Below are 72,089 nucleotides of genomic sequence, written 5' to 3'. Positions count from 1 at the left end.
TTAAATGTATTTAGGTTTACAAAGTGCTGGGCAGCCAGTTTGAGCAGTTTAATTCCATTGTTGGGCGTTGGACATTTTACTTTTTAAACAGTCTTTTAAAATATGAATCTAGGAAAGTTTGAGCTTAAGTTAGAAGTCCTGGGCAAAAGGCTTTGTTTGGAATGTTCTTGCCACGTTTACATCACACCAACACAAGATCACCCCTGGACTGTCAAATAATAATAATAATAAAAAACAAACAAGGAAATTACACAAGGACACAACCTGTGACCCTGCTGAAATGTCTGTCCCTCTGCAGTGTGGCTCTGTTTGTTTTGCATGGCCAGGAAATGAATATTTACCCTGATGCAGAATGTGGATTTTCATTAGCAATTCATGGCCTCCCTTAAGACACTATAACAAAGCAATCAATATTCCTTTCCTCCGATGTGGGTGGGGGATTAATTTATTAATATAAAATGGGGAATCAATGTTGGATGCCTCAGTTGAATACATACAAGCGTGTAGATGCACACCTACAGTAACACGGAGCATCTGTTTTTCTTTAAATCTCAGCTGCAGTGTGTCATTAATGTTAAATTACTGTGATGGATGATCGTGACAGGGATTCCATGGCGACATTAGATGTTGCAGCAACATCCAGAGCCTTTCATTCAAACAGAGCCCTGATGTGATTAGGGCGGCGTCATTACTCTGCTTCTTACCCCTCCCACTTATTTACCATTAGTCCAGTGGAAAAACACAACAGATGTTGGGGACAGACTTCCCTCTTCCTCTTTAACTGATTATACTGTAACAAATGTAATGACTGATTATTCCTGGTACAACAATACAGAACAGTTAAGAAACCTGAGGTTTTCTGGTTTTAAGAGTGTCTCTAATGGTAAAAGTTTTCAGAAAGTCACTTTAATCTGATCAATCGTGTCTAATGAAATTAAAGGGGAGCAGCTCAAAAGCACATTAGTTGCTACCAGCATAATACACCTTAAGCTCCAACCCTTCTGTTGGTGGTGGATGATGCTTTCCTCCTAACAATGAAGGAAATTGTGTAGAATATGAAGATATCACTTCTAGCCTTCCTTCATTAATATTGATCTTTCTGTAAACTGTCCTTTCACGCTCTGACAATGTCACAAAGAATATGGAGAGCTGTTCTTCTCTTAATCCAACAAATTTCCAGACCACTCCTATTCTATACATCTCTAGCACACAGTTGCTACATCACCTGGGTCAATCAACACTTAATGGACAATATGACTACACTATGTTGGGAGCAAACCACCAATTAAATTTATTTTGAGGTATTTTAACACAACGTTTCTACCCTGATGATTTACCAGCACAGTAAAGCCAGTCACAGGTTGTCTAATTGGTATTTGCCTGAGTACTGTGTGACACTGGTAACACCTAAGCTAATATTCATGTTCACCCTCTGTATCCTTTGGGCTGTAGGGGCCCTTCCATAAAAGTATTACTTGGTAGAATTTTAAACTAAATGACCCATTCTGTAAATTAATGAATCAGGCAAAAATAATACATTGATCTAGCTGCTCGATTTCCACATTCTTATTATTCCTTAAGGCTTATTCTTCTGTTTACCGGGTATTAGCTGAGGATGGCAACTTTGGGACATGTGCCGAGCTCCCAGACAATCTTTGAGTCCTACTGAAGGTAGTAGAGAGGAGACGAGACAAACATTTACAGACAGTAAAATGTTATATATTTTAAACATCCACTGACAGTTTAAGAGTGTGAGAGGGAATGCATAAGCTAACCTTGGCTGAAGGCCCCCCCCCCATGTCGCTTTCTTATCCAGGAGAAAATACCCACACCAACATCAGACATCACAGTCTGTCATCCGCTTCAAATTCAGGCCTCTATATTTTAACGTATCTCCACTGCAGACTCTCATTTTACTTTTCTTCCGTTGGAGATGTTTTAGAAAGGGATATTGAGGTCCCTATCATTCAACGTTTCTGACGCTACCATCTACAGTAGCTACTCTCCACTTACTCTTCTTGCATCCCTAATTGTGCCGTTGGCTTCCTGAACACTTTTGAGAAGTTCTGCTACATATTAGATTTAAACAAATGTGACTTTAGATGAAGTTATCTTGGATGTGGTGAAGTTGCTTAAGGCTCACAGAGCCCAAATGTGAGCTTCATGCTTCATCTATCCTGATCTTCTCAGGGCCTCCCTTACACCTCCTTACAACATCAGTATGCTACAGTGGGTAGGAAAAAGTGCTGATTTGGTCCAACTGGCCGCTTTAATTTGTGATGAGCATGGTCAATTGGGACCCCGCAGGGCCGCCAGGGAGTATTGTGGCCAGGTTTTGCTTCTGCTTTATCCCCCTAGCCAGCTGTAGATGCACCTGCCAAGTCAGCACGAGCCTTCTTAGTTCACTTTCTCTTTCTCACAAAACCTTAAAAGAAGAATGGAGTTTTTTCACACTTGGAATAGACCTTTTTTTCATGTCCATAGAGATTTAAATGTCACATTTCCGTGTGTGCTATTGGTAAAATTTGACCCATGAGTTTGTTTACTATGAGTTAATACTTTGGTGTCCCACCTCTTCAGTTACTATGTGTTCTCTAGACCCTTATGCCAGTTTACACATATTTAATGTTTCAGATTGTTTTATCATCCCTAAAGCTGCCCGGCCTTTTTAGCATTTAGATCATTTATGGACTAAACTAAGTTGTTTTTGAAGATAAACACACAAGACATTCAATTTTAGACATTTTTTTAATGTAGACACAATAGCTGTTTTAAAGTATGATGCATGTAGTTACCATTGATATTTATTTAAATAGCCTCTCATATTTAAGAGGGTAGGACAAGGCACTAATGAAAACATTATGGATGCCTACTGTGACTAAACTCCCCTTCTAATAATACAAGAGGGAAGGAATAGTTCATATACAAATAATGTTACTTTGAGACCATGAAACATCATATCCTTAATATGACCAAAACCCTATACCAGGGACACTCTTGTGTATGTGAGTGGACCTGATGACATGGATTTGCACACAGACACCACTGCCTTTTGGCACTTGTCTGCCATGCTGTTTTTTAATATATGATTTTCAAATGTACACAAATAGTGGTTGATTTGTGTAATGTGATACCTTGTGTTGTCACATTTGGATATCTCAACACTGCCTTTAATGAAAAACAAGTGTTCTTTATGGACAGTTTATGCCTCAGAGTATATTCATGTAAGGTAAAATACTGACCGACTATTGATGTGTGCTAGTAAAGTTTGGAATCCTGAATGTAGAATCTCTTGTCAGCTTTCCTCCCCTGCAGTCCCAATGAGGACAGTGTCTTCCCTTGTAATCTCCCCAGTTATTATGTGTTATGGATCAACAGTTTGCTGATTCATTTTTCTTTTGTCATCCTTTCACACTTTGTTTTGGAGTACAACTCGGAAAAGAGTGGTTTATATGGTGATTTGAGAGACTGGCTCTCTCTAATTGTAAGTACGTCTATATCGCATAATAATTTTGCAACCTCGTCACAGACAATGGCATGCACCAATACAGGAGAAACTGCATTTGGGCCTTTTCTATTAAAATGATGATTGTTTCCAGCCTGTTCATGTCATCGTTAAATGAGCAGGATGAGTGACACACTGTAATAATACACATTGTATGAACCTCATGGTCCTTACCCAGCACCAATTTAAGATTCTGTGTCACATTTTAAGATACAATTGGCCTTATTCTTGTGAGAGTGTGGCCTTCATTACCAACCTCTGCAGAATTCATAAGTGAATGGCAAGCCCTGCTTCCATTGCCAGAATCAGTTGATTCTATTAGCAAACAAGAACCTTATCCCTGGATGAGGCCAGAGGCAGCACACTGCAGCCTGGAGGCCAGCGAGCATGAATCCTGTTGCCAAGCAACAGTTTACAGATGGAGGGGGCTGAGTTGTTGCGGGGTCCTCCACAAATGCCCACGCCCCCGCCTGTCCTTCGTCATCGTCACGTCAGGATTACATCTGCAGCATGCCTGGGCTTAAATTATTGATTTAAATTTAGCCGTTTACCTGAAATGTCTGACATCAACCGTCACCGATTGTCTTTCTGCTTTTCCTCGAGACGAAGGGAAAAAAGATACAACCAACACTTCCTGTTGTACTTATGGGTAATTATTCTCAATTGTAACCCTTAAAACTTAATTCTGCAGGTCCTTTAGCTGTAGAAAGGCACGTCAGGATTGTTAATGTTATGAGAAGTCTTCACTTGATGTATTTGATCCCAATTACAGCATATTGCCAAAAGAGAAACCACAAGGGGACAGGTACTGTTTCTCAGTCTCATCACTTAAACAGTTTTTCGCCCTCTTCTTTTTTTTGACACTCTCCGGAGCCTTGTGTGATAGGTTGTTGTTAATTTGGGATGCCTGTCTGTGATGGAGCCTTATTTGTTTCCTGAATGTCTAATCTGCCAAGTTCATGCCTTTGGCTACCCACTGAGAAGGGGGTCCTTGTTCTATGTCTGCCTGGCAATCCCAGAGACTGCTGCTGTCCCTGGCCTCTTGTGCACATTAACATACAGCTGTCCCACAGGATGTAGTGAGACAGACACCCATGAGCTTCAGAGGGAAGCTGGGCTCTCCCTCTCTCTCTCAGATTCACCTCACAGCAGCAACAGCAGATGGGGTGTGAAGATTAAACCTCTCGGCACATGGCCGCTATTGTGGACTGCCTATTGTGAAATGTAAAGGTCATCTATAGGGTCAAGGCTGAATAAGTCTGATGAGCCCCACCTCCCATACATGAACTGTGTTGGTGAAGGTTTTTGCTAATGATTGCTTTTCGGCTTGTCAGGAATATTGATCATAGGCCACATGCAGGGAAGGAAGGAAGCAAGAGTCAGAGGGCAAGCTACAAGCTGAAATACAGGGTGAAAGGTTTTACGTTAACTCCATATCACACACTTTTTATTATGTTAAAGGTTAAGTTTGGTCACATATCTTTCTTTGAAGACCATGGCTAACATTAAAAAAAAGTTGCCAGTTAATCCAAATCCCACTATGTTGGATGTTCAATGTTATTTATGCACTTTGAGCTTACAGTTTACACTCTGTTCTTTTACTCAAGTAAAGTCTAGTGGTCTGTATGTCTACATACATACATACATATATATATATACACACACATATAAAAAGTGGACGTAGTCTATGGGGAAATTATTTACAACATTAATGGTCTCAATCACTCGTTTCAGGTCTTCTTCAACAGCACATATTCATTTTGTAAACTATGTTCTCATTTAGAGACAAAATATAAGTGGACACCAGTGTAATTGACAGCTGATATCGTCCAGTCAGTGCCCGGCTGCAGGTCTGTGAGCTTCCATTTGCACAACCTTAACATATTGCTGGCCATTTGTGAATTTTGAAACGGGATTTCAGATTACTTGAGTGAGAAAATAATATATATATTGACCCTTTAAAATTATTGTTGGGTGCAAGCAACATTCGCTAAGATATACAAAGAATTCTGTCAAAGCCAATGTTATGTGACTATTCACTCTCATTGCAGAAATATGTAGTGGCCATGAAAGATTTCCTTGTGTTCAGTGATGTTGAATAAAAGCGTCATGTTCAAGTAAAACAACTGCTTGGTGTGACCCTTCACATTGTGGATCAGCTACTCTAGTGTTTAGCCTGAAATATACTTTTTCGCTTGACACCTAAAGTGAAAAAACATACGATTTAAGTCACAACAACCCCCACTAAAAACTTTCATAATGATGAGCGTAACGAAACATGCAGGTTTAAAGAAGCTACCCACCTACGCTTTGTAATATTGAATTCCAAGTTGTATGTGACATAAAAGTGATGAAATTTGTAAAGGTAATAATGACAGAAATCAATGATACCTTTCGATTAAGACACACTGCTGGATTGTCGTGGGAGGTTTGTGAATAATTGGCACAATCCATAAAAATATAGCACTTTATTGATTTTGAATTTCACCTCATTTTCATTTCTGCTGCCATGAATAAATGAGTTATGTTTTGTCAGCACCCACTCAACTGTCTGTTTCAGTCTGAACAGCGACTGCTTCATGGGTGAAGATTAGATTTGGATCATCCACTTCGCTCTCCCTGAGCTCTATCAACCCCCAAGTTGTGTTCCGCTGTTTCTGAAATATAGCTCAACATCCACTGAAGCAGAAAACATTAAAGCCTTCCATGTTGTTGCGGTCTGAGAGTATGATGAGAGTGTGTGCTGAGGGAAGTCTATTTTTGGCGTGGTTCTTCCAACCATGCCTCCATTTTCCACTCTTGTGCTCATTTCATTGACTGGCCTTTTGGTTGTGAAACAGCGTTCTTTGGAAAGTTGGTTGAAGGAAAGAGTGACAAGAGGTCAGCATAACATGTAACCTGGCTCTGTATTAAACCCTTCACTCTTCACAAACAGCTGAAAGTGTATAATAATAATAATTTTGTCTTGAGTGCACGTATTACTCAAACACACTTACAGGTGACATGAATCACAGCTGTTTCTCAGTCATTCTCATTCTGTACTGACGATGTTTAGAGGCCTATATTTTAAATTTCAAACTTTTCAATGTTTGTGCTTACTGGTTGGCCTCAGGAGAACTATTTAAATAAGAAGGTGTGTTAACTTTCCTCTCACCATCTGCTGCTTCAGTAGCTCCACAGATGCTGGTTAACTCGCCCTCAGGCCTGATGTCATTTCAAGTTAGACCAGCTCATCAAGATAAATGACAAGTTTTAGAGAATGAAGTGATTGACAGCTTGAAATAACAATACACTTCCTGCAACAAGGTGGAGATTTGAATGTTACGATGCGTTATCTCCTGACCTGTGTGTTAAAAGGATGTTAAAGTTTAACCCATAGCCGTATCATTAAAATAGCAATACCAACACACTTTGTTATGTTAAGCAATCTGTAGTCCACTATGAATAACATGGTCTGTTTATTCCATTCAGAGCAGGAGCACAAAATGGCTTTAACAGCAATTGTGTTTGTTATCAAAAATCACACGCACTGTTTCAATTCAAAACCAAAACCCCAAGATATTTTACTCAGCAGGGTTTTGTTTGTTTGAGTTCAAAGTGCTTGGCTTATTCAGATGCTGGGAGAAACTTGCAGCTCACAGAATTTATTACTGAGCTTAAGACAAAATCACAGTTTTGAGAAGAAAGTGACTACAAAGTCCTTATGAGTGAGCCTTGCTACTCAGCAGCCATTTTGGCAACTGTCCAAGGTGTTTGTTGTCTTTGCCCAAAATTAGGTTTTTCTTTTGTCTCTCATATGTTCCTGATGCCAGTCTAATGTTGAAAAACATGCACACCATCAGTCTATATATGTAAATAACTCACTTGACCACTTGTTAAACACTGTTTAAATATTCTTCAGTTCAAAACACATGTGACAACAAGCAGAACATTTAATCAGTGCAATGAATTAGTCACTATAGCACAGTCTCTGTGTCACTTTTTTTTTTTTTTTGCCATTTTAGTATCAACCTGGCTTTAGATGTATGATAATGCATTGTATTTGTCTCTTGCATGGCTCTTGTATCCATTATGCATGGTACAAAACACATGAGCAAACAAACACATACAAACTTCAGATGCCAGAGGTGCTTTTCTAAATGACCCAATGTAATCTCCTCCTCGTATCTGTTCACTGCAAGATGGGAAGTAGTAGGAGTGGTATTGTCTGTGTAGCTGGTGTGTAGGAGGTCTCCATGACTATGTGTCAGAAGCTCCACTATACTGTACGAGTTGGAGGCAGAAAGAAGGGAATGACTGCAATAAAACCTGAATCAAATCAGTGAGTAACCCCTGCTTCCACTGTATAATTCACCACCTTGAAAGTTCTCACTGAAACGCTGCTGAGCATTTCTCCTTATTCAAATTAAACAATGTCATTTTATCATTGTGCATACATGAATGGCTATATAGTTCTTGACGCCCAGCCATTCAAGATGTACTTTTGGCAACAGTTGGGTTTCTTCCTCTGTCTTCTGTCCCCTGCTTGTCCATGTTGCCCAGCAGGAGACATAACTCTTCAGGGGCTCAGTGCTGCCCACTCTTACAACGCAAACACATTTCCACCTCAGGATTCATTGGACATACAGCAGCCACCAATAGCATCAGCCTGACCAATTATTCCTGTGCACCAAATGAGTACATTTGTTAGATTAAACCAGTTGTCGGGGTCTTTCCTGGTTTATTTTATTGTGTCTAAATTTCTTTTATTGTTGCTCTTTATCTCCTTAAATTGGTGGAGCCTACGGATGTTACCCATTGTCCTTGTTAAATTATTCAAAGTGAATCTGTTTATTTTTGAGTCGGCTGATAGTTTTCCCCATAAGAAGCGCAAATTGCTGCAGAAGAATGTGGAAATATGCAAATGTGTTTCACTTCTTAATAAATACATGCATTTTGTTCTTTCTGTCAACATATACTTCAGTATAGTCAAGTACTTGTGTGTCTTTGTGAGTGTGTGTGTGGGATGTGTGTGGGGATGAAACAAACATGGTTGATGGCCATCCAAGGTTCACTGCCCCTCTGCCCTTCCTGAAATGAAACATTTATGACCCCTGACCTGTGTCATTCCCTGTCGCCGTTTAAATCTTGGGAGACGCATCGCTGTTGTCCATCTAACTATTCTCACTATACAAGTATATCTTTCTGTACTTTGTTGTAGCATGACCAGGTCGTCTCCCAAATAATACAGTCTATTCATTCCCCCCAATTTATATAAAAAACAAAAAAAAACATTCATTCCTTTTTATTAACTGCCTTTGCTTCAGCCTAAAAAGGCTACTTGATCCTCATCCCTTCCATAAAGGCACATTATTCTCAGTGAATATGATCTCACGGCAGAATACACTTCACAAATCATTGCACTGCTGATGACCATCTTGTTGTGCATTCTTTCAAAATTATAATAATCATTTTCCTCTAGGCTGTTGAATTAAATAATAGCCCTGTGTTGTTTTTGCTCAATGCTCACCACTTTTATGTGTCTGTATCCGTATTTGTACAGATGCAGGACAAAGTCCACTGCTGTTGCAGAGTTTCACTTCACCATTGGCTGAATTTGATTGGAGCAATAACAAGCTAACAGACATGTTACAGACTTGATTTAAAAAGAAAACAAAACATTTTTAGCTTTTAGACTTTTATTTATTTGGACTATTTGCCACAGATTTAGCAGTATCGATTGAATACTTAACTATTCTAATTCTTAACTCATTTAATTATGTTTCAATTATTTGAAGCAATTTGGTTGTAATTCTATTCGCCGGTATGTTAAGTTTCTACAAATAAATTAATTTAAAAAAATTGTTGCAATACCTGGGAAAAGTAGCTCACCTCTTCTTTGCAAACCACCATAACCGACTCCCAAAGATTTCAATATAATAAAACTATCAGAACGTTTGTCTCCAGGACAAGGACGTGTGGTAGAAATATAAGTGCAGTGCTCTAGCTCTAATTACTAACAGACTAACCCTTAACACTGGACACACAGGTAGTAATGAAAAGCTGCTAAATAACTTCATTTCTTAATAATGTGGCATCAAACCAGCTGGAGATGGAGATGGGGCAGCGTGTTGCTTGTTACATGCTGCACTTTACCCTAAAGGATCTATACTTCTTTAATGTTACCTCCCACGTTAAAATGAGGAGCGGGACTGGGAGGATTTGATGGTGGGTGTTGTGAGCGATTATCATTAGTTGCTTAAGCAAGAGGCATTGATAATGTGGCGGCGGTGGTGATGGTGTGCTGCTGAATGAATGTAGAAGAAATGTGGACAGGTCCACTCCACAGCCTGCATGCAAGTTGAAATTGCTGTTACATTGCATCATTCACCTTCACTAACAAACGGCATACATAGGCTGCCTTTTTGATCTCTTTTAAAATAAATTAATTGTGAGACTCTCACTTTCTCTCACATCTGACGTAGCTGATAGCAGTCAAGGTAAGCACTACAAAGGCTGCTATCACCCACTCTCCTGGTGGTCCTCCAGAGATAATACTCCCCAAACAGACACTTAAGAAAAGAGCCTTAGCTTTCAAAGCATGGCCAATAGACACATCTAAACAAGATCAAGTTTGTCCTTCACTTTCTGGAAATGGGATTGCCCATCAACATGAAAGTCACGTCTTTACTCCCGTCAAATGTTTGTTTCATCTCTGCTCAACGTAGCTGTCAAAAATAGGAATGACAAAACAAGAGCTTAGTTTTATACTTTCAGGCAAACAGATTTGTTGTTTTCTCACCTGCATTCGTCCTGGATCACCATATCAGTCTCACCTGTCAGGATAATTCTCCATATTCAAATCTTCAAAGACGTGGCGATGGCTGAAGGGCCCTCATCCTTAAGACAAAATTGCATTCCTTGCCGTCTCTGCTTATGTCAAAGTGTCAAAGTGAAATGTTGCTTGTGTAACATTTAGCATGTTGACCATCAGGATTGGGCTGTTGGGAATGCCATTAGTTTACCATATAGTTGCTTTCAAAAGAAATTGAAGGTTCTTCCAACTGTGTGTTTAAGTTCAGCTGATGTCACATCAGGTACACATAAAACAGCGTTTTGGGAAATTGAGCTGTAAAGCAATAGATTGACCTGACTACACTTGACAACACTTGATGAAAACTCACCACAAGACATCCATCAAAGTGATTACAATTAATCCTGAGGGAGAAATCACTGGCTGTATAAAAAGGATGATCACTAGAAGTGTAGGATTCATCTTCTGGAGTGTGTAACTTTCATTATTTCGATTCCAAATCGTTGAGAAAACGGACCAAAGTAGTCAACCAACCAACAGACATTACTAGGAATACTGGCAGATAAAAAAGATCAATATACACTATTTCCTTATGTCCCTGCTTGCATACAGACTGTCAAATTGCATCCTCTGATTCTTGATCCACTTACTAATCTCAATTAAGAGCCTTCTCTGGCATATTTTCCCATGAAAACCTGCATTTGGAACAGTAAACATGCAGTTTAGTTCTTTTTTTGGAGAGATGAAGGGTATTTCTGGTAGATGGTGTTCCAGATGAGGTCAGTATCACTAGACTGAAATAAATACTAACTTAAAGTTTCTGTAATGAGTTCAGGTCAATGCATGTGACCGAGGCAGTCAAACGCACTTTTCCACCACCTTCTCAAGTGTATTTAGGGATTGAAAGATGACAGAAAATGCCCAGCAGGCATAATTTGGCTCCCCCTGCTTCATCTGGAGATGCAGAGTGTTACATCTGGATGATTAAAGAGGTTTATTTGTTTCTGTGTAAATGTTCATGCTAGGTCTGTCCAAGTTTTGCCTGGCTCGTCACACACACATTTCCATAACCCTGCTTTCATTTCTGAATGAGATATGACGGCTCAGGCAGCATCCAAATGTAAAACCAGCTCGGTCTGTCATGGGAAAGGGGATTAGAAATGGAGGAAAAATGTTCATACCTCCATGGCAAAGATTTTCCTGCAGTTTGTCACTGGATGCTAAAGTGTATGACTTCCTCCTGTGGTAGTTTTCACATTGTGTATTGGAATTTTAGAGAAGTTTTAGTCGCATAAAATCCAAGTTTAATTACTCCCACTGTTGGGTCAAATGCCGCTGTAGAACTTTTTGTCAGACCTGAGGAAACATTGTCGTTTGCTCAGGTCTGAACTTTTTTATGTACACTGAGGTCTTTGCTGGAGAACTTATTTCACACAATATTTACTTCAATTCAAGTGATGCTATTTTTGTCCTGCGGAGAATCTGGGGATTTGGAGTGCCCAAGTCCTCCAGACTGTGAAAGACAAATTTATGATTTTGTGCTTGATAAGAAGAATTTTACTTTGGACATTTCTGAAAGTCTGTTGTCCCCTCACAAGACAGGAGGATTAAAATAAAGCTGCATATCATAGCCACTGTAACTTAACAGTATGGGGCAGAAGACATTAGGCCAGGATCAGTCATGTAGGGGCATCCAGGGCAACCAGGTGGTGGAATTATCTCTGCTGATGGATTGAGAGGCTTGGTAACTGACACTGCACCATTTTTGTCAAAAAACTAATCATTCTTTTTTACTGTGTCTTTATTTGTTACATTCTTCGAAATAGTGGTTTGTCTCAATGTTGTGAATATGGCTTCACACATACAGGTCTTATTTTTTTGTTTTTTTCACCACCCACATTCAGTGCAGAGGCATATCAGAGTCGGAGCTTGTCAGAAGCAAAGTAGGGGCCTTTGCCAGGTGTATCAGTGCAACCGATAAAAGTGTTGATTCACACTAGACAGATTTTTGTGTCAATGTTGAGCTTCTCACAGCACACATGTATGCGACACTTTGAATGCTATTGTTCTTTCTTCAGTGGAGAAGGTTTTGTACAATTCTGTGTTGCTTCTGCATGCTCTTCAACTGAAAATGTTCTGATTGCTTGAAATTTCAGTTTCTAAATAGTTGCCAGTAATTGTAAATGCTGACCTCTGTTCATTTATTTTCCACAAACCATTTTGATTTCTTTCTCTTTTTTTGACATGACCTCCTTATACTTGAGTGTTTTTGTCGCTTGGGTGGCTGTAACACATGCAAATTCAACTTGATGCCGATGTTGCCACTATTATCCTTCGTAAAATGCCATGATCTGGGGTTTCCTTATTCATCAAACCTCCCCCACACGCATTGCATCTGTCCCGCCTGGAATGGGGCTCACACTTCACCATTTCAGAAATCTATTAAGAGGAGACCCCCAAGTCCTCATTTTTTTTCCTCGGGGAGGACAATCGCACAATGACATGGCCTCGTTTAGTGATGCATCACTGCCCAGGAAGTATTTGCCTCCTTCAAGTTCACCTTCTCACATTAAACATTTGCTCAAGAAAGCTCTTTTCTTCTCCAGTTAAGCTTTATCCTCCCCCGACATCTGCTGATCTAGAGTAGTTGACCAGTCACATTAATCTAATCCGATTAGAACAGGACCATAACAGAAAATGAATATGCTAAAATAAATCAAGTAGGGCCTAAAACTTGTAAATTAATTTTCTTTCTTGGTTACTTTAGCGATCATCTGTCTAATTAAATATAAATCTGATAAGAAATAAAATCAAAATCTATGACCATATACAGGCAATCAAATTACCAAAATCCAAAGTTATTCCAATTATTTTTGTAAATCTAAGCTACGACCATCGAGCTTTACCTACTTCGGTTTAAAAGTGACAAACAAGTGTGAAATGACCAAAGTTGTGACTTTTAATACATTTTCGTGCATTCCTCAGCTTTGTATAATTTGAAACAATCTCAACATGTTAAAATGACGAGATCAATATACTCAGCATAAAGACATTTATTTTGCTGCTAAATCCTGATGGCCATTCATCATTATTTAGTACTAATTTAATTAATTTGATTATTCTAGTATCCGTCCATTGATTGCTTCCTTGTATCTGTACAATATTTGTTGAGTTAGTTTGCTGAAATCTTGCCATCGATGTCTGTTTCTTCAGTCGTAGTCAAGTGGGACTGGATTTGCATATCACCAAAAGCTGTGCTCTGCAGTGTGCTGTAATGAGTGTTATACATTGTGCACTGTTTGAATATACTGCCCATAAAAAAATAATGTAACACGTATAAAAACTTGATGAATTAAATATTTCAGTGGAAAATGAATTGTATAATTCTCTGACAATGAAATGATTTACCATCTGAAAGTGGAAAAATCACCAACCAGAGGGCTGGATTCAAAATTACACACAAAATCAAAGACTGATGATTAAGTGTTCCCTTAATTTTCTGTTTTTGTCATGTATTTGTACTTGTATTTCAGCACAGGGTGCTGATGTCTTAAACTCAAGAGAGTCAAAAATGACTTTGCTTTGAAAGACACCTATTTTGTGTGGCTTTACATCTGGCCGGCAGGATTTCGGCTTTGATAAGCTGGAGGTCAGTATTGGGGGGGAGAGGCCTGTTGTTTTCTGCTTTACCAACTGGCAGACGGAGAGCGACAAAGGAGGCCACGGCCTATTCAAAGGCCACAGTGCAACCTCTCTCGCATGCCAAGCATTCCAATGAGCTGTGTAAAGGTTGGGCCGGCAGAGAGCAACCAGCGGGCCTTTTTCATGAGGGCCACCTTAAACACACACAGACAAAACTTGAAACAGGCTGTGGTATCCACTGACTTCAGAGCGTTTCTGAGGATAATAGTCTGGTGAGAAACTGTGACTAAAATGCATGGATTAGCCACCTGTCGTATCCTCTTACACAGTCATAATTTATATCTTTTACCACAGTTGACATCTTGATCTGTTTTTTTTTTTTTTTACCTGGAATGCTTCATCTCACAGCATGTGATTTAATGTATTATTTTGTGCCAAAAACCACATCACATATATTTTTTGTCTTGCCCAAAAGAATTCCTTCTCATATCATGACCACTCTTTACAAGTTAACAACGCCTGAAAGCCAACTGGATTGAAATGCTCCATCTCCTGTGAGCCTTTCCCATGAACCCATGCTCATTGCATCTCCTGTTTTGATTATCTAATGCGGACGTTTTGCGAGTCCAACAGGAACAAATGTTCAAGGACTGCTAAAACAAATGGCTTGCTTCACATTGGTGGGAATGGGTGTATGAAACAGTTCTGTCTGAGAAAATAGTCTCGCTAAATGCCCAGAAGCTTGCAACACTGTTTTGATGTTAAATTTAAGCCATACATAAATGTCAGTATCGATGAATGGCAACAGGTTTGTTTAATGGAGTCATGTGTTTCAGTTTATTCCCTGCAGCACATTGACACAACGCCGGTGCCTCTGTTTTATTTACATTTCGAAGCCAATACCTGTCGATACTGATCGTGCATACCATTTTAATTAAGTGTAGAATAATTTTGTGTCATGCGTTGTACTTTCTCCATTCCTTCCTGGAGTTGTGGATTCTTTTTGGCCCAGTGACACAGTTCAGCTATCAGTGCGGTGATCTTGTAGGAATCTGCCAGCAGCTCTGGTTCTCCTCGAACTAGCATGTTTCCTTTTGTGGAATGAGCCTGGGGTTCTTCTTCCTCCTCTTTTGGGCCACCTTTTTCTCTGGACTCAAGTAAATCTCTCTTGTTTTATCATTAGAGCTTTTTCATGGCCTTTTTCTAAACATAGGTATAAATATTGCAGACTAAAAATCTGCATCTCCGAGATTTTAGGCAGTTATGAGCGTTGTGAGCGTCAGCTGCACTAACTGCATGTTTTCCATTCTAAAACTGTAATAACTGTTTTTTTTGGAGTCATTTTCAGCAATGCCTGTCTGTTGTGTTGTAACCTGGGCAGTCGCAGTCAGGTATTACCGCCCAGACTGAAATGCAAATATTGCCTTGATCTGTGTGTGCAAATAAGCAGGTGCAGCAGACGTAAACCACTAGTCACACTCTGTATGTTTTCTTTCACGGTTAAGTCGTTGCAGCTCAACTATGCCACTGAATTGGACTATTTTCCTTGTCCCAGTCTGTAGACACTAGTGGGGAATTGATTTATTGAATGAAGCATGACAATTCAGCTTGTTGATATTAGGCTGGCAGCTAGCTGGTAGCATGTCGAGCGCCATTCTGAGTCTTCTCACCATTCAAGAAATATTCAGTTCTTTGAGCTGGCGGAGCGTAAACTCGGTCTCCTCATCATTCCAAAAATGTACCAGACTGGATTTTACTACAGTTTTCTCACTGTTGTCTTTTTCTTTTGTGTACTGGCTTCTTCTTCTATTTCTGGGTCAAAGCCCAGAGACAGAAACCGTGGAGCATGCACACATTGACCAGGCCAGTTTGGGTGAGAACAACTGAGAACTTCAATTTAGTGCATTTTAAGTCTGGTATCAGTTGGACTTCCAGTAATTCACATAATTTCATGTAAATAAGTCATGTAAATGTACTGACTGTTGTCTTATGGGTTATAATGGCAGAGACAATTTTGTGCTGTGTTGGCTGTAATGCAGCACCTCCAGTACATTATGTTCAGTTCAGTGAGTATCTGCTGCAGTGGAACATGTTTTCAGATCATTAACTACAAGTAGTAACCGCACACGATTAAAAAATATGCTCCATTAGGAGTAATAGCCCCAGACTCTGGTAATTATTTAAAGCAGAAAAATGAGAATCACACACAAAAAAGAGAGGGTTGTGCTGTGCGTGGATGAAGTGATGCTCCAGTTTTTCGAAGCGAAAGGACAAGGGCGTTCCCTCTCTCCGGTCTCTGCTGCCTCGCTGCTGCTGCTGGTCTGTCCACCGGTAACTGCTCGCTGAGGATGCGCTGCGCACCGTGTTGAATGCTGGACTGCACCATTCCTGTCGTCTCCACCAGGGAGGCTGTAATCCGATCCTGTTTGCAGGAGCCGTCGTGCAGCCTGAGAAGAGGAGGAGGAGGAGGAGGAAGAAGGCACTGCTCTGCGCTGTGACGCTCTCCTCCTGCACTCCTCCCCTTTCTAGCGAGTGTCACCCTCTCTCTCCCTCGTCTGTTCACTCCCTGCTCGGCGAGGCTGGTCGGCGGCGCTCAAAACCTCCAGGATCGTCGCATCGCATTGTTCACCCACCTCATTTAAGTCTGCGTGACGCGGCGGAGCTTCTTTTTTTCCCCCCCTTCTTTCCTCCCCCTCTTTCACGATGTCTTTACCGGGGGATCCTGCTGAACGCGCACCGGTGCGGTGAGCATGTTCACATCAGAGGCAGCGTCGGATTTACCTGAGAGTCCACTGCCCTCGCACTGTCACAGCTTCCTCCTCTCCACGCACACAGATCTGCACTTCACCCACTGTCACTGAAGAGGAAAACGGGAAACACACCGGATTACAAGGATGGGGTTCTACGGCACTTTAAAGATGATTTTCTACAAAGTGAGTAGGCTTTTCCTCTGCTTGCCTTAACCGCCCATGTCCCCTCCGAACACGTCCTCGTCTGCTTAAATGTCATATTTGACTCGCTCTGTCGCCCTCATTATCTCTGACGCGCCTCCCACGGCAGATTGTGCGGTCACTGCGGAGGATGAACAGCAGCAGTAGCAGCATCAGAGCCCCAGAGACGCCGCTTTAATCGCTCGGGCCTTCGTGTTATGTTGGCGCTGCGTAAAATCTTGTAATATTACGAGGCATTTTTGGCTTCATCCTCTCACACAGTGGTAACTTCAGCCACGCATTCATCAACGCCAACGCGGTGATTTAGGGAAACAAAAAAAATGTGCATTTGTAAATGTGTTACTGCTGTGGCATTAATGCTGCTGTGCTGCTAGATGGAAATATGTCTGTAATCCTGCGTAATACACAACTGAATTCTGCGTCTGTAGATGACATCTGATCCGATTTTTGCCTCATCGTTGGCATGATGCTCCCTCTGCCCCTTAGCAGTAGTCCTCCCATTTGCATAACATAGTAACTATTATATGCATGCATACATACACACACACACAGTACTATGTCTGCTGATATCACCTCCATCTATGTCTTAATGCACACTAATGTAAATCTGTGCAAATGAGCACAAATCTGTTCCTGGCACAGAAGCAGCCAGTCTCCCCCTGCAGTCCTCCCCTGTTTGCGGGCTTGTTATGGTTCTACACTATGCAGCAGTGGTTTTCTTGCACTGACCAAAGTGACTGCATGAGATGCATGCATGTGATCAGTCTGCTGCTGCCTGTTGCAGTAGCCCTTTTCCTGACATTGTGCACCCGCCTCGGGCTCCAAGTACAGATAATAGGTCACTGTGTCAGACTGCATGAGGTTCAATATCCTTAAGGATATTGGGTGTATGATGCTCATTGGCAGCCATGAAAACTCCTGCATTCAGGAAAGCACAACTACACTAAATAAATGAGGAAAGGGGGAAATAATTACACAGGGTTTGTTGTGTAATGTGAACAAAAAAAGGGTGTTAAATCGTTCACAATCTGGCTCGGAAAATCCCCCTTGCTTGGGGATTTTTTCTGTAGACGTGTGTATCTTGTCACATCGAAAGCTTTCCCTACGTTACTCCCGAAATGTAGGTACAAATGTTGTTGTTAATCAATGGTTAGGTTACAGAATAGCTTGTTTTAAATCTCTTTTTTGTTTTAATTTACTCATTGAACCCAACCCCATGCATATTTTGTGCCACTTTGCCGCACTGTCAGAAATTGAAACACACAAGATGGAATACATTTGGAGATGGGTGTATTTGCACCTATTTTGGTGTTTTGATGGCAGTTTTGATCCTCATCAATCCTGTTACTGTGATGCAAGTTTCTCTAGCACTGCTGATTGACATGAAGAAAGTCTACTTGAAACAGTGTTTGAAAAATGAGGAAGTATGTTTCAAGTGATGGATGCTGCAGGATGTAGCTTCCATTGAAATGAATCAACACATTATATAAGAGTGATTGCTGTCTTTAAAATGTCATTAACTCCCTGCGTATCCATCTGTTGTGCTTTTGACCAGATAGAGGAGGGGGAAGAGGAAGGGGGCACTGATTAGTAGTGATTTACAAACACCGCACTCTCTGGTTACCTTTTCCCAGGCCGAAACACAAGAAGAGGCTAGTTACATGCACCGTTTGTTTTTTTTCATGCCAGCATTTAGTCTGAGGCTTTTCTTTTTACATGTCTACACAGAGGCACACACTTTGAAAGCCAGCAAGCACTCCCCCTTTTCTCTTTCAGTCTCACTCTAAAGCACACACACACCCAATGCATGCATACACACACCCAGGCGCTCCTTGGCTACTGAACTGCCATTGCAGTGAGATCACTGCTTAAAGAACAAGGCAGTTGAGTTTAAGAGCCAGATCTTAACAAGCAGGAATATCTTGTAACCCCCCCTCTGTGTTCTTTGTCAACTTCTTTCAGTCATATACGTTGAATGTAGACAGGTGAAACAAAAGCTATATAGGCTCCTAGCTTTTGAAAACATTTGTTGACTTAGTTTTTGTCACTGACATGAAATGTCCCAGTGCCTTCTTTGTACATAAGTTGCTAAACCTTTTCATGGCTTCTTGAACAAAGCTCTCTGCTTCACGAATGAGCTGACGCGTGACGAAAAATCATTGGTCAATTGAGTCTAATGTCTGACCAGAGGGCAAATCATTTGCTGTATGTTTTGATGTTTTCCTGTCAGTACGCAAACCTTCTGAAACGGTTCTTTTGGTGCGTTGATTCCTAATCAGGAATCCTGTGTTGATACCTACTTTGTGGGTGGAATTCCTGATATTCTGCTTACCAATAAGCATGTCGGAATTTAGAAAGCAAACTTATTTTTAACATATATTTTCCTTGATACCCGTCGTGCTGTTCCCAATACTCGAGCATGCCCCGAGACTAAAAACACAGCGAGAACAAACGCACACTTACCAAATTATAGTGATCAACAAAAACACTCTTGAGGAGACGCATATAATCATTCCACTTTTAACCTATACACTGTGGAGTCAGACTTTCAAGGCTCTTCTCATTTACAGAATTTATAGCAACTCTACAATAACATAAATGCACTGTAAGAGCATTGTTTGTAAAGACAAAAATGTCACAGTCTAATGTGGTTTTGTGTTTCTCCAATAGCTGGAGGACAAGTGGATTTTTTTCTCATGCAGAACAGGCTGCACAACAGGTTGAACTGTGCATGTATGCTAACTGTATGCTAAGTGTAAATTGCACAAATACAGATTTTGTCAATATAGCACACATGTTGACAGTGAAAGTTTGGCTTATTTTACGATTATTATTTAATATTGTGGCTTTGCAATGAATCCCCAAAACCCTATTTTTGTCACGTTGTTGAATCGCTGGCATTACTTGGCTTAACAGGGTGAAACTGCAGAGCAAATCTAACTGAGCCTCGACTTAAACATGAAACATATTTAATTAATCAAAGAACAATGCCAGACTGCCACGTTGTATATCTTATTTTGGCCCAGCGGCTTTCTGTTCCTCTGTTTGTTTGTTTTTTCATGAGGGAGCAGTGATGAGCTGGTGATCACTTGCATGTGTGGTGAGAAGTGTTGCCACAGAGAGAGAGTGGAAGGCATGGGAGGAAGAAAATTGGCTTGCCCCGGCCTTTACACTGACTCCTTTGTTTGCAGCGCAGGGTAGGTGGTAACAGGGACTTTGTGGTGTGTTCATGCAGGTGATAGAGAATGATAAAGAAAACAAGTTGCTTTTTTTTTTTCCCCTCTGGTATCAGTATGCATCAAACATCACTGACAAAGAATGCACCTTGTACCCTCCCTGAATGGGATTTTGTGTACATGAACACACTGTTCCCATGGAGGTTTGGGCGTGAACATGTGAATTGCCTCTGGATATTATGGCGTTTGCCCAAGGGTCACTGTTCTCTTGTCATGTGCCTCCAAGTTGGAAACTATTGAAAATACCATACAGAAGTAAGAAAATAAGCACTTTCTTTATCCTCCCATCTCATACTGTTGAGCTGTTTCATCTGCACCTCTGCCGTGTTATGAACATGTTAATAAACTGAATCTTGCCTATGCATTAAAGATTCATTTTTAATTTGCATAAAGCTGTAGCAAGACGGTGGGGTCTATATTTTACTATGCTGAAATTCAGACATAATAGTAACTGAGTCTATAACCTGCAGAGGCAATTTTCTGCTTTCACTACTGTTTTTAAGAATCCATGACCCATGGAACACCCTTAAACGTCTTCTCAGTATCTGGCCTCACAAAAGTTAAGTCAAAAATAAATGTTAGCCATAGAGAGGGAAAACATTATCTACAAACCGTGACAAAGGTGCTCTCTGTATGTACATTATAGTGTGATACAATAGTACTGTGTGTGATTTTGTTTTAAGTCTTTGTCTTCTCTGTTCTCTCTCTTAGATGAAAAGAAAGTTGGACCATGGCCCCGAGGTCCGATCTTTCCCTTCAGGAAAAAAGCCCTGCAAAGGCCCAGAGTATCCAAGGTAATAATAAAACAATATTCAGAGTTATTTAATGCCATATTCAAACTTAATGAACCTACCATGAAAATAATGAAAATATATCATGTCATTGGAGCAAAGGTGCTTTGCTCATATCACTGAGGCTTCTGTTTCATTGTTTCTCCAGCATTCAGCCTGCAGTCCCCCGTGTTTCTCCAACCCTGAATATTTAATGCATGTGTTCACATGTAGCCACATTAAAATTCATACTGAACACAGCCACTTAACAGTAAATGCCATGTAACTGGCTCCATCTCAGCTTCCTCTCCCATTAAAAATGAATCAGTAATGAAATAGACCCCCAGTCCCCATTTTGCTCTCTGCAAGCACAACCTGAAGTATGAGGGAGACCACTGGCCAGTTTTTCCTGCTGCCTGTTCATCATACTGTTGCATGTGTGCCCTTTGAAGTGCTGCACTGCTCTTCTAATCTAGGTTGTGACAACAGAAGATGCTGGACCTGAACAGAAAATGTGTGTTTTTTGCACACTTTTGACCTCCCGAGTGGAAATGTACACACATATTTTCAGTTTCTGTTGAGAGAAATTGAGCCAATTTGATAGCCTTTTTTCTAGAATGTAATTTGTAATAATTTGCTGTTGAACTGTATTGGATTTTAACAGAAAGCAAATGTGCACCAAGATATATATTAGTTGCTGTTGGATCTCGAGACAAAAAATAACTTCTTGCCTGTGTATATCTGATATTTTACCTTTTCAAAATAACAGCAAATGTGTTAATTTGTTCATACCTTGAACATAATAAAAATGGGGGGTTAATTAAGGACAACTGAAATCCAAACACTATTTGTTAATTAACCATCAGATTATAGATGCATTTTTATTGCTAAATAAACATTTCTGCCGATTCCCTTAATTTAAGTGCTTTTAATATTTAACTTAGTAATATTAGCTGTTATTTACACACAGGCCATCTTTTAATGTTATCTCTGTTGTCCAAATAATTAGTTGTGGAAATATTTGCAAAAGCCAGGGCAAAACTAATCAGTGTGCAAATAAACATCCGATAATCTGTTTTTCATTGAGCTCATTCATGGCATATCCTTAATGTTTGTCGTTATATGTAATGTATGCATTTTCTCCTTTTTTTCCCTCCACAATACGTAGAGTGGTTTTACATCTTTAATAAAGAAGTTGTTTTATTTGTTTTTCCTTTTTAATTCAGCCCGACAGGAATTGTCCCATGTCCAGCCACACCTACCACATTTGGCCACATCAGAACAGCCAATGGTCAGGGGCAGCAAAGACGACGCATCACCTCAATCCAGCCACCTACAGGTCTCCAAGAATGGCTCCGAACATTTCAGGTGAGCATGTTGGAGTCTTGTTCCTCTCTCCTCGGCCCCCCCGGTGACTTTGAACCCTTGAGCAAAAGCTCATCAAAAAAAACAGATGATGTGCGCAATCAATGTTCACTTAGTCTCAGAGATAATTGCTGCTTTGTTGTTGTGGCCCACCACATTAACATAGGCACTGTAGCGTGGAATTGGAATTAGCCGTACCTGACAAAAAGGGAGTTAAGGAACACATGTGTCTACTGTAGCCTTATAATCTGTATTAAAAGCAGAACATATGTTGTCTTACTTCAAGGTGACTTAAGCCCATTATTACTATGCCATTTATTTTTACTGCAATATCCAAGGACACAAAGGCAGACTTTGGTTCTTTGTGTGTTCAAGATGGGCCAATTTGAAAGAGACAATTGTTAACGTTATCTTATTTTTAAACCACCAACCAATTATCGTTAGTATCTGTAGATTGACAGACAGACAGACACGCAGAGCTGAAATATACTATATTCGAATACCTCAATTTTCCACATTGTATATACCATGTACCAGCCTTATCCTAAATTAAAAAAAAAACAAAAAACAGTTGTTCCTCATCTTCATTGAATATCCCACAATGAAAACACACAGACAGTGTGTGAGTCTCACGATTATAAACTAAAATGTCACATTTACAGAACTATTCAGACACTTGACGATGACACTCCATACTTAGCTCTGGTGCCTTCTGGTTTTCTTTGAGATGTTTTTACAGAATGATTGGACTCCATCTGTGAGTATTTTGATAGATAAGAATAGCCAAGATCTTTTTTTGTAAGGGGAAAGCCATATTCTGAGGCTATGAGTTTGAAGGAAGAGCCTGCAGATCTCTGAGACAGGATTATTTTAAGGCACCGATGTGGGAAAGCCTACAAAAACATTGCTGTTGCGTTTACACATAGAACAACCAAACCCTTTCTTTAGCAGTGTGCATGGCCAAACTGAGCAACTCGGGGAGAAGAAGTGTCTTCTTCAGAGAAGCTGATGGGTTCATGCATTTGACTGTTTATAGTTGGGAGAAATTTAATTTTATCCATGTCATAATGGGGCATTGTTTGTAGACTGAAGAGAGGGTAAAGTGAATAAAAACAATTATATCGATTATATCAATTATATATATGATATAAGGTAATGATTATTAAAAATGTCCACATTCTATTTCATTCTAATTGTATTTAATATTTCTGCATAGATTCAATATAATATAACTATTTCTTGCATATTAGACTTAATGACTAACACTGTCCGATGAGACCTCACAGAAATAGGTTGTCATTTGAGCATACAATAGCCTGCAAGAATTCTCCCTGATTTATTACAAAGAAACGATTGTTTCATTGTTTGCAAAACATGATTTAAGTATGGCAAAAATGTCAACATCGAATATCAATTTTCATTTTTAAACGGGTAAAATCTTATGTCATTGTAGTGCTGTGCACGGCACATTGATTTACTCAGCCCTTCCTGGCACTTCTCCCTCCCTCACACAATGACAACAGGCCAGTCTGTCATAGTCTGTCTGTCTGGCCATCGGAGTCACTGAGATAAATCTCACCGCATCAGTAGGCTAGTGGACCATCCAAGGTTTTGCTGGTAGATCAGACTTATAGGCTTATATCAAACAAACCCAGACTTGACCTACCAGTCAGGCTCCCAGCAGTTAAAACCTCAATTTGCATTCTGTACATTCCCCAGTCCAGTCCTAACATGTAGCTGCTATTAAAGATGGAGGCACAAGTACAAAAGAGTGTGTTTTTCTTGAAACCTTTTTTGTTTTTTACATTCATTTTAACACTTAAAGGTCTTATTTAGTGATTCTGGGCTGGCGAAACCCAATCACAAGGACACACAGTCATTGCAATTTTGAATATAAATTGAGAGATTATAAGAGATTTTGGTTTAGGACTGACATCGCTCTTATGTAATATGAATCGTCAGCTGTCGGGTAGCTTCATTTGCAGTATAAACGACCCCAAATAAACTGTGCCTGCCAGCAAGGAGCAAAGTATATTTGTGGGGATATTTCTTGATAATAGAGAAAACAAGTACATTTCTCAAAATAGATCAAGAATTCTTTAAATCAAACCACAATACAGGGACAACAACAAGTTTAAATAAAACATCTGCTTGACGGAAGTTTATCTAAACAACACATAGCTACTCCCTGCTATGAAAGAATTGACACGAGTGGGACTTTTTCAGCAGATACTTTGGTGTTTCCTTTTATCACTAGTATTTTCTCAGCAGCTTATTATTGTAACTTGATCAAAAGAGTAAATTAAAGAGTAAAGTAATGTTCTAGTTTCAGCACTATGATCACAGATGTTAACTTCAAGCTCGTGGCACATCCACTCTCAGAGGATTGTTAAAATAAATTTTGGCAAATTAAAGAAATCAGTTACTGAATGGAAAGTGTGGAAAGGAAACCTCTGTTTACCAAAAACTGCTAACCACTCGGGATTATCTGTGATTATCTGGAAAACATTGAGCTTTTCAGAGGTTTGATTTTAGATCATTTTGAGGTGTGCCTTTTTTGTTATTAAGTTGCTCTTATAATGTCACATACTTGGTAGTCAAAGCAATCCTTTCAATGTTGGGAATAGTGATACTGAATATGTTGAAACACATAACTGCTACGTGGCCCTTCCTATGTCAGGAGGGGGTGTATCTAAATCCCATTATTACCTCCACCTCTGACACCTCTGACTAAGTCTTTTAAATGCCAAATTACAGGTGGTTTGCTTGGGCTAGGTTTTCCATCCTGCCTTGTAGTCTGTAATCACTGTTAGATTTCAGAGGTCCACAGAGGAAAACAACTGTGGCTGTGATGTGTCCAACATGGAGCGCAGTTTTACTCGGCAGCTACCATTTTGACAACCGAATGTTCAAGCGGAAGAACCGTTGGCTGCTAGGATTAGGCAGGTGCCCCGAGCAACTCTGTCCTGCCATGAAGGGCACATAGGGAACATTAATATGTTACAGACATGTTGCACAAAGCCAGGTCTTTTAGGTGCTCCCATACAGATGAGGCAGAAAAAAAACTTAAAGAGGCACACTGGGGCATTTAAATAGATGTGGGACAATCTGTCTGTAATGTCCTAATCGTGTGTTTTCTCTTAAAACTGGATATTTAGACCTGTAATGAGTCCTGATGTGACTGCAGTTAATAGTACAGTGCTGAAGTAGTGCAGCATTACCCATGATAACCAACTTGCATGTTTATTTTGAGAACCTCTGGAGAGCACAGTACAGATGGCCTGATACTTTTTTGTACTTTTAACTTGTAATATTCAGATCTGCACATTCCGTAGGTGCTCATGAACGTCACCTGGTCACGTGATCTGTAAACTTAAGTCGTATGAAAACAGAATCTGTGATTACGTTTTTTAGCTTTCTGACCTGGCGGCCATTAGCTTCACATTTTTCTCTTTGAAAAGTTATAAAACTATAAGAGGAATTTTGATTTACATTAGTTCCAGCACATGTTTAAGCTCTAAGGTTACAATACCATGTGGATACCACCTGTGATGTGCTGCATTTGTTTCTTCCTGTGCGTCTGATCCCAGGAGTGTTTGTTCAGGATAGGGACCAAAGTAAGGAAGTTAAAGAAAGACTGCCTTTTTTTTTTTATTTTACAGGCATCTAACATTGTGATTAAACTGCACACAGCAACATGCACACTGCCAGTCTTTTATTCAGCAACAAAACACATCAAAATAACTTATTTTCTATAAATGTCTAGTGCAATGTCACAGTGTATCATAAACTAAATAAAACAATATAAATAAAGACAATGGGGATTATACCTGCATTATACTTTGCAGGTATGAAGTGAAGTGAAATCCGGCTTTTGAGCTATCCCCATGTGTGGACTATAAATCCAACTAAATGCTACCGCCCTCGAAATAGAGGGAACTAGAGGATGTACCTCAACTTTCGGAAGGTCAGCAGTTGACTCATTAGCAGAGTTGAGACAGCCAGTATGCTTTCATCTGTTGTGCATTATGAATTACGGGTTTCATGAATCACATGCCTGGGAGTAAAATAAAGTCAGAATTTCAAATCGACTTATTGCAAGTCACATTATAAAGAAGCAGCATCCAAATGAAATGTGGAGAATGTTTTTTTTCTTTGTTGTTTTTTTAAAAAAAACTTATCCTCTGTCCTCTGTTCCAGAGCTGGACTGGCCCTGAGAAGCTACTGGCCCTGGATGAGTTGATTGACAGCTGTGAGCCCACACAAGTCAAGCATATGATGCAGGTGATAGAGCCACAGTTTCAGCGAGACTTTATCTCCCTGCTGCCCAAAGAGGTGAGTTCCTCAATCCCTCTTCCCTGTTATCAGTTCATAACTTCCTCTGTAGCCCTTATTCCTCTCTGCCTCTTCCTCCTGACCTGAACTCCCACGGGGACCCTTTGCAGTAGACATTATTTTTGAATGAGTGTATCTGACAGGGAGACGAGGCCTCCTCTCCAGCTCTAATGCTGCCGCAGTCTTCCCTCACGTCATCCGACTACATCCATAGTGGGCGCCTTGTCTCTGCTACAAAACTGGCAGTACAAACAATCTAATGTGCCAAAGTGATGATAAGATCACATAAGGGATTCTTACAAAGCAGGCTCAGTGCACAGTTTCCTGTGCAGTTGATTAAAAAATCCAAACACCTGGTGTTTGTGTGGCAGATGATGAAGAAGGGCATAGAGAGTGAGGCAATAGTTTTAATATTTCTAGTTGTCTGCACTGCTAGTTAAAACCCCCAAAACAAATATACAAACAACTCAATGTGTTTACAACAAGATATTAGTTTTCTTTTTCCCAGTGTTTTAAATCCTCTTCCCTTTGACTTCTTACATAATTCCCCCTCTGCTCTCTGTGGAAATAAAGTCAGGTCATGCTATGAAGTAATTTTAACAGGGCTGTGGTTGCACATTAAATTCATCTGGAATTGAAAGTGTAAAGGGATGTAAAGTGTAAAGCCTTCTGCTCCAGGACTGAAAAGCAATCACCAACAAATGTTTAAATGCACTTATTGTAAGTCAATTTGGATACAAGCATCAATGACATGACATGACATCTAATGTAATGTAATGTAATGTAATGTAATGTAAAACTGTCAACTTTCTAACACCAGAAATGACCAGTGGTTACTTTAAACAGGTTACTGAGCTGTTGGGTATCACACTTATGACACCTTGTTTTTAATAATTATTTTATAGACAAACTAATCAATAAAATAGTTTTCTTTATCCTTTTAAGAACAATTTCGGAGCAAAATAAAGACTAAAATGACAATATTTGCTCAACTGGTTACACGTCACTCAATAAACCCTAATCATTCTTTTTAATGACAGATGGATGGATGGATGGATTATGTTTTGTAAGCGTTGTGCAAACATTTACCTGTGTGAATGTCTGAAAAACCCTGAAAAGCAGACAATAATGTTTATTTTTCCCTCTTAATGGGTCCAGATTTATGTTCATTCAACCGGGTTTTGTGTTTTTATTTGCCGTCTTTGGCTTAACAAATTGAATCACTTGCATCATTACTGGCTTTGTAAAGCGCCTATTGCATGATTTTGCTGGGCTTTCATGGCAATGTTGATTCTGTTCTATAGTAATACAATCGTGCCAGTCAGGCATGCTATCCATATTGTGCTTGTACTTTTTTCTGCAGGCGTTTTTTCTGCTCTTTTTCCAGACGTTGTTTGCACTGTTATAAACACCTGCTTTAGTAAAAGATGGGTCCTCTCTGTGTCTTCTTCTCTATTTACACCTCTCTTATTCTTTGCCCATGTCTTTCAACAGCTGGCTTTGTATGTCCTGGCATTCCTGGAACCGAAGGACCTCCTCCAAGCTGCCCAGACGTGTCGCTACTGGCGCATCCTGGCAGAAGACAACCTGCTGTGGCGGGAGAAATGCAGGGAAGAGGGTGAGTTTTAAATTTAAGTAAGCGATGCATGCACAGAGGCAACATGCAGCCACTCAGCAGGAGACTTAGGATTCTGGTGTTACTGCTGCGGTCAGTTCTGTGCTTAATATTGTGGTTCTACCTGTTATAGAGTAAACCCTGCTTTGAACTGTCAGTCCAATCAGCTTCCCCCTCTCTCCTAACAGGCATCGACGAGCCTCTGCCCCAGAAGAAGAGGAAAATTGTTCGGCCTGGCTTCACTCACAGCCCGTGGAAGAGTGCCTACATCAGGCAGCACAGAATAGACACTAACTGGAGGAGAGGGGACCTCAAATCACCTAAGGTAGCTCATTCCCTCAAACTTGAGTTCCCCAGAGTTTAGATCAGATAACAATTGACTTTGAATCACAGAAATAAGAATCTGAAGTGTGAAGCTGGTGTAAAGTAGGTAATACTCAGGTGTTAACATTGAACGATTATTGAATTAGAGAACTGGGTGATCTTATTCTTCTTCAGTTTAAAGACTGTATTTGGTTCTTGCTACTTCAGAAACAGCTGCTGGTCATTTTAGACCGACACTGATGTAAATTTGGTGACTGTGCTTGTCCGTATTCCTCGCATAAACAGTATGCTCTCTCTTTTGCTGAGACAGCATTCCTGTGACCCAGAATGTGTAAACAGAGACCACATACACACACACACACACACACACCAAAGCATACAGCTCAAGTAGAGATGGCGTACACCTGCAGCACTTAGCAACATGAGCCCTTTAATCTACTCTTTTTACTACTCTTTATCAACAGAGGTCTGCCATTTTCAACATCAGCTTTTTCCATTTGTGCTGTCAGTCCATCAACAATCCACCTGCTTTCTGCGTCCTTCTTATTGCATCTCTTTTTCTATCCCTTCCGTATCAAAGGTGCTGAAAGGTCACGATGACCACGTGATCACCTGCCTCCAGTTCTGTGGCAACCGCATTGTCAGTGGCTCGGACGACAACACGCTGAAAGTCTGGTCCGCTATCACAGGAAAGGTAAACAAGAACGGCTTTTCTATTTCCTGTTGTGGCCTCATGTCTTTGATGCAGTAATGGACTTGAGCACAAAGTTCAATTTCCAGCTTATGTAACATGTTGTACATTTGGCTGTACATCAAAGGAAGTGGGCTGCATTTTAAACCTTCCTTTTTAGCTCCTTTAGTGCCTCAGTCCATCACTTCTCTGTTGCTGTTAACTCTACTGAGTCGCACACGCACACACAGCCAAACTCATGATTATCAGTCCATGTGGTATTAATGGCAGTTGGGCAGGTTCTGCACAATACCTGGTGCTGTGCAGCATCCTCTTTTCTTTTTTTTAAAAACTGAAATAGCTCCACACAACCAACGTACTGTTCCTTCTTTGACACTAGTGCATCCATGGTGCCAGGTACTGTTGAGCCTGAGGCCGCTGTACAACTGGTTGCCTCCCCCCACCTTTAGCCGACTGCTCTGCTGTTACTTGCAAGTCATGTGACGTGCGCTGTTCTCACTTGTAAGTCATGTGAGAGTAGTCACAGCCTTTTGCAGTGAGAAAAACTTGTTGTATCATATTTCCAATATTATCGCAGATGCAATAAGGTGTTCAGCCCTACTGGTAAGACCTTTTATCTCTTACATTTAGCTGTTTAGAAGACATGTTACACAGCCAGCATTGTTGGTATTCATAGCTGAACCTGGTGCAGCCCACAGGCTTTGTCCTGCGACTTTATCCTGTGTATTAAACAGAGAGGCAGTTGTGGCAGTGTGGTGTTTGAGAGGTACACAGATTGTTGTACTTTTTCCTTTTCACCTCGAATAAATGAGATAAGTCTGGGCTGTGAACTTGCTACTTCATTAAAAGAAAGCCCTTAAAGAAATTGATATTTTGAACAATTACACTGCAGCAGGTTTCTCTTTTTGTTAAACACAATATACCAGAGAGCCTGCTTTTCATTCCTGCAAAGTCTCGGTCTAACAGATAGTAAAGTTGGCATCCGGCCCACTGGTGATTACACGCATAATAGTCAGCATTTGCTGATCTGAGAGATTTCACCAAGGTCATCTGATAGGCATGGTGTACAAATAAGCTCTCCTTCACCCAAAGACATATCAAGATGACATGTTGTTGAGTTACAGTTGTGGTGGTGGAAGTCAGGGATGATTATGGCTTTTTATGAAACCACCATGCAGTCAGATGTCACACAAACAGTGTATTGTGTCCATGGTTGCCACAAAGCAAAGCTACCTCAGAATTGTTTGTTTACATTAGTCACATGGAAGAGTGGAGCCTAAATCCATCTCTGTTAAGGTGGTGTATTCAGAGCTCATCTCTTTGCTTATTTAGCTCTTAACACCAGAGGGAGAACCCCTGGCTGGAGAGGAATGGCCAATTAAGCCCAGTCGACCATTTCACATGAAGTGGCTGTCGATTCCAGTAAAACTGTAAAGTGAAAATACAATGGGATTCCCAGAACCTGCATTTGTTTTTCTTTTTCTCGTGTCAACATCCTTTACAGTCTATGCCAGCTTTTTTGAAGTCTTGATTGCTATCTTTTTTTCTTCTCCCTCCATCAGTTCATCCATGTGAGGCGCATGTCTATAAAGAGGCTCTCAGTGATCTTGGGGTGTTAACACAGTTTGTGATGAATGGATGAATGGATGAATGTATTGACCCACATGACAATACCAATTACTCTTCTTCATTTCTCATTTTCCTTCGTATTGCAAATAGCCAAGACGATATTAAAGACGCTCCTCCATTTGTTTGACCTTGGTGTGCCTATTTCCTTCCAAATAAATCCATTAACCTAAAGGTTAGCCTTCCAGTGTCAAGCCTTTAACACCTGAATTTAAGTTTTACTTATATTTGGGTCAATAATGGTGAATGAACAGGCACAACAAGCTCCCATTTCAGTCTTCAATTTGTTTTTTGTTTCATTCCATTCCCCCCATCTTTGATTTTAGATTGTTTCCCTCCATCAGACTAAAGTAGTCTCACTAAACTAGTAATTAGTTTGGTGGATTATTATAGATTACAAGGGTAAATTGCCTCATGACCTGAGATGAGTGGTTACCTCTTTGCGTTTCTTCAGATTGGAGATGAATTTTTTTTCTGTCTTTCTTTTTTCTCTTCGGTTTGAATTAAAAGGCAGTTCTATTGGGTCACTTTGGAGGTAGAGGATTAACTTGACGGGATTGAAAAACTAAGTTGTTTGCACCCTGGACAAATTGTGCCGGAGGAAGAGCAGAGTTGGCTCTTCTTCTCAGATACTTGGTGTTCATTTTAGAACGAGAACCACCCAACGTTGAGCGAATCAAGCTCCATAACAACAGCAAATGCACTTGCTGTGAGGCAATCAGAGAATTATTGTCATATGAGCACATTACATGTAAATGCTTCTACACCTCTGAAAGAAGTGGGTCGTTGCTTAGTGATCAGGTATGACAATGGGGATTTGATTGTGGTGAAAATATTGCATCAGACACTGAGTCATATAAGAGCTTTGGTTGGTGGTTGCATCTGTGGTTCAGAAGCTTGATCTTCTGTTGACAGTTACCTTTTCTGAGACCTGAAGGAGACCTTTGTCTCTTTGTGTTGCCCTCTATCTTCACTGAGAGATGGCGTTTTTGTTTTGTTTTTTTGTCCATGCACACAAACCGCAGCACTACATATCATTGTATCAAACGTGGCTTTTGTGAGCAGTGCAACAGAGCAGCACATGTCCTTGGTGGTGCTTGTCGGCAGCAACCTCAGCTGTCAGGCTGATCTAAGATGGCAGACTTATGGGCTGTTGTCATTTCGACGGAGCGGTTTCCTCTGCCAGATACTGTAGCTGCATGGACACTCCTTTACACATTTACCTTTACCTCACTCTAACGCAGATAAGGGATTGTTTTTGGAGCTGAGAGTCTAGTGGGGATATTAAGTTGATTAGACACGGGGGAGATTACCTCTTAACATTGTAATGAAATTTTTGAAGTCGATCTATTAGCGAAACACAACAGAGGCTGTGATCTTGTGTTTTCTTTTTGGCCCTTTTCAGCCGAGGGGAAAGTAGTGTGTAATTATTGTAGCGTGTGGTGTGATATCAATCTGTCAACATTTTGAGAATCATTAAATCACACCCATCTCATCAAATCAGCTGCACAAGGAATGGGAAAACAAACAAACATGTTGATATCCACACAGAGCTCTCAGAATAGCTTTAGACTTCACCAGTTTTATTTTTTTTACCACTTAATCTACCAGCAATTTTCTGCTAAACAAGCTGAAAGCAGGAGCAGTTTTTCTGCTGTTGCAGGGAAAGGCGTGCCAAGTTAAGGCACTTTTAAATCGGGCATCGTGGTGGCGCAGTTGGCCAAAGTGTCCCTACTGAAAATAATGAAGCAGGCAGCAGCAAAGATTTTGTTTGCCTCTGCTAAGATCATTATGTTGTGCGTCAGAACGACTCAGGAAACTTTTTCATTTCAGACAATTGTCCTGTGGTAGTAAACAGGAAGTCCATCACCATGACTGTTAAAATGTGACCTATGTAGAAATGTTAATTGTACATTTAAGGTGTTCTAAGAATAGACTCCTGCCTGCCAAGCTCAAGCACACGTTTCTCCATTGAAAACCATGGGACACCACCTTAGATCTGCTTTTACCTGGATGTTTGTCTCCGTATTGTCTAATGTTGATTAAACCTCAAGTGTTTGAGTCATGTGAATGTAACATAATGGTGGCTTGACCTGAGGTGGTTTATTTCAGCCTTTGCAAAGCTGCAAATCAATATACCTTCAGTCTTCTCGACCCGTATGTTCTGATGTTCTGCTAAGGTCAACAAAGATGGATTTTTCACTCTAAACAGAAAACTGTACGTCGAGTATTTAATGGTTTTATTATGTTATTCTCGTATGTATGTATATTTGAGAGTGGGTGATGAGTTGAGTACCTCATTTAGCGATTAAAACAAAAACAATCTTTCATTTTGGCACAGCGAGCACCAGTCTAGTGCCTTTTTGGACAAACTTGAACTATTTTCCATGGAATAGATTCAGCAGCACTGCTGTGCAAACAGAAGCAAACCTATCACTGTCTTCTCTGCTCATTGAGTGGCAGAGCAGCGAGTTGATACCCAGACAGAGGCTGTGCACTACGTGACTGACAAAATCTCCTTTCTCACATACAAATCAGAACTTCATATGGAGGAGCTGCATCTTTTAACATATATAGCCTTAACCGTTGAACAAAAGTTTAACAGAATTGCCAGTTCTTTGGCATAAAGTCTGTATAATGCCTTATTGAGCTGATCTACAATTTATCAGGGCTCGACACAGAATGCAAATACGTTGCAGTGGCATCATGAATTTGTTAATTTGGTGTATTGCGGTTCCACAGAACACTGACCTTAAAAAGCCACATTCTTTTGTTTTGACCTCGTCTAGTTCTTGAAATGAAGAGGAGAATAAACATGATTCATTAAAAAGAACAAAAAGAATCTACTTTCGTTCTCGGGGATGGGATTATTTTATGTTTGTTCGACAGACGGACAAAGATGCCTAAGCCCTTCATTTCAGATGCTCTCTCTTCCCACGCTGTTTCAGTGGGCTTTAATCATACACTGCCGTTCTTGTTCTTGGAACCTTAACCACTGGCTTCGATTCTCGAGAAAAGAAAAGAAAAAGCTCAGTAAAAACTGCAGGTCTGGAGCTGAATATTACACAGCAGTGGCACAACATTTGCCCAAATGTGAATTAAGATGCATGTCGAGTGTTGTGAAAAATCTGCATAATATACCACCTTTCTGCCGTATTGTAAATGTGCAATTAAGTGCTTTAGTGAAATGTCTTTCCAGCTGGAGGATTCTCTTTTCACTAGTGTAACAAACCTAAGAAAACGGTCCATGGTGATAAAACAAGAGCGACTTACACACTGTGGTGAGGTTGACTGTAAGGTCATGCTACATTGACCTACAATTAATGAAGTGGTTCTCTTTATCACAGGAGGAGGTGGGAGAGGCAGGCTGCAGGGCCATCCACCTTTTTCACTTGCTGCAGTAAAAGCTTCTTTCCCTGCACTGCCATTCACTGCTCAGTGGCTTATCAGCTGCAGTCAGGGGGGGTCACATGTTGTACATTTTAGAGGCTTTATGCTCTCGAACCTGACATCACCGGTGCAATCACCGCTGACCAACTCCACAGTTTGCTTCTCTCCCCAAAGGCTTTTTATTTGAATGTATTTAGGATTATTAAATTCAGGGACCAATGAAATACACAGTGGAGACACACATTCAGTTGATCAGAAAGATTTCCATAACTACTCTAATGTATGGTTAATCTACCTTACCTAATGCAGATGAATCTCCACTTCTCTTTTATTGAAGACGGTTGTCAACTCTTTCTCCCAAAAAGAAAAACCCTGCCACATTTGCAGCAGATAAGCAATTAAAACAAACTCAGCTCAGAGTGATTCTGTCCCAGTGCAACAGCAGCAGGTAGAAATGACTGAACTCTTTCTCCCCATTAAAGGTCACACACATTTAATTGTCCTTGTCTTTTTGCCCTGAAGGCAAAGGATGGTCATACAGAGAGAAGGAAATGTGATTTTCATGAAGCTAATTTATGATCTGTGTGAATGAATTAACCCTGAATGTCTTTGAAACTTTTCATTGATCAAGACTCTTCTTCTTCTCTGGTCTTTACAGTGTCTGCGAACGTTGGTGGGCCACACAGGTGGGGTGTGGTCATCCCAGATGCGAGACAACATTATTATCAGTGGTTCGACTGATCGCACACTTAAGGTCTGGAACGCAGAGACAGGAGAATGTATCCACACCCTCTATGGGCATACCTCAACAGTGCGCTGCATGCACTTACATGAGAAAAGGTATGGAGCAATCTCACGAGTAAACATCACTAAGCCTTAAAGAGCCTGTTGAACAGGAAAAAGATAAACCACATCAGTATCGACAGCAATGTAACATAGTTTAGAGCAGAAAGACTGTTATAATATGTGAATACATCAGTGGTTTATCAAAGTTTCCCTCGTGTCTGAGAACGAACTGCCCTTTTTGTCTTGAGTTGTTCAACTGATGTATTATTTAGATAGCACATATAGAACAGGCCACATGCTGTGCCATTTTCTGCCTTACATCACGAAATGAACAAGCTTTATCACATTCATCTGAAAACAACCGCCTTTTCATGGTAAACGTGTAATGTGTGTGTGACCGTAACGGTGACCTTACGACCACACGAGTGAAAGAGGGACAGTGTGTGTATGACAGTGAGCTTGTGGTTTTATAGTGATTAAATAGACTGTAAAATGTCTTCAGTCAACTGCTGCTCACTTATTCACTCAGTATTACTCTCCAGACCCAAAGTGCTCTATTTGCCTCAGGGCCCACCAAGATTTTTGTGTAGTTTTTCATTACTCACCCACTGAAAACACTGTGTACTGCCGGCAGACAGTGAAAAACATGTTGGTGATCTCCATCTTAGTATCACCGTGAGGCATTTTAGAATATGTGCTGTGTGTCACTACAGCGTGTGAATGGGAAACCTTCATTAAAATCTGGTGGAAATTAAGAAAAACTGCCTCAATCGGTGAATAAATGTAATGTCTTCTCTCTTTTGCTCGTTTTTCTTTCTTTCTTTCTTTTTTTAAATGACTGCTTTCATTCAAACGATCACCCCAATTATCAGATGAAGGTAAAAGCGTAGGTAACCATTCTTCCCCGAAGGCAGTTTCCCTTTCAATAAACTTCTGGCTGCTCAGAGACATCCGTTTGAGTCAGAGAGGTGTTTTTGTACGATCAAGTATGAACATGAGTGTGACGCTGTGCGTTACTCATAAGAGAAGCGAAGACAAAATGTTCATACCTGCGTCATTACTCTGTCGATGAGCTGCCACGGCATGACGCAAGAGGTGTAAGGAGAGTGGAAATAAAATGTTTTCGTTAAATTGGACAGAAAGGATAATATTACACAACTATTGTAACTGTATTAATAGTGTCTTTGACGCACACAGCTGACTCTGTCTGTATGTGCTTTCCTCGTCAGGGTGGTCAGTGGCTCTCGTGATGCCACGCTGCGCGTCTGGGACATTGAGACGGGCCAGTGTTTACATGTCCTCATGGGCCACGTGGCGGCAGTCCGCTGTGTCCAGTATGATGGCCGGCGGGTGGTCAGCGGTGCTTATGACTTCATGGTCAAAGTGTGGGACCCCGAGACGGAGACTTGCCTCCACACGCTGCAGGGCCACACCAACAGAGTGTATTCATTACAGGTGAGACCGTGTGCTTCTGCATTTGTACGCAAGTGTAGTTTGAACATTTCATATTTTTTCTCACCTGTGACCAGTGAATCAGATTAGGACAATAGTCTGAAATACGGACTTCCACATGTTTCTGTTGATATTATTGTCGTCATGATCAGATTGACTCACTGCAGTAGACATAATATCGATTGAAGTCATCATCAGACTGAAAAAACATGACTATAAATGGTATATTCTGTTTGCAGCTCTAATAAACGTCATAGGCAGACTATGAGCTGCGTCTGAACATTTATGAGACAACTTCATTCACTGCACATTTATATCTTTTATCAATATTTGATTTTGTTCATATTCATACAAATGTTTGTTGATTTCCGCCTAAAATCTATTTCTTGTTGAACACAATAATTCCTGGATGCTCTGTAAGACGTCCTCCCTCGCGCTGCACTTTAGCCGGTGTCATCACTTTCAGAGATGTTAGATTGGTTTTTGATTGGTTTTTGTACCACGCTGCATCGTTTGTATGTAAAAACGAGAAGCAACGCTTTCACCGATCAATAAATTCATTCATTTCAATGAGCTTCATCTTCAGTCTGTTAATAGAACAGAAGTACATGCTGCGTAGGCATCTGCACCGTCAACTGCAAGTTGAGGTGACATTATGCAGTTACCTTGAAGTGGTGCCTTGGCCTTGAGCCAGTTTAAATTGATCCCCTCTGTCTCTAGTTTGATGGGATCCATGTGGTGAGCGGCTCATTGGACACGTCCATAAGGGTCTGGGACGTGGAAACAGGGAACTGCATCCACACGCTAACAGGGCATCAGTCCCTCACCAGCGGCATGGAGCTGAAAGACAACATCTTGGTCTCGGGCAACGCAGACTCCACTGTCAAGATCTGGGACATCAAGACAGGCCAGTGCCTACAAACACTGCAAGGTGAGTCCACCCTCCCTACTGGATGTTGTGCAACATAAGCACCTTTTTGCACTGGTCAAAAAAAGGGAAGAAAAATCTGTTGTTTTTTGTTTGCAAAGCCAGATTTTATCAGGATTTTTCAGTGTATAGTTTAGAATCAAATCTGAATGTGTTGCATTTTATGAATGCGTGTGTGTGTGTGCGCGCGGGTACACACCTCGTGTGTCTGCTTGTCCTGATTATAGTCTCATGTCCTTTGTCTAAAAGTGAAAAGCTCTAGCGCCATTAGCAGCAGTGGTCCCTCTCACTGAGTTCAGATCCTCTGTTGAATCACAGGCAGCAGCCACCGGTGCCCCACCCCTAAATGCCCTCATTAACAAACCACAGCACTGTGTGCTGGTCGTCCTTACACACACACACACACACACAAACATTCAGCCACTGAACAAAAAGATGCCCCAGTGAGAGTCTGAAGAGAGGGAGGGATCAGACCAGAGGGAGGATGTGTGTGTGTGTGTGCTTTGTAAAGAGGGGATGGATGACTACAGTCGGGGAATGAGGGTCTGATAACTTTGTAGGTCATATAATTAGGTCAGTGGACAATATCTGCCATTCATTTGTGTTTTTTGATAAGACAATAGGCCATTAACAGGGCAGTCACTGTCAGCTGATGGCCATAAAGGTAGTGATGGAGGAGGCTGCTCTGTTGTGGTAATAGGGAGAGGAGGGTTGTTGGGGGTTGGTGCAAAGCGGTGTTGTTGGGTTTATAATGCAGCCTTTGAATCAACCAGAGACACCAGAGTTGGAAAAGGATGAGAATGAATGTTAATGGTGTGATTTCAACACATTTTCTCTGCATGAAAACTAAATTAGACTCGTCTGATTGAAACAACTGCTTTAGCAGCCTCGGTAAAGAAGGAAAATATATTCATTTCCCCGCATTTGATTCTAAACTTTTTGTGTCTCCTGAATTGATTTAATTAAGATATGATTTTCAAGCCTTTGGGGAAATCTTAAGTCACCCCACACAAGTGAAGTCAGCTCGGTGAACCGGCCCCGCCATGTTCACTGTAAATGTGGCCTCCTGCCAGCTGCCAGCTCACAGAGGTGTATCCTCCGTGACAGTGAACATCTCACTGCAGCTCGTCCTGGAACCTTGTCTACTGCTGGAAGACCTCGCTGCTCTGTCACAGCTGCTTCATGAATAAGAGCGGAGCTTTTCTCTTCATCTCACAGACTCACAAAGGCTCTTTACTCTGTAGCTGGTTTCTCCACGACGCCACCACCGCTCTCTGCATTAGTCTGGTTATTAGAAATGACATTTGGAGCTATAGACTGAACCCAGTTCAGAGTTCCCTTTAATCAAAGTGTTTACTCGAGCAGGTAAACCTCTCATCTGGTGATCAACTCGTGTTACAAGACTGAGTGTTATTGTACTGGCTCTTAATACTGTTAAGATTGAAATTAAATGGTGGAGGTCATGTTTATTTTAGGTGAGGTGTCACTGTGGAAAGAAGAGATAAAACCCAGACCGATATCTGGGACCAGCTGCTTATAACTACCGCCCACAATTAGTAACACAGTGTGTTCATTCATTCATTCATTCATTTATTTATTTATTATTATTATTTATTATTTATTTAACAGTTTACAGTTGCCAGGTTCCCATTAAAATATCTTTTAACTGAAATTTCAACCAAATTTAGATTTTTTCTTCAAGCCTGACAGAAATATAACAACGTACAACTGGATGAAGTTAATAAATCCTTGCTTCAGTTCATTATTGTATTAATATTGGACCGAGTAGAAGAATGGGTTGATTTCCTCATAAGACCACAAGTTCCTCCTCCTTTATCCACAGTTTATTTTTCCACTTCAACAGAAGTGGGAGTGATATTTAGGTTGTGTGATTCCTAAATGTGCCGCATGTGTTTCCATTGTTCATTTGCATCTACCATTTATCGATCTGTCAACTTTTCCAGCTCTTTCAAGCCACTATAACGTGTCATTTCAAGATCTTTAAATGTATTTTATTCGCAAATTGAAAATGTGCCCAAACAAAAACAGGCTAATGGAAATGCACGTATGGTGATTTCAGGCTACTTTTCTGATTTGGTACATAACTATTGATAAGTTAAACAAGTAAACACAACTCTTGACTCTTATGGCTTATTAAACGTACCTCTTTGCTCTCTTGTCTGTATATATTCTGTTTTTAATTGTAATTAAATATCAGGAGACTTAAGTTTTAGAGCATTTTTCACAGAGGTCGTAGCTGCAGAGAGGTGTGTGTGTGTGTGTGTGTGTGTTTGATCAGTATCTTTAAGTGCTGCTGACAGTCCTAATATTTCCTGGACTCTCAGAAAGTTCTGTCCCAGGAGCTGAGATGTTTTATGGGCAGTAAATATGGATGAGGAACTATATTTAGACTGCGATGCCTTCCTTCTGCTGCAGAGAAGCTAAAGTTCCTGAGCTCCTATAGTAGAAGAAAAAACTGTCACACTCTAACCGTCTGTCTGTCCGTCTGTCTCTGTGTGTTCAGGTCCACACAAGCACCAGAGCGCTGTGACGTGCCTCCAGTTCAACAAGAACTTTGTCATCACCAGCTCGGACGATGGCACAGTTAAACTGTGGGACCTGAAGACGGGCGAGTTCATCCGTAATCTGGTGACTCTGGAGAGCGGCGGTAGTGGGGGCGTGGTGTGGCGCATCCGGGCCTCCAACACCAAGCTGGTGTGCGCGGTTGGCAGCCGCAACGGCACAGAGGAGACCAAGCTGCTGGTGCTGGACTTTGACGTGGATATGAAGTGAGGCGGGACGTTTTGGGGGAAGGATGAAGAGATCGAAAACCGCAGAGAGGAACCAACAGAGACAGAATGGGAGATGAGGCACGGAGAAACCAGAGGGCAGAAGCCGAGAGCTCTTCACCCAAACTTGCAAAATCAACAACAACAACCACCACCATCAACAGCGGGCTGTCCTGTCCTGTCCTCCACCATCATCTTCCCTGTCCCCCCCTCCTGCGTAAATGTTACTGACAAAGCCACAGAACCCTCTCATGTCATCACAGTCCCTGCCTCTGACCGTCTACTGCCCCCCGCCCAGTAGAGTCGAGGGGATCGGGCTGGAAGTGGGGCAGCGGGGGCACCAGCGGTCTGTCTCATGATTAGTCTGGAGAAAGAAGAGAAGAAAGGAACGACTGATGATGACTGAACTCTTTTGAAGTCACTCCCCGCCCTTTCAGTCCGGAGTCGGCTTCGCACAGAGACTTTCGCTTCAAACCTGACAGATTTTGAGATGTACAGAGATATATTATTTTTTAAAGCCCCACCCCCCTCATCAGTATGCACACACACAGACACACACATATACACGTACCAGGAAGTGGAAAACACTGACCATAGGAAAAGCTTGAGCGAGGTGGGAGATGTTTTAAAGGTGAATTTCTACACAGTTACACGTTAAGAGCTGCTTGATGTTAAGGTGAAAATGGGAGGTTTCGTTGTTTCTCGTCACTCCATTTCCATTCTTGCTCTCCACTTAGTTTCTGGAGTCTGGTTTCTTTACAATATCGCACACAAACACAACTGTGAATTTCAGTACCTTTTTGGTTTATCATATGAAAGGGGTTTCTGTATTGTTGTTGTGATTTTTTTATTTTTTTTCCTCAAACCCCCCCCTCACTCTTTTTTCTTGCCGTTGCCAACAGCAACAAATCCCAGTATTAGAAACCTGCTCAGTTTAGGTTTGCTGTCATTATGTCACCCCTCTTTCTTTTTGGTCTTTTTTGTTTTGAGTTGTTTGTTCTTCCTCTCTGTTTTCTACATACCTGGGTTTGGAGCGCCGTCTCCACATCAACGTCAATGCTGTCCAGAGTTTTTCAGTCTAGCTGGGGAGGTTCCTTCAGTGCCAGCGCTATGACGAGAAGTAAAGCTTCTTCGCTCAGAGTGCTGAGGATTGACGCCCCCGAACTCCCTCAGCCCCTTCCCCCCTCTCCTGTTTTTCCCCAGTGGCCAAACTGTATTTATGCTGCTAGATGAATGGAAAAGAGAGAGATGGAACTCTTACTTGCTGTGACGTTTTAGTCCCAGGCGAAATTCCAAATTGAACTCTGTATGTTTGGACTTGAAACAAAAGATGACAAAAGATGAACATCCAACATTTTTGTTTTTGTTTGATTTTGCCACTGAAAACTTGAGCCAAACGTGCCTCTACGAGGCTGAGAGGAGGGAGCGTGTCCGACAGATACTGACAGGATCGCCTGCTGGGAGGAACCGAGCGGGATGTACACTGTTGGCGTGCGTGCGTGCGTGTGTGTGCATGAGTGCGTGTGTTAAGCGTGTTAATGGGCTACTTGTAAACACATTCCTTGGGACAAAGCTCTTTCAGCCTGTTCTTTGGGGAAATGTACAAATGCTGTGTGGACTGGTGAAGAAAAAAAAAAAAAACAAAACTAGCAGATGTATCAACTTTTAACACACGAATGAAAGAACTGTCCGTATCCATGTGTGACTGTTGTTCCATTCAACGATGTCTGAAGCAACAGAGGAGACCATCACAAACATCAGCTGACTGGTCGAGCGGCCAGGAGTTCATAGTGTTACATGCGTCGCAGTTAAAACCGCCTCGGTTGCAGCCTTGTGGTTTGTCGGTGGGAAAAATTCAAAACACACGAAGGCGACAAACGTGAACTGAAACATTGTAGCCAAAACGAAAATCGTCTCAATCTCCAAGAGTCACAACTCAAGCTGAACTGTGAAAGTGGTATAACACTGTATATTAAAAAAGAAAAAAAGAAAACAATCTTGCTCTATCTCCTCTTGTTGTTTTCTCCCTCTGTTATAATTTATGGTCTGGTTTGAGAAATCAGATTTGTTGCAGGTGTTTTATTTTTTCAGTTCATGTAAACTGCCTGGCAAAAAAGAAAACAGACAGAAAAAACCTTAAAGGGATTGTGTATTTGTTTGATTCACTTAGAATTTTATTTTCTTATAACTTAAGTGCAATAAAATGTGGGTTTTTCTTTTTTCATTTCAAGCATATCAGTTGTCTGTTTTTGTTACCTGTGTGAAGGCATCTTATATGTTCAATAAAGCAAATTATTTGAGTAATTACGCTGGCGAGGGAAATAATTCAAACATTTAACGCAGCGCAGGTTTAATCAGCCAAATTTATCACAAGCACTTGTTTAGTTTCAGCTCAGATTCACTGAATTAAACAGGTGAGTTCAATTCTGTGGCACTAATATTGGACCCAGTTCAACCTCTTTCATCCTGAGTTTGACTTGGAGTGAATTTGCAAGTTTGCAGCCGTCTGTGTGGAGCCGTGACGAGACAACACGTCGTCAAATTAATACTGGAGACGCACAAACGCCACATATTCACAATGTTTTGACTCTTCTTATTGTTGATGTGTGTGAGGTTGTGGTTTTCTGGAAATTTTCTGGAAATTCACTTTATATTTGAACTAAACCTGGACGTACTCCCAGCCATATGACTCAAATATGTATTATGAGTTATGGTTTTCTCAGTAATCTGTTCAAGATCCTAAATCTGACTCAAACAGAACAGAAACTTGGTGTCGCAGGTGAATAAGATCTGTGGTTTAGGCCTCAGTGGTAATAAGGCCAAAGCCACAGGAGCGATTTAACCATGTCATACCAGACATTTTATTATTATTATGGAATTAATCAATTGTCCCTGCTCTTGAGTTATGCCACGAGTCAACAAAGGAGATAAATTAGTCCTTTGTGAACATTATTTTCTCATTTTAATTGAATCAATAATGAATATTCTGAAGAATTGAATCCAGAGGCAGTTTAAACATTCAAACATTTGTTTGTTTTATTCTGCACCAGCGGGTTTGGAAGTCTATGCAGGTACTCCACGCACGTTAACATTTACTGTGTTGTTTTCATGAACTGTGAAGTGCTTTTTTAATGCACAGCATGAAGCTCTAAAAGAGGAAATGAATGCGTCTTGGAACAGGGTCCTGAAGAGGCAGATACAGGATTTAGTCTCATTAAGAATTCTATTATTAATCTCAGTGTGTTTTTTGTTAGCATAATTTGGCTGAAAGAGATTAATCTCCTCTTTTGGAAAATGATAATGAGGTATTTTATTCTGCTAAGCCTCTAATTTAATTTTTCTCAACCTCTTAAGATAATTTATGCGATTTCAGCATCAATGAAGCCCGAACAGAACGTGTTGCCTTCGCTCTGGCCTCCGCTCGATGGAAAGCACTGTGAAGGCGACTGCGGAACAATTTGACTGTGACCCTTTGTATTATGTTTTTTTTTTTCCTCTGGCCAGTGTCAATTATAACCTAACCGTTATCTGTCATGAGCCCGTACGGCTCAGTGTAGCGGCACAGCTGAGTCTGCTACAGATTCCCTCTTCCCTGTTGCCTAGTGATAGCTGGTCTCTGGCCTGGCCTCACAGCTCAGTGTGAACGATATTGTGAGGAAGCAGCGAGGGCTGTACATCCTCACATGAATGGACGTGTGGGGGAGTTTCCACTTTGGTTGGCACGGTTACACTGTGCGACTGTTTGTTCCCAGGCTCCACTCATGTGTTGTGTAAGCAGCGGCTCACGGACGATAGTAATCGACTTTTCCTTTTCTGTGGTTTTCTATTTATAAATGTCTTTCTAGCTTCATGTGTCAGCGCGAGTATTAAAGCAAATCCGTGATTTGGAGTTGACCTGAAAAATCCATCTATCTTCTACTGCTTTATTCTCCACATGAGGGGCGCGGGGGGCGCTGGTGCCAATCCCAGCTGACATAGGGTGAAAGGCGGGGTTCACCCTGGACAGGTCATCAATCCATCACAGAGACATAGAGACAAACATCCAAAAGACACTCTAATTTAGAGTCTCCAATTTTCCTAATGTTCAAATCTGCATGTTTCTGGACTGTGGGAGGAGACCAGAGAAAATCCAAATCCAGAACATGCTCCATGCAGAAAGGCCCTTGGTCGTGAACCCAGGTCTTCTTGCTACAAAGTGCTAAACCACAGTTTTTGCAACCGGAAATTCACAGATGTCACCTCCAACTTGGCTCCTCTTGGATGATACCAGCGGTCAGTCTCACCCGTGTCCACTCATACAGTATGTGCCATATTTTATCATCTGTTTTCCTCTAAATGGAAACATAATTTAATGGTTTAAACACTTGGTTGGTGCAGTTATTAGCGCTCTTGTTTGCATGTCCTGTGTGTGTGTGTGTGTGTGTGTGTGTGTTCTCCGGTTTCCTCCCACAGTCCAAGAAACAACAAAATAGAGATTTGGGAAATACATTTTGTCCCGTAAATTCTAGACCTTTAAATGTTAAAATAATAAAATAGCTTTTATTTTGTAATTAACATTTTACCTTACCAGATTGACCCGGAGCAGGTTAAACTGTTGCCATTGTATAAATCTAAAGTAAGGAAATGTAAAAAGAATAGTTTATGTAGATCAAACGTCCCCTTTTTGGTGGAAGTGGTGACAACGGGACAAGGAAACAACTAAATGTCATACTACAAGTGAAGACAATTTTAAAAAGGCTTGGGAAGGATTGATTTAAAGCTTGAGTGTGTGATTTGTTTCTGAAACACTTTACGTTGTTGAAATCCTCCCAATAATCCACCTGTAAATAAAGTTTACACAGAGAACACATGGACAGAACATACAGACAGAACACACACAGAACACACAGTGATCACACAGAACACACAGTGATCACACAGAACACACAGTGATCACACAGTGAACACACAGACAGAACACATAAATAACACACACAGAACACACACAAAACACACGGACAGAACACACAGAGAACATACAGTGAACACACAGTGAACACAAAGACAGAACACACAGAGAACACACGGACAGAACATACAGACAGAACACACAGAGAACACACGAACATACAGTGAACACACAGAAAACACACAGACAGAACACACACAGAACATACAGAGAACACACAGAGAACACACGGACAGAACACTCAGAGAGCACACAGATAACACATGGACAGAACATACAGACAGAACATACAGAGAACACACAGACAGAACACACACAGAACAAACAGTGAACACACAGAGAACATACCATGTGTATATTGTGTTAATTATACATTATTGAGATGTTATTCATTTATTATGATAATCCTCTTATAATAATAATATTACTATTATACAGTGTTATGTGTGCTGGAGCTTGTCTTATCTCCTGATTCATAGCATTTCTCCTCTGACATGTTTAGATAAAATATAAAGTGGCGTAACATGGAAACACTGTTGTTAAAAAGCCACATTAGTACAGCAACACGAGCAAATCTGTGAGACTTTATCTGCCAATGAATCAATCATGAAAATCATCTGGATGATAAAATCATCATCATTTAGGAAAGCTCAGTGGTTCTTCTTCTTCTTCTTCTTCTTCTTCTCCAACAAACAAGATGATGTGGAATATTAGACACTGATGAATCTCCAAAGGCAGGCCTTTTAATGAACTTAATTTTAGAACGTGATGAATCATTTCATTCCCTTTCGGTTATTAGCCATTCGTCTACCTTACACCTACTGCCTCCATCGCGCTGCACTCCCGCCTGTTGATGAATGAACGTCCCTCTCTCTGCTCTCGCCGCTCAAATGAACCGCGGCTGCCGTTGCCCTCAGCACTAAGTCACCCAGTGACTAACAACACACCACAGTCATGAGGGATGTGCACCAGTGACAGATGCGCCTCCACCACCGCACACAGTTTGATGGTATGAGAAGCATTTAAAGGGGTTTTGAGTGTCACAATAAAAAAAAAAGAAAGAAAGAAGTATGGAGGGTTGCTCCCACACCTCATTTTATATCCCTCTATCTCTTTGTTCAGTAATCCTGCCCTGCAGCATCATGGCTCCTCTCACTGCCAGCACATTCTCAAAGGGCCACAGCATTAGCTCTGGTAGTGTTTCACGTCTGCACTTAATCCTGTTTTGGACCTTTGTTGTAGCCTGAGAAGTGATAAAGCAGCTTTTAATTGCCATAACCTGGTGTCAATGGATGACGGCGATGGTGGTGTTACAGTATAGGCGCGCGCACACACTCACACACGTTCATCTCAGCTGCCTTTGTTTCCTTCAGGGAGCTGATGTTGATGTTGGTCATTAATCTTCACTCTGCCTCTCTGTATTAGCTCTATACTCTGAAGGCTGTGAGGTCAGCAGGTCCACATCACTCCACGAAGTTTGAATTTGGCAGAACTGACCTTTTTCTCCCTTTCACTCGTTTTTGCACGAGAAAAAAAGCAAAATCTCCACTCCCAATTGAAATGCCAGCTTTGTCATTGGCGAAATTGGAAACGTGAAAGGATTCCTGCGTTTGATCGCAGCTCAGCGGCGTACCAAATCACATCCTGTGTTTTGTAATGAGACGTGTCAGAGCCTTTCTCCAGGACAATAATCCTGTATGAGAGAGCCAGCAGCAGAAATATTCATTCATTCATTCATTCTCTCATTCTCTCTTTTCAAATCAGGCACAGTTAATAACAGCCAGGTGAGCAGGCGGCAGAGCACGTCAGTGGAGGCTCTTTGATTGGTCCTGATGGGGATTCATGCCCGACTGACACTTCTGCAGTATCAAGAAGCCGACAGCAGGAGGGGAAACTGCCCGAGTCGCTCCTTCACATCCCGGAGGATCCGACACATCTGCATACACGATACCTGTAATTTAAATGACAGGTTTCTCAGGGGATCTCTCCTCTTTTTGTTTCAGCTCTGCAGCAATTTACAGTCAAATACATTTTAAACCGCTGCATTAATTCAACATTTCATTCTATGAACAATACTTTTAATATTGATTATTCTGGTGTTCACTCACTCACTCTTCTACCTCTTTATCCTCCACAGGAGGGTCGCTGGTGCCAATCCCAGCTGACATAGGGCGAAGGGCGGGGCACACCCTGTACAGGTTGCCAGGCAAGAGTGCTAACCGCTACACCAACCGTGTGGCTCAATTTGAACCCTTTAACACCTAACAAGTCTCAAAATGTATATAACGCTGATTTTAACCGTAAAATGTCCTGTGAGTAAATGCTTTTGCCCGTTCCTCAGAATAACTTTCAATTATTTACAATTCACTGCATGTTAAAATAGTGTATAAACAATTTAAAATGAAGAAACACTTGCAAACTAGCTATAGCTATAAACTCTATGGAACTATGTTAAGTGTATTGTCCCGATTTAGATTCAATTCTATTCTATTCTTTTCTACTTTGGGAAAACAATGATGTCATAATCCCGCCTCTCTCTTGCGCTTGAATTCGATTCTTCCTCTTCTTGTGTTTGGAGATTTTCTTTAGTCTGCCTTCATTCCTGTAATGTTGTAATGTATGCTTTCTACGCGCATAATCATTGTCGTCTTCTCCAGTTTTTGTGTATTTCTGTCACTACAGCGCCACATACAGTCCTGGCATATGTACTACAGTTTTCACACTGTTTTTGCTTAAAACCTTAAAACGTGGATAGGGATAGGGACTAACTTCTGGCTGGTCTCAGGCTGTGACAGCACATAGAGAAAGGCAGTTTGGTTGGTGACAAACAGGTACAGCAGCCAATTATTCCATGCTGTCTTAATGAAAAGATTGATCATGTTTACTACAGTAATGTGAAAGCTGCAATTGGCCTTTTTCTTTCTTGTTTTCTCCCCCCAGACACCTGTGGAGTTACTGATGGCTGTTTGGAATGTGAAGAGAGTTTCAACAAATTAAAACATGAGAAAAATAGAGGAAAAAGCATTTCAGAAACAGATGACAGAGCTTAGATTTGAAAGCAATGACCTGGCGACCTACTGTTCACGTTAAAACAATGCTTCAGGACAAAGTAGGACTGTAGCTGATGATTATCTCGGCTGCTTCAGATTATTTTTGCACATTATTATTCACCAGTGAGGAATGCCTCTCAGTCTCAAATTGCTTGTTTAATGCGAGCGACCCTTAAAAAAGTCAAACTCAGTGCAAGAAGCTGCCAGAAATGTTATGTTGTTGCTGATGTTAATATTCCGTCTGTCTTTAGTCTTTATGAAAAGAAACAATGTAAGACATGTACGCCTTGTCCTTCTTCATCTGAAAAATGTCCTCTTTTGTCTGTGTTTGTATGCATATAGCAGCAGAGCAGAGGCGGTGGGGACAAGAAGCTTTTATCGCATCACTCTGCTGAGTTACTTTTCAGGGACACTTCTTTGTGTTTGGAGCTGACTCACTTTACTCGTGCAATCATTCTGTTGCCTCTCTCTGTCTTGACATAAAATAAATCACTTCAGTGTGCAGCGGGAGAATGTCGTTGATCAACACTCGAGCTAAACCAGGGGTGTCAATCTCATTTTAGTTGCGGGGCCACATACAGTGCAATTTGATCTCAAGTGGACTGGACCACTGAAATAATAACATAATAACCCATAAACAACAAGGAAACCAATTGTATCCCCTTTGTTTTACATAAATGTAAGTATCTTTTTTACAAAACATATTTAAACAACCTAAAATAAGTGCAATTTCAACAACTGTACGCCTACATCAGTCATCATCTACCACTTTATCCTCCACCAGAGGGTCGTGGGGGTGCAGTGCCAACCTCAGCTACATCGGGCGATAGGCGGGGTACACCCTGGACAGTTCGCCAATCACAGTGGAGGTACAAATATTATTATTAGCTATCGAACTGAAAAATGTAAGATTACAATCTAATCATAATGTAAAAATCTTGCTCACCTGTCCTCATCACTCACCTGTCCTCATCATTCATTCACCTGTCCTCATCATTCATTCACCTGTCCTCATCGTTCACCAGTCCTCATCATTCATTCACCTGTCCTCATTATTCATTCACCTGTCCTCATCATTCATTCACCTGTCCTCATCGTTCACCAGTCCTCATCATTCATTCATTCATTCACCTGTCGTCATTATTCATTCACCTGTCGTCATTATTCATTCACCTGTTCTCATTGTTCACCAGTCCTCATCATTCATTCACCTGTCGTCATTATTCATTCACCTGTCCTCATCATTCATTCACCTGTCCTCATCGTTCACCAGTCCTCATCATTCATTCACCTGTCCTTATTATTCATTCACCTGTCCTCATCATTCATTCACCTGTCCTCATCGTTCACCAGTCCTCATCATTCATTCATTCATTCACCTGTCGTCATTATTCATTCACATTCACCTGTTCTCATTGTTCACCAGTCCTCATCATTCATTCACCTGTCGTCATTATTCATTCACCTGTCCTCATCATTCATTCACCTGTCCTCATCGTTCACCAGTCCTCATCATTCATTTATTCATTCACCTGTCGTCATTATTCATTCATTCACCTGTCGTCATTACTCATTCACCTGTCGTCATTATTCACCTGTTCTCATTATTCATTCACCTGTTCTCATCGTTCACCAGTCCTGATCATTCATTCACCTGTCGTCATTATTCATTCACCTGTCCTCATCTTTCACCAGTCCTCATTCATTTACCTGTCCTCATCGTTCACCAGTCCTCATCATTCATTCACCTGTCCATTATTCATTCACCTGTCCTCATCGTTCACCAGTCCTCATCATTCATTCACCTGTCCGTATCGTTTACTGCCAAAGTTTAAATTCAGACCAACTTTTTTTTTTTTTTAAATGTAGTGAAGTCCAAACAAAAAAAAATCAATTAAAGTAACTCACGTAAATGTAATTCATTATTTTCCACCTCGTCATGTGGAGCTGATAGTCAGCATTGTGTGAACTCACTTGAATGTTTGAATAATGGATATTTGTTTATATTATATCATATTTGAATCAATTCTAAATGTAATTTGAGTCCTCTTAATCAGATCAAATCAGTCAACTACTGACTAACTGTTGTAAACGTGTCCTTTAATCGTCGTCACTGACCTGAGGTCTGTGGGGTTTTATGTGAGAAGACGAAAGTGCGTTTTCTTACCATGACACAGCAGCAAAGGAGCTTTCAGCTTCACTCTACACCACAGCCCATCTGCACTGCTGGTGTGCGTAGGTGGTGAGAGGATGCCAGCACACACTGCTATGGAAAAGGGCACACGCACACACACGCACACACACACACACACACACACACTGACTCTCCAGCACCACCTGTCTCACTCGGGTAACTGATGAGCACAAGGTGTGCTCCGGTGTGTGCTCTCATTCATCTGCAGAGATGAGTAAGCAAATTCACCTGCACTGTTGTCCTCAAGTGCTAATTATGCAGTCAATTTTCTGCAACAGTGGACGGAGTGTGTGAACATTTCAGAGACAGATTTATTATGTTTGCATGAATATGGAACACAACTTATTTCACTGATCTGATGTCAGAGAAAATGCACTTGCATGTGCTTGTTTTTCCTTGTTTGTGTGCGGAGGACGGTGGTGGTGCTTTCACCGTCATTTGGCAGGAAGACGCCTCTCCTGAGCAGCGGAGAGGCGCATGCAGAGCTCAGCCATGACCAACCCTTCTGGAGCAGACTTATGACACAGCACTGATGCATCAATACTTGATTCCCCAAAGCCTCGAGCACTGACAACCTGCACAACTCTCAAATACTGACAACACTTCAACCTCTTTAAAGGATATTCCCATGTTTATCCTAACTTTGATGCTATGAGCTTGATATAAAGAAGGGGTAGGCAACCTTATGTTCCAGAGGGAACTTTGAGTAAGTAAAGAGAAGTACCAAATACTGAATTATGCAACAGCACATTTAAAGCAGAGCTATGAAGGATTTTCCACCTTAATTTAACTCCAAATCAGAATCAGAATTAGAAGTACATTTACACATACAAGGAATTTGACTTGGTGCTAGCCAGATAATGTCTATAAGATCATGGCAGCAAACTGGACAACAAATGTGAGGAAGACAGTGGACGGATGTGTAGATGGATGTCGTAAAAATATGCACTCCTCCAAAACTGTAGGGGGAGCTCTGTAGAGACATTTGTAAAGATCCACATTAAGTTTTTAAACTCTAGTAGATCTTTCATTCTTCAAATCAAAACCTTATATGCATAAAATACACAAAGCAAAGCCACATGTGCTTTTTAAGGCCTGGTTCACACTGTGTGCATCATGTGTACGTAGCGGCCGAAATGAAAACGCAGTGTGGTTTTTATTTTCTCCTCCATACAAATGTGTTTGACGCTAACCTGTGTTTTTGTTACGATTCCATATTTATTGTATGACTCAGTGAGTGTTGTCAGGTAGTGACAACAGGAGAATCTACCTGTTACAGTGTACTGTCACCTCCTCTGAAACCTGTGATAAACAGAGGCAAAATGATGACGGAGCCCAATACACACACACACACAGTGGTGCACATGTCTTCACCTTAAAATGTAGTAATTTACATTATGGGACTTAATTTTTGTCCCCATGAGGAAGAAAAGTCCCCATAATGTGAGATTTAGAACCCCACAACATAATTGGGAATACTATAGGTACACACACACACACACCTACATATTTTACACACAGATGGACACCAACTAAGTGCCTAACTTTAACCCTTACCTAAACCTAATTCTAACCCTAACCCTTAACCCAGGTTTTGGGTGGACCAGCCAAAATGTCCTCACAAAGATGAAGCCTATTTAAGACATGTACACATACATATTAATTAGTTAACATGATTACAACGTGAGAGTGACAAGTGACTTTCAGAGTTTAAATCTGCTGCTGGTCTCACTGTAGCCACATTCTTCAATGTCTCAAATGCTCAGTGATCAGTGATCGCGTCACTCTTTCACATCTCAGCGATTAACTTTGATGAGCGAAAAGGTTGCTCTAAGTTTGAATGGCGCCGAAAGCAAAGATTACAATTCTACCTGTGTCTGCGAGTGAAATAATTGAAAATAAAATGCTTTATTTTATCTGGGTTAAATATTATCAAGAGACACAGAAAGAGAGGATGTAATACAGCAATTACTGGAAGTGCCTTTAATACCAAGACACTAATTATACTCACCATCTGCAAAATATTGCAAGCCTGCCGAGTAGTTACGCTTTCATCATGATCACAGTTTTTCCTCAGGAGGAAACACTTTCTTCCAACCTGGGACAACACGAGTGAGTGAAATGGCTCCTGTCGAGTGGGGAGTGTGACAGTGATATTATTATCCTGGTGGAGGTTATTGAATGACTTTAGTATGTGTGTTTTAATTAATCTGAGCAGCACATTCACCTACAGAAGTGATGAAACCATCAGATTGTGTTTCTGCAAACCTCAAGTGAGGCTGTTCCGGAACTAAGGTGCATAAACTCTGATTTCTCTATATTCACCAGATTTGGGTTCTGGTAATGAAATGTAATCTGGGACCAGACCATTAAGAGGTTTGTAAAACAGGACCAGTTAACTGCAGACGATTAGGAACCACAAGAATATGACAGAATTTTCCTGCTCAGCATATAAGTGGCTGTTTGACAGTCAGGCTAAAGTTGTTAAATTACTTTTATAGATATAATAAAAACAGGGCTTTGTGGAAATATAGCCTCCTAAATTCACAACTCCATATCCAACAGAGGGAAAACATAAATTCCCACTAAGGCACTATGATAATCTTGACTCAAAATCTCGGGTTTAACACAAATAGCAAACGGATGCTGTAAGTTTGAGCCAGTCAGGATGAAATCAGACAGAGAAAGGAAAGGTCATTGGAACTGGGAGTCACGTCACCTCCCAGTTCCAGGGAGAAGTCGCAAATGTGTGTGAGGATTAAGATTATACAGCGTAGCAACATGTCCACTCATAACAATGTTATAGTACTATGTGTACAACTGATTTACTGTGAAACAAATGAGACAGAATTGCAATTTGCAATTGTTATTTGCAGCAAATCATTCAAATGCCGTCTCCTCCTTATGATTAATTAGTAGTATGTATATTATTCAAATGTTTTTATTTTATAAAACACTACATGAATAAGTTCATTCTTCCCAGCCCACTTTCCTGGGAAACTGACCTGATATTAATTGGTAACAGAGATGCAAACGTAGGCAAACAATGTTAATAGTACGTTATGGACAAAAGTATTTAAGTATAGAATTCAGGTGTTTCCATCAGGCTTTGGGTTCAGTCTCTTATCTCCAATGAAGGACAATCTTAACACTTCAGCAAACCAAGACATTTGGGACAATGCTTCCAACTTTGTGGCAACAGTTTGAGGAAGTTCCTTTTCTATTCCAACATGACTGTGTCCCAGTGCACAAAGGAAGGACTATAAAGACACGGCTGGACTTTGAGTTTTGGTGTGGAATGAACTGAGATTGTGAGCCAGGTCTTCTCGTCCTACATCAGTGCCTGACCTCATAGATGTCCTACACAAAGAATGAATTTTGAGGAAAGTTCGTCCAAGAAGAGAAGCTGTTATGGCTGCAAAAGAGGGACCAACTCTATATCTGAATATGTCATTACAGTCCCTGGTAGTGCAATAGTCAGGCGTCTGAATACTTTTGTCCATATAGTGTATAAAAATAACTGTAGTTTGCAGATGTTCAGAAACCTGCTGCCCTTCACTGACCAGGCCACGCCCACTTGGAGGTGAAAGAGGAACCAGTGATTCCATTTTCCCTCTCATTCTTTTCATTACTTTTTTTTTTCTTTCTATTAACGGGATTATTTTGTCAAGGTCAAAAATGAAGCGTCATGCTCAATAAAACAACTTGCAGTGATCTTGTACCAGAGGGCAGCGATACCTGAAGACTAAAGACGACACAAGGACGATAAATGATCTCGACCCACTCGTGACCCGGAGCCATTGCACTTTTCAGCTGCTCTACATTATTCCTGACACAAAATGACCTTCCGTCAGCTGGCAGGATGTATCTTTTCAGCTGTATTATAAAGCTCTTGTGACAAGTGTTTCACCCTCAAACATGGTGTAATCATTATTGATTCTCGTTGTTCTTGTTTTTGTCTCGTCACCTTAATTGCTAAAATATTCTCGCAGATAATCACAACCGTGGTAATTCCAGTGCTTCTGCTAATCCTTGCTGTGGAAATCCTTAATTTCTTTTTTTCTTTTATAATCCAAATGAATTAGTGTTACATCAAAGCAGTGTCAGTCTATAAACAGGAAATGTAATTAGACACTAATGAAGCAGACGCCGCTGCTCTCATTCCTCCACAGAGATACTGCAGGTTTTTCGTCACATCATCTCACTGCTCCTCACCCCCCTGGGGATTTGATCATCCAGTCTCTGGGTGAGGCTTTAAATCCTCCCTCTTGGGTGAAATGAGACATGTGGAGAGGAGTGTTGCACTTAATGACAAGTGTAGGAGCGAGCTCAGGCTGTCGAGAGAAACCCGACTTCAAAGCAGCAAATGAGAAGAGAGAGAAAGACGGCAAACACGGGAAGTCATAACATGTCAGAGCAGAGAGAAAGGTGATGGAGCCAAATATAAATGTCATGGACTAGATGTGAAGTGGTATGCGCTCAGACGTCGTCCCTAAACAGACACCTGCTCTACTCCAGTGACACACTCTGCACTGTGCTACCTTTGCCTTTGCAATGCGGGATTTATGGAAATGGCGGCTGGACGTTGGCGCGTGCCGGCGCTCCCTGGACTGTATTCTGACGGATCAAAGCGCCGGTCGCTTCTGGCAGTGTGAAACAACTTGCATGATGATGTGCACCACACAAAAGTGATCAAAGCTTTCAAATATGGGGATGTGAAGATTCATGTTTTTAAATGACAATGACAGAAAACTATAGAATGAGCCAGAGATCCTGGAAGAAAAGAAATGAAACATACAGAAAACGAGCAAGTGAATACATTACCAGCACACACACACACACACACACACACACAGAGGCCTATACTGCGTATTTACATTTATATGCTGTATCAGGCGTTTTTTACAGAAATAGACTTTTTCTTTTCTCCCAGGAAGCACTCGTTCAAACCCTGGTGAAATAAAACATGTATAAGGGGCTCCCCAGTGGACCATGATGTACGTGACTGGTTTGTTTGGCTCATAATGAAGATGCTCTCGGCCTGTTCAGAGCTGATTCGGGGGACGTTTGCTGTGCAGCTGATGACTGCCAGAGTCTCCGGATAATGAGGCCTTGGATAGGACGACTGTGAAGAGGGATTGGGGGGAATCTGCAGCAGACTGTTGGCAGGCTCATGTTGTCTGAGCCAGTCTCTTACACCAACTACCTGGGAGGACGACACTTTCAGACGCAGGGAATGGCGGGAAGAAAGCAAAGGAAGACGTTTGGTGGGAAAAAAAACAACAACTTCTCACTGCGAAATATTGGGCAAAAATATGTGCTTGATATCCACGTGCGGTCTGAACCACAGGACAGGAAGCAGTCATCCAGTGAATGAGATGAATAAAATAAGTTGACATCGCTGTATCAGAGAGGAAAGAGGAGTTTTCTCAAAGCAAATCTAATTTCAATCTTTTGTCAGAGACTGAACGAGGGACGTACAGTTTAGAAAAAACATTGGAATTGGGGCACAGATCCAAATAAGCATGGAGAAATGCTTTAAATCTCATAAAAAAAAAGAGATGAATGCCCTAACTTGAGGCCCAAACAGTTATTGATCATTTTCTGCAGCATTTAGTAGATTTGTCTTCTTGTTACACCTGTGCAATATTTACCCTCTTTCTAATAGAGATTTGAAGACATTTGCAAACACAATTTAAGAGAAATAAGCCTTTTTGTTTGCATGCAGGAAGTCTTACATCGTTTTGGGAGCAAAAACAAAAAAAGTGTTATTTTTATGTACTTACTATATTTTTGTTGAGTGTAGTTTGTTAAGGGGGAATCAGGAGCATCAGATTCCTGGGGGGTCTGTGTCACCTCTGGCTTCCCCTCTGGCTGTGGAACATGTGACTGTGTCCAATCCTCCATCAAATTATTTTGACAGACAGGGCAGGTGCAGAGCAGATGCTGCTGGTGTCTCACAAATGGACAAAATAAATGAAGCCAAAGACACCTGACTGCGTCTCATTACATACAACTATGTTTGTGATTCATAATTATGAACAGTGACTAAAATCGACCTTTGTAAGATCTGTTGGAATAATATCTTTCTTGTTTGAACGAGGACAATTTGTATTTATCCCGAAACATAAACCTCTACAACAAAAACACAATTCAGCAAACCCTGTTCTCAGTTGGCAGTGCAGTTCACAGGGCCATTCATTACCCTCTCCCATTCATCGTTTCTCCTTGAACCAAAGAGAATGATTAAGAAGGCCTTGATTGGTTGGAGAGTTTCTGATTCTGCAGTTGGCCCAGACTTCAATCAGCCTCTAATTGAAAAGTTATAATGAGGTTGAGCCGAGTTCAGCTGAAGCACTCCACTCTGGTTCTACGTCAGACTCATGTCACACAACAAAGACGGTTGAATTTTGAACACAAACAAATCCCCATGAAAACGGATCTTCACCAATTTTTGTTTTTAATCACGCTTCAAATGAAGTGACATTCAATGCAAATTGAATGCACAAAAGCAGTTTTTATTTTCCATTTAACTGTGCGTGTAATTAGTTGCAGTCCATTCAGTCAGTGTCACAAAGGGAAGGGAGAAAAAAAACAACAACAATGCCTTCATATTGCATCAGGGAGGAGCATCATTAATCAAAGATCCATAAACATGGCTCATAATGTAAATCCAGTGCTTTATATTCAAAGCTGAGGTCATTTGTAAGGAAGAATCTATTTCTACCAAATATTTTTATGCAGTGGAGGAAAATGTGTGCTCAATTATCAATGAATGTGTGAAAAAGGAGGCTTTGATGCAGGGATTCTTTTTCCCCTCTGATGTAATGAGCAACATCAGTTTGTATGCTTTTCTTTTCACCTCCAGGGAAACGTTGTTAGTATTCTACATTCTTCATCTGAGCTAAGTGTTAGGGCTCCACTAGCTCTGCTGATTTTATGTCTGTGACCATTGGCATTTGGACTGGAATGATGCGACTGCAAGTTGATCGTATATTTCAGCAAACTGTCAATGAGTTTAACTCGTGAAACACGTATATGTAATGCTATTTTAATTATGTCAACTTTATTTATAATTTACTACCCCACGTTTATTATGTTTTGTATTGTACGTTTTGGAACCCATTCTTCTTCTATTTTGTACATAATATCTTTTATGTAACACATAGTGCTTTGAAAAGCTGAGGCTAAGCTTCGTAACAGTGAACACAAAACAGTCATGACTAGTAATAATGTTGCTTTGTCACAGAGTACATGACAATCAAGAATCTTGAATGTTGTGATGCTTAAGCATGTCCAGAATAAAGCTGGACCTTTTTCAACATGAAGCAGGCCGACAAACACAGGTTTTTATCAGTAACATTAATATTAGGGTTCCACTCCAGGTTTAGAGAGTTGTGTAGAGTCGTGTTGTTGTTCAAATCTAAATAGTTGACACTGTAACCTGTAGACGCAGGTTTTGTCCTCTGCTGCTGTAACTCATCTGCTTTAAGGTGCTTAGTGTCCTGCGTTCATGTGAACAAAGATCAAGTTACTGATGTCTTTCTATCTCTCAGTACGTTCACATGCACAATTTAATCAATCATAACCCGACTTCAGACAACTTCCTGAGTCAGAATATACATGCGGCCATGTACTTTTGACTCCTCCTCCATAGGTGGCGCTGTATCTCTCTATAAACTAGTGTGTATTGAATCCGTTTCCTGATGACTTAAAACGTCTCATATGATTTACTGCAGTTTATACGTTGTTTTCTTCTACTTCTGGATCAAAGAAGGAGGAAATGTTGGTGCATGTGCAGAAGTCCGTCTCCAGTCCGATTAAGTGTATACATGCAGGAGTAATCGGACTATGAATCACATCATCCAGGTATGTTAGTCCGACTAGCTCGATTTCAGTGGGACGATCGTGTTTAAACTGGTCACTTTCCTCTGATGTCTGGCAACAACAAGGCATTTCCATGCAGAGAACTGCTGCTCACTGGATATTTCCTCTTTTTTTCCTCTCTTCCATAGATGTGGTTGTGTGAGAAAATCCCAGTAGATCAGCAGTTCCTGAAAATACTCAGCCTCTCTGGCACCAACAACCACGCTACGTTCAAAGGCGCTTCCTCCTCATCCTGATGCTCAGTCTGAACTTCAGCAGGTAGTCTTCACCACGTCTATGTGCCTTAATGCTCAGAACTGCTGATGAGATATTTGTGGTGACACACACACACACACACACACACAGGTCTATTCATGTCCTGTATGTGTGAAAACGGCACGTTTCTGATGTATGTTTGTGGAGCTTCAGATGAAACAAGAAACAATCACACTTCCCAGTAATTACCTCCAGGTATCCACCACTTATGTTTTTCTTCTGCAGATTAATAAGACAAACTATACTCTACAAAGGCTTTGCGTGTGTTTTTTGCTGCATGTGTGTGAGAGAGAGAGGGAGAGAGAAGGAGAGAGAGGGAGAGAGGGAGAGAGGGAGAAGCAGAATCCCGCTGCTGCAAACTATTGCCTGTTGAAAAATGAGCACCCTTGAGCTCTGAGGGAGGGAAAGCCACAGATAAAAGAGAGACGGGGAGAAAAGAGAAAGAGTGTGAATGTGTGAATGTGTGTGTTTATGTGTACTTGCATGTTTACCTTTGTGAGGACCCCAACATGTTGAGACATGGTTTTAGGGACAGGGTTATAATTATATAATTAGATGTGAGTTGAGAACAGTTTTCTTGGGCAAATGAGGCCAAGAATGAACTCAGGAATTCTGTTAAAAGGCTCTAATGAGAGGCACCAGTCAATCTTGAGAACAGGCAGTGAGTGACACAGCCGTCACATTTCTTCTTACATAAGCCCGCCCTGCTTACATTATGATGTGCTTGAGTGGCTGCAAAATCAAAACACAATCCACGCCAGAACAAAAGCAAAATAGATTCATTATGTTTTCTTACACATTTTCCAAATAACGGTGAATAACTGCTGAGCAAACATCCCATCATCCTCCGTTATCATCCAGTCTGAGAGGATGGAAAAACAGAAGCAGCAAACTATGCAAATGGTTATAATGAATCTAAATGAATCTATTTCCATAATTCTCGCAGCTAGTCCGTTTCTTTTCTTTTTTTATGTTTCTCTTCTTGGTGGCTGATGCTCACAGTCTTTCCAACCCATCTCCATTATGTTCAGCTTGTCAGCTGGCAAAGTGAGCAAGAACAAGGAAGGAGGAACAGCGGTCACAATGAGACAGACGATACAAAGCGGAGAATAGAGCGATGTCGGTGATGGAGAGAGAATATCAAAGGAGCCTGACTGTCGTGAAATGAAGCATCAAAGCTTGAGCTGTGACAAACAATCATTTACCTATTTAGTTTTGCCCTACACGTCATTTAAAGACATCTATAGGAATTAAACATGGCCATTTACAACTGTGAATCCAGAAAAGACTTGTTTTTATGCATTATTTGATTAAGATGGCGGCCACAGGCATGGAGGATTAACTGGGAGGTGAAATGAACCTCACTGTTGTTAATTCCCTCCAGAGTGTTTTTGCCTTTGGCTATTGTAGCACTGCTACCAAATTATTCATTTTCAGCCCTGAAATAACATGAATCAATTCTCATGCTCCAAGCCTTCCTGTTCCGGTCGCCCTGCGTCTTTCATTCCACGTCTGAGCTCACATTCACCAGGGTGGCACCGCTGAACCTCTCAGTCTGTCTCGCCTGCAGCTTCAGCAGGTGTATCCACAGTCCGCCACAGGTCACTGATCTTCAGTCTGCCCACCTGCTCCCCGTCTGTCGGCCTTCAGTCCTGCAAACAGGAAGCTGCCAAAAAAGAGTTCAGAGTGTAAAACCCTGCGCCTTTCTCGTCGTAGGAGAGTGTAGTGCACTTCTAGTGTAAGATAAGGAACCTTCACAAGCTTTAAAATTATGAAATTATTGTATGTAAAACCCAAATCAAGTTCACAATGGAACATTCTGCCCCTAACTTGTTTTCATATCTTAGTGAGGACACATCATAGACATGTCTTAACCCTTACATTACATTACATTACATGTCATTTAGCAGACACTCCTTTAAATGTGGGGGCCAGACAAAATGTCCCCCATAGGTCAAAGTGTCCTCACAAAGATATAAATACAAGAACAAGAGATTAATGCATGTTTTCGGGATTTTTAAGCCTCTTTAACTGATCTACAGTTCGTCATTGTTCCGTTTGATTCCCGTGTCAGACGTCATGCTCATGATTCTTCCATTGACGACACTTTCTGACCAAACGGTGGCCGGAAGTCTGTCGACGTCACATTATTACCGGCTCAGCTCGCTTTGAACCTCGCCAGAGCAGGTACTACGGAGTACCAGGAACCAGTAGAGTCGAGTCAGTCCGCGACGAGCCATGCTACAGCTGTGTAGTGAAAAAGTGCCGTATGTTTGGTAAAAGCAGTCCAGTACATGATGTGTATGTATGTCCACTTGAAGCTGAAGATGACATTTTGGATTCACTTTCAATCAAAGATCGTTCTGTGACTAAAAAAGCTGCAGGGTTAATATTGCTCTAGCATTTCAACTAAATTAATGCTTACATTACGTCTTTTTTATCATCAGTGACCGACAAGAACAGGCTCCACATCTTACTGGCAATAGCTGTCACTGTTACTTTTGTTGTACTCTAAACTGCAAGCTCAACACTAGTGGTGACAACTAGTGGTGCATTTGAAGTATTAGCATAGTGGACATTTAATATAACCAAACTATAGATTAAAATGTAATTAAATGGACAATAGATAATGAGATCGTGGACACATTTATGAGACAACCTGTGGGACAGGACATAATGTAAGATGGAAAGTTATTCCAGAGCCTCTGCACGACGACAGAAAAATCATGAGAGAGGGAATAAAATGATTTGTCACGATCATTGAAGTGAAATCCATGGGGCAGAATTAGACATCAAATGACAATATATTAAGGGTGTTTCAAGAAGAGCTTTGATAGTAAAGTTAGTGAACATGTGGCGAAGTGTGAGACAGTGACTTAGTGATTAGACGAGGGAGTTTCATTTCAAGACGAGAGACGGAAGCAATGAGATCTTTGTGTGGCCCTTTATGTGATGTGTCATACTCTGTGTGCAACAGATCACATAGTATTAGATCATGTGTGTGTCAATGCAGAGAGAACTTAAAAGTTGTACCTTCAACATTGAAGAACATGACTATGTATTTAAGATGGTCCTTAGGGAATAAAAGAAGCAGCAGCGGGGAGGGCGTGGGACTAAAGATCCTTTCATGTGAGACGATGATAAAAGTGTAAAATATCAGTCATAACTGCTCCGAGGAAATAGTGAAAAGACTCAAAAGTCAACAAGTCAACCTTCAAACGCGTACTGATTTTGCCATGGATGCAGCCCACTCATATATTTCAGTAAATGATGCAGAAAGTAGAGCGAGAAGAGCCCAGTCTGAAACAAGAAACTGGCCATTCAAACTTTTTATTATGAATGTTTTAGCATCTGATAAACCATCAGACTAATGGAATACTTACTTCTAAATGGCCTTTCTGAGACTGATTTCATTTTGCAGAAGTGAACTATCTCTCTAGATACTGACACATACGTTCATTGCCTGCAGTCAGAGAGTAAGAATAAAACCTGTGGCAGAAGCTAACACAAAGTGAATGACAGCATCTGAAAGTCAAAGAAAGGCTCCAGGAACTGTGAGCAATGCAATATTGATGGTCGCACCTAAATAATCCAGCAGGAGAAGCCAATATGAAAGTTTATGCATATTATTATCACAGATATTTTCTGACAACACCATGAAATGATAATACAATGCATTGGTCTTGTGGCAAAACAGTGTTTGAGACATAGACATGTTTTCCGTCTTCTTTCCCTTTGCTTTCTAATCATCCGTTCAACAGCAGCAAACACAGCAGTTTGTCCTGTACAGAAGCAAAGGTGCAGTATCAGAGCCCCAAAATGGTGCACAACGCCGTCCCTGGACAAAAGGCCCCAAATTGGCATCTATAGATGGAGAGCAAGGGTGTGTGTTTGCAGTTGGACCATATCAGTCTCTCTCTGCTGCTCTGACAGCTGTGTCTGTTTCACAGGCCTCATTATGAGCCTCTCTGTCGCAGCGTTTTCACTGCACCTCACCCTCAATCTCTTCCTCATAGTTTTTTCCCCCTCTTTCTCTCTATCCTTGTGACTAGACGCCTTTGACTGCCGCCCCTTCTCCTCTGCAGGTCTATCCACTGCCCTGACTGGCAGGTAATTACCAGCCAGGTGACAGCAGCCTATTCCAAGAGTTGAGAGGTCATCAAGGTTTTTTTTTTTTTTTCGTGCATAGAGTTTTCCTGGACCAGCTGAAGTTCTCCAAACCAGATTTGTGTCTGTGTGAGGCAGCAGCAGGTGGTGACAGAGCAGCGAGGGAAGTTCAGTTGTTGTGTGTGTGGTGCTGTCATCTTCTCGAGCCTGAACTACTGTTATTACAGACAAACAGGCAAGTAAATGCTCTGAGTCAAGTGCATGTGAGATTATATGGAAAAAAAATACTTTGCTACTTTCCATAGATTAGAGTCACCAAGGCTGTATCCTAAATGTGTGAAGGAGCGTTATCGCAGGTTGTTCCTCGCTGCAGCTGTTAGACTGTAGAACAAGCACTGCTCTCAGTAGACCACACATAACAGGCTACTCATCTCTCTCTCTCATTATATGTATATATATATATATATATATATATATATATATTTATATATATATATATATATATATATATATATAACATACTTTACATAAGTGCAATATACATATACAAGGTCTCATGTCAAATCCTTGTTTATACTGTAAATATCAAGACCATGCTGTCTATATTCTGGAAACTGTCTATAATGTACATTCTATTTTAAATTTTTCTTGGAAATGCATGTTTATTATTTATTATCTTTCTCTTTACAGTCTTTGCTGCTGAGTCAATGTAAATGTCTTCTAGTTAGATATAAACAAATGTATGTTACATTCAAACCATTCCCTGAAGGGTTTGGTTTTATGTCAAGACAGATGGAGGCAACAGCAATATTGCGCTTGTAAAGCGAGCCAGCTGAAAACAGGTTAAAGAAAGTTTTACAGATGAATATACACACACAAACACTCCCTCAGTCACGTCTCATAGTTTTGCTAGACAGAGAGAGTCTGTTATAAGTTGGACAAAGCAAACAAATCATATTACATTGTTTCTTTTCATGAACATCAAACAGAGGAAGAAGAAAACCAAAAAAAACAAGGAAACATCACAACAAAGAACAAAACCAGGATTTAGAAGTGCAGCGGTGTTGTTAACGTGTGATGTTAATAGTTTGTGTTTCAAACAAATGACATTTGTGAAGTTTACTTTGTTTATTATTGATTTCACTGGTTTAACTAATTGGGTTGTGTTTTTTTCTTAGATATTTAAATGCAGAATAGTCCATTTACTGGACCCCTCCACTCCTCCCTTTCCACCCACCCACAATCAGAGGTAGAGGACGTCCATTTTTTCCTGGTTGGGAACTTGGTAAAACATTGGTGATAGTCAGATAGAGGAGAGTATTTTTTGGACAAACAATGCAGGAACAAAGGGGACGAAATATTTTAGACATATTGGTTTAAAGTCCTGGAGCTAAAAGAAAAAAGGAAAATGAGCACATAAAAAGTATGTGCAATGTTTAATTATCAGAGGTTTACTGTGTATATAATGTACGATTTGCAAATGTTCACATCCCATCTGTTTTATAATGTTAAATAAATGTTAAAAGCTGGTTTAAGTCCCTCTTGCGGTCATTGTGCTGTAGTCACTTGTTTTGGGCTTGTTTTCATCGGCCCGGTTGCTCGTTTCTTTCGCAAAATCTGGCAACACAAAGTTAATTTTGATTTCCCTTAAGAAGTTGTTGATGCTACTTAAAAATGATTCTATGTTTATGACTTAGCTACGTCAAAATCACACTGATGAGCATGAACATTAAAATCACTTATCTGATTTAATGTTGTGGCTAAATCGTCATGTTGGTCTACATTTGTATTTTAACTTGCACAAGTGTGATTCTTTGCAATTTTATCCACAACAAGGCAAGGTAAAATAAATAATTTAATTGACACACTATCGGGGGCCACACAGTTGGTGTAGTGGTTAGTACGCTTGCCTTTGCAGCAAGAAGACCAGGGTTCGTGACGTGGTTGGAACAAGGGCCTTTCTGCATGGAGTTAGCATGTTCTCCTCGTGTGTATGGTTTACTCCAGGTTCCTCCCACAGTCCAAAAACATGCAGAATTGCGAGATTAGGCAAATTGGACACTCTAAATTGACCATACGTGTCTCTATGTGGCCCTGTCCAGGGTGCATCCCCCCTTTTCGCCCTATGTCAGCTGGGATTAGACATTCATCAGTTTAATTAGAAGTTTTGTTCCTTAAATACTTTTGTTTACTTCCCTTTCCCCCCCCAAAAAAAACCTTCCATTTGTGCAACAATGGCAGTTTGAATAAAATATTTGACACCTTTCATGTTCTGACGCCTCATGTGTGCGCTCATATCCATAATGATATACAGCAGCAGCCAGCTTCTCCTTCGCTACAGCTTCCAGGCCTTTCATCTTACTAAGTGGTGTAATTGTTGTCGGTGTGATCTGGTCAGGTTTCTGCCGGATGTTACCCCTCCTTCACAGAATGAACACATTAAAACAACATCCTGCAGCTACATTTGTTGTTCAAAGACCAACTTGACGCTCAATTAGCATTAGCTTCTCGGCACCATTACTGACACAGAGGAACGGAGGAAAACAATGAAACGAGACAGAGTGGTGATTAAGCCTTTTAATTTGCTCGGCTCTATATAATAACTCATCTTTGAATGTCGAGTAAAGGTCTGGCTGCTCAGTAGGACATAACCTACTGGGAAAAGAAGATGTAAAGTAACTCCCTCTCTGGTGGCGCCTGTCAGATTGACGCCGCTGTGTGATATTTTCAGAACAACGTGGACAAGTTGTGTCTCTTCTTTCTACACAGCATTCTGTTACTGCACACTGAGCGCTCACTGACATAAGACTCAGCGGCCTTTATTTAGCCCAAGAAGGCTCTCATTTGAGGTGCAGCATGAATGATACAGGGCTCTGAATGACGCACGTAGACACAAAAGCAGCGGAAAGGTTTCCCACCACGGCCACCACTATGGGTAAAAACAGTCGCCACCATAGCGACTCCATGACTCACAGACTCTGACCCGAGTATGACGTCAGCACCAGATCGGAGTCATTTTAGAGGCTCTGTGCATAATTCAAGAATGAGACTGTCAACAACAGCAGAGCTCAGAGAAATGTACTGTCACTTAGTAACAGTGGCGGTCGCTGGTCTTTGAAACAGGGGGAGATCCATCCATCCATCCATCTTCTCACGCTTTATCCTCCATATGAGGGTCGGGGCTCTAAATTTAGAGCAGTGTTTCCCAACCCTGGTCCTCAGGGAACACTGCCCTGCATGTTTTAGATGTTGCCCTGCTCCAACACACCTGATTCAGATGGTCAGCTTGTCAACAAGCTCTGTAGAAGCCTGGTAACGAGCTGTTCATCTGAATCAAGTGTGTTGGAGAGTGTCCAATTTACTTAATCCCCCATATTGCATGTTTTTGGACTGTGGGAGGAAGCACACACACAGGAAGAACATGTAAACTCCATGTAGAAAGGCTCTTGTTCTGACCAGGTCGGGTAACGGGTCTGCTACAAAGGCAAGAGTCAGGGCAAGATCATTTCAGTTATTTATACATAAATTCTTACATAAAATTAGAATAATTATGTATAACTAAAATGCTATAATAGTGTTTTTATTTTCAGTGTATATATACAAATGTAAATGGTCTGCATGAAATGGTCGCAAAATCCACACAGGACTGAGGCTCCGCTGTCGTTTCTGCAACGCTGTCAATCAAAAACTGGTTCAACCTTTCAGACAGTTCATCATGCTCCATTGACTCCCAAAGAAGCTGAGCTTCTGTGGAAGTGTTGTTTTTCTCGCATTTGTCCAATCACCGTCGAGCTCACCGCAGTGAAAAAAACCTCTTCTGTGTCGTCCCGTAGAGAACAGTTGAAGCTGAGCTTCAAGTGGTTTTAATGCAGAGGCTGCCACGGGAATAAGAAAATCACATAACGTGATCTCTGACAAACACCTGATTATTAACCTAAGCAAACTAGTGACACATTCTAATCTAAATGTTGAAGGGCACGTTCATTGAAATGTAAATACAACACAGTACATATTAGATGACATTTTAGGGGAAGCTGAGCTTCCCTTGCTGCCTCAGAGCAATCACCACTGCTTGGAGAAAAAAAAGAAGTCTCTCTCTCTTTCTGAGTTAAACACTGATGCTGCTCAAATGCTCAAAAGTCCTGCAGTCACACATGAGGGCGTGGTGGTAGTCAAGGCATCCACTTCCACAGACCAACACCACAGAACATTCGGGAAACTGCTGACTGACTGTTCCCAGCCACAACCACCACGCTACCACGCAGAGCCATCATTTACTAACAAGATGGTGCCTTTTGCACCAACTAACCTTAATACATGCTCCCACACATGCTGACAGCGCTATTATCATCTCAAAATTACAGTTCTCTGCACGCTCTTTACTCCATGAGCAAAAACAACTGGCAACAGCAGCCGTTTCAAATTCTATCTCTTTCTGTTTGGCTCCGACATGCAGCTGCACTCATCAACAAAAGCAGGAGAAATCAGGATGTGGTAATCATCACACAACACACACACACCCCCCATCCTGATTGATATGCACTGACTGTCCTCATATAGGCTGCTGCTGCTGCTGCTGCTGCTGCTGCTGCTGCACTACACACAGATGAAAAGCCCACAGCTCATCCTATGATCTGGCTCCTCTGTTGAGGCCCATGAAAACAGAACAGATAGATCATCTCTCTAAATTAAACAGATGTGAAATTGTTCGGCTACTTCACTGATGCACGACGGCACACGAGCCTGTCCTCCTTTTACAGCTCCTGGTAACGAGAGACTGTAAAGGTTACAAACTCTGTCTCCTAAACTGATTGTATTTGACGGGAGTCTTTGATGTGTGACATAAGTTTACCTCAGGAGATTTAAGAAAGAGAAATACAGTCATCGTGGCATTTCGTGGGCAGGCTTTTATTTGGTTGTCTACTGCTTAAGGTCACAGCGTCTCTGCTGCAAAGCGACTGAGACGTAGTGGGTCAGGCAAAACATCACAGGGTTTATTAAAAGGTTTGTTGCACTTATTTGGAAGCTGTATGACAGTATCTTTATTTCATAGGCCCATTCACGTGTGTTATTTATACCGTTCCCCCTTGGAACTGATTTACAAGAGGTAGTGGCTCAAATCTACCCCTACAAAATGGAACAGCCCTTCAAGAACTGGTTACATCACCATGTTTGCAGAGGCAACATGTTTTTGCACAACCTATAGGCAATGTGATGAAAAAAGAAAATTCATTTTCATCAGCTATATAAACAAAAAACTATATCAACAAAAAAAACTACTAATACATTTTGACTCAACAACACATAAGAAAAGAAGACCCCATTTTTTAAAGCCTGAATATGTGACCTATAAACACACACCTCCAGGATATCCATATAAGGAGTTGTGTATTATTCCCATGGCAAATTACCAAGGCTAATGAGGGTTACAATAAAACACGCTGTCAGCTGTTAGTTTTGTGAGCTATAGGAATTGTGATGCATTTCGGGGGAAAAAACTTCTGCAAGCGACACGTTCACGTCAACAAAGTTAGCTTCATGACAGCAAAATTAGTTTTCTTGTGTTTGGTTAATCTGGGAAAAAGCCCATCGCCCTCCATTTGAAGTGTGCTCCTGAAAAAGAGCTACTTAGCCTTTACACTTCACCCTATAGTCCTCTACCTCAACAAGAATTGAGACACACGATGCCTACACATAAGTGAAGAGTGGTATAGGGGCAAGGACGGAAAATGGGATTGAGCCATGAAGTGTTGTTGACGGATGAAATAGACCCTGGCGCTGCATTACCTACACTACGGTGGCCTGAACCATGACTTAGCTCATTACACGGAGACAAAAGAGGGCTTGACAGTTTACATAAACCACAGCAGATATGTGCTTTGTTGGCCTAATCAACAACACCAAAACATCGCCTTAATTAAAAATCATTAACGTGACGCGTTCCCTATTAAAGGCGCCAATTAATTACACACACATTTAATGTCTCATAAATAATGGAGCCCAGGATGAAAGCATAGATGGATGCACTGACTGTGGTGAAAAACAGGGGGAGAGAACAGATGGATATTCTTTTTCGCTGGTTTTGCTGCGTCAGTTCACGTTCACTCTACCGCTCTGACCACTAAACTCCTCTAATGGGGGTCTTGTGTCAGCGGTTTGCCAGTTGATGGTGACAACTTTGTTTAGGGGAACAAATGAATCCGTCTGAACCACAGCTTCAGCCATCTGTTGACTGAAGCCCACTTCCACCAAAGCAAAGACATGAGGCCGTGGTATGAGGTCAAATCTGGCGAGCTTCATTAAGTGTGTACGTGTCGACACGCACACACATCTGTGTGTTGTTGTTGCAAAAGGAGGAGAAAGTGTTTCTGTGTCACGGCAGCAGATGGTTCATGGTTTGTTTTTTTGTCAAAAACAAATACCTGTCTGTAATATTCAAAATACTTAATGGTTGTTAGAGGGCATTCTAAATCTCAAATGAATCTTTCTGATATTGATGATATTTACCTTAAATAATGTCATGAGTGCGTCACAGGAAATATCTGCACAAGCATCAAGTCGATCAGTGTTTTAATTTCCTCTGTCAACCCTTAGAACTCAGAGCATTTACGCTGCTTTTTTCCATTTCTATGTTAAAATATATATATATCGAGGTGATGAGAATGTGAAATATCGAGTGTCTTGTATTCTATTTTATCTATTTTTTTTTCTCTAATGAAAAACAATTATTTTCATTTTCACCAGCTATATAAACACACAAGTACTCAATTCTCTTTATGGGATTGAATTTGTGAAATTTGGAAATAAAAATTACAGTTCAAAGTTCGCTTACTCCTTGACTTATGCACAATTACTATTATTTTTAAATGAAATAAATCCCAACATTGACTCAGAACCACATCAGAAGAATGCATTTTATGAAGCTTGACTATGAACCTATAAACACACCCCCAGGATGTCCATATAAGGAGTTGTGAATTTATTCCCACATCAGTTCACCAAGGCTGCACCTGTGGCACTGATCTGTGCCGTGTGAGTAGTAAGGGTGAAACATTTACTGGATTAATTTCCATTTAATTTTCACACACACACACTGTATGTATTCTTAAAACTTTATGTTCTTGTGCCACCATGAAGTTTCCAAATTAGGTTTTAAGGTGATTATACTTATTATATCTCAACAGCTACTGGGAAAAAAACCGCCATTACATTTTTAATACACATTCATTTGCTGTCATATGAAGATAGTAATAACAAGGAGTAACAACTTAGAAGGAGGGCCGGCCCCAGCCTTAATGGGGCCCTAAGAAAGATTAGATTTTGGGGGCCCTTTATCAACACCAATAATAAAGCAGTAAATTACATGATGCTTATGGGGGAATTCTGCACAGTTCACACCCTAATATTGACTTTAATTTGAAATGTTAGTAACCTCAGATGGTTTCATATTGATTTTCACTTAGTGTTCAAAATGGCACAATACTAAGAGGTGAATATGGTGTCCGCCTACTAAAAAGTGACAAAATAAAACAATAGACGCAATGCATTTATTGTAACCATAACAATGACTTTACTAGTGTTGCAATGTGCAAAAGCGCAACAACAAATGAAAAGCCACAAAATAAACTATAATGAATAATAATAATATTATATCATCGTTAAATATTAAAGTAGAAATAAAAAAAGCAACAACACTGCAATGAAAGTCAAAGTAATAATAAGTAAAACAGAACCTTGTTAATTCACAAAAAGTGTGAACACGCAAAAGACATTATTAAATAAAATGAAATACTTTATCAAATACTTTTATACTTTACTTTATTAATAATGAATAAAGAGATGGGACTGTAGCAAGATTAAAAAAAATAGTTTAAGAACAAAATATGTGAAGAACGTTTGTCTGAAAACTATATAAAACGTGCTAAAGACTCACTGTTATCATCAAACAAACACAAAATAAGGTCATGAAATGTTCCAGGGGGCCCCCTGGTGGTCACAGGACCATAAGCAGGTGTTTAGGTTGCTAATGCTACTGTGGTTTATGTCCTAATACCTGCAAACCTAACAACACTGTCGTCAGCTGTAGATTAACTGTGTATTTAGAGCAAATGGAGCATGTTGAACACAGTAAAAGAAGAGGGTGAGCATGGCAGACATTACATCTTATAGCGCTGGTTGTTAATTGTGTCTAATCTAATGTCTAATAGTGTGAAATGGTCATGTGTGATATTTTCAAGACGTTATTATTTATAATGTTAAAATTACTGTATTTCAGTTATTGGATCAAATGATTTGTGGATGGACACACCTTTGGAAACCATTTTTATAAAAGTTGTTTTTTTTTGCTGTAAAAAAAATAAATATTACCAGTTACTTTTATATTCCTGAAATATACATATATATATGTAGAAAATAGATGCTTCACTTTCGTGACTCACACATTACAACCAAAGTTTAAGCTCTTAGACACTGAGAGTTAGCACAAAATGATCTGTGTGATGAATCATAACGACGGCCTCCCATCAGTTCCCTCCTCCTCCTCTTTTCCCAGATTCATGTCTTCGTCCTGATTTTCCTTTGTTTCTTATTTCTACTCCCTCGCTCATTTTACACAAATGAAAAATACCACCACTTCATATCTTCAAGTATATCTTTTTTTAAAAAAGGCTCCCAAGGCGCTCTTACAAGTTCAAAGTGATTCCTTTGATATACTGCAGAACAATTTCACGCTCAATCCATTTATTCCCTCGGTACTTTAATTGTGGACCATTTCCACATTCACTGTAAATTTTCTACCATCTCATATTGTTAGAGTGGTGGTGCTATTTCTTTTCTCTGTCGAGTGTCTGAAACTTCATGCTACGTCAGTTTAGTTTATTACAAAACATCTATTACAGTTGTTTAACGAAATCATTCATCAGTTTGCAAAACCCATGAACTAACGAGCTTTTAGCAAGACTGTGTTGCTTTCTGTCAAAATGGATACAATCTAATGTACATTGTTTCAGCAACAATTTTGACAGTCAATTCATTTGTCTTGAATGTTTTAAGAAAAAGGAATTATCTGATTTCAGTTTTTAATGTATATTTTTTTATTGTTTTTACAACAAAACACACAGTTGAACAAACATATTAAATTAAACTGAAATTCCCCCCAGCCCACAATTTATTCCACTTCTTAGTTGGGGATCTCGTTAGTGAGTTATACTGTATTTCACTCCACTTTATAAAAAGTTTTACAGTATATAAAGACACGTCGCTGTTGTATTAGTCACTGCCGAGGCTTACTGTGTCCACGTCTCGTGGCACGTCCACCACACGCATCACATCTGTTAGGTAATAAATGCACATGGTTCTTTCTTCCTCTATGACAGTATATTTATTTGTGAATATAATTAGACACCTGAGCCTCAAAAGGTTTTTTTTGTGCTTATTTTAACCATAAAAGGG

General features: G+C 40.7%; 1 protein-coding gene across 1 annotated transcript; it reads left to right on the top strand.

Moving 5' to 3' along the window:
* Positions 1-16,432: 16,432 nt before the first annotated feature.
* fbxw7 (F-box and WD repeat domain containing 7) lies at positions 16,433-42,194 on the top strand. The gene is made up of 11 exons (XM_044027906.1): positions 16,433-16,873; positions 20,839-20,921; positions 22,124-22,265; positions 26,463-26,597; positions 28,092-28,215; positions 28,401-28,537; positions 29,117-29,230; positions 34,902-35,083; positions 36,259-36,484; positions 37,202-37,412; positions 39,934-42,194. Exons 1-11 carry the CDS (start codon positions 16,835-16,837, stop codon positions 40,200-40,202), a joined length of 1,662 nt encoding a protein of 553 aa, XP_043883841.1. The 5' UTR covers positions 16,433-16,834; the 3' UTR covers positions 40,203-42,194.
* Positions 42,195-72,089: the final 29,895 nt, after the last annotated feature.

The sequence above is a fragment of the Solea senegalensis genome, linkage group LG6, assembly GCF_019176455.1.
Source record: "Solea senegalensis isolate Sse05_10M linkage group LG6, IFAPA_SoseM_1, whole genome shotgun sequence".
NCBI lineage: Eukaryota > Metazoa > Chordata > Actinopteri > Pleuronectiformes > Soleidae > Solea > Solea senegalensis.
The sequence above is the reverse complement of the archived record's forward strand: the minus strand, read 5'-3'. Positions and strand labels throughout refer to the sequence as shown.

What these genes read in the sequence shown, in the direction of transcription:
- fbxw7 (XM_044027906.1), top strand. Translation starts at nt 16,835, where the DNA reads ATGGGGTTCTACGGCACTTTAAAGATGATTTTCTACAAA. An exon ending in TAAAGATGATTTTCTACAAA is followed by an intron (nt 16,874 to 20,838) that starts GTGAGTAGGCTT and finishes TCTCTCTCTTAG; the next exon opens with ATGAAAAGAAAGTTGGACCA. An exon ending in AATGGCTCCGAACATTTCAG is followed by an intron (nt 22,266 to 26,462) that starts GTGAGCATGTTG and finishes CCTCTGTTCCAG; the next exon opens with AGCTGGACTGGCCCTGAGAA.